Consider the following 50,958-nt stretch of genomic DNA (forward strand, 5'->3'; position numbering starts at 1 on the left):
AAAACAAAGTTTTCCTCAGTAATTTTCCTCAATATTTTAGGGTGGTATTTGTATGCCTGGTCATTATTTGCATAAAAAACATTTATACAGGATTCTAAATATGTCTAGTATTTTAAAATGATTTTTCACTCATCATATCTGGCATCCCTTCCCACAGATGGGAGATATATGAATATGCTAGAACCCAGAAGGCTGTCAAGTATCAGCTGTTTACTAAGGGTTATAAATTGATTAGAGGATGCAATTCTACAGCAAAATTTTAGGTGGAGAGGGGAGTAAGATCAAATGGGTTACTCTTCTGATCATCGAATTAGAATCTCGCTCTGCGCATCAAGTTAAAAGAGGACAAACTTTAAAAGTATTTTCTATTTGCAATAAACATTTCCTTTCTGTTATGGTTACCAGTAAAAATTCACAAACACTTTCATCATTTTTATGAGAAATGTGAAGGGAGAAGTCATATTTTTGGACCCTGTCCCTTTCTTTTATGCCTCCCTAGGAATCTTGAAGTCGACAGAGAGCATTGCAGATTTTTCTCCCTCCCATTTCAGTCTTCCCCACCATCCCACTGCTGCCCTAGAAGTTTTTTAGAGAGAATGGCTCAGTGCGAACCATCATCGCTACTGCATGAACAGCTCCAGCACATGGTCTGCTGGCAGTAGAACATACCTTTTTCCTCTCAACTACTGGTGTCTGAACAATGCTCACCTGGAGTGGCAAGGAGCCAGAAAAGGGGTCCTACTGTATGTTCATGGAGTTGTGCAGAGGAGTTCATGAGACTCTTGCTCATAGATACTCAGATTCACAGATGCAGTCTCGCTGTCATCAGGGTCATCCTGAACAGAAGGAGGCTGCCGTGTCGCTAAAAACATTTGTCCTAAGTCTCTAAGCTACACAAAAATCAATCAATCAATCAAAATATTTATTGAGCACTTACTATATGCAGAGCACTGTACTAAATGCTTGGGAGAGTATAGCAGAAATGTTTCCTGTCCAAAATAAACTTACAGTCTAGAGGGGGAGACCCTCCCCCCTGCACCGCCCCATAGCACTTCTGTGTGTATATATCTGTAATTTTATTTATTTATATTGATGTCTACTTGTATTGATGTCTGTCTCACTCCCCCCCCCCCCCCCCCCCCCCCCCCCCCCCCCCCCGGCCTGGGAACTCGGTGTGGGAAGGGATTGTCTCTCTTTATTGCTCTATTGTACTTTCCCAAGCACTTAATACAGTGATCTGCACACAGTAAGTGCTCAATAAATACGACTGAATGAACGAAGGAATGAAAGTTGGCAGTTCTCAGCTCGGTTGCTTTGGAATGGCTACTTATGGGAAATTGCTAGGACACCTATGCTATCTGCCTTTTAATTTTATGACTTGGAGATCACTTTTCTGTTTAAGTGTTTAAATCCCAGAACAGTCATTTTCTAGCCTAAGCCTGGCTCAGAGAAAGCAAGTTGGGAAGGGTGAAGGAAGGGAGAAGGAAATGGGGAAAATGAGATTCCTCAGTAATGGTGGTCCCAGAGCTGAGGGCCTCTGGCTCTGAACAGTGATTGATTTTGGTGGGCTGGGAAGGTTAAAAAGCTTTCATCCCCATCACTAATCTGCTCCCAACAGGTGTCTGTTGACATTTACTGGCTGTTTTCTGTGAACTTTTCATCTCAGTTCAGTACTAGAACTATATCCCTGTGCCTTCCTTATGAAAAAAAACACACCAAAAAAAACAGTCCTGCTCTGTTCAGAATTTTTAGAAAGCTAGCACATCATTCCTTTTGCTTAGATAAACCCAAAGTAACCTTTCTTAAAATTCACAAAGGATGTTATTTTCTCAGATCAACAAAAGAAAATGAACCCCTTTTCATACACCAGGGGCTAGTACTTGGCTAATTTGCCCATTCTTATTCTTCCCTTTTTGGTGTTTGGGATTTTAAAACACCCTAAGGGTGTTTGGGATTTTTAAACACCCAGAGGGTGTTGGGATTTTTAAACACCCAGAGGGTGTTGGGATTTTAAAACACCCAAAGGGTGTTTGGGTTTTTTTAGATGGCATGTTTTTAGGGTTTTTTTTTTTTTTTGCAAAAAGGAATGGCTCTCCAAGGGAAGAAGGGTGGGGGGTGGTCAGAGAGAAGAGAGCTGCAAGGCTTTGAACAGCTGTTAGGTAGTGGCAGTGGTAAACTAGGAGCGATGCCAGCCGAGTCAGCCAATGCTTTCCACCATTTGAGAGTTGATATGGGGCCAAGGACAAAAATTTAGGTAGATTTATTTATTTTTTCTGGATGGTGGGGTAATGTGGTGTGTGCCAGGTTGCAGGACCCCTCCTGGGAATTGAAAGGTTAACAGTTTGAGCACCCCTTTTCCACACATACATCTATCCAGGTCCCTGTTTATTTCATGAAGTTCTTTTGCTATGCAGTAGAAAGGTATTTTTTGCTCTTTACTTAGCTTTAAGGTTCCAGCAGCTGTCAGTGACCTAAGTGTTAGTGATACAAGATGGTGGAATTTCAGCCGGCTTAGGGAAGAGCGTCCAGCTCACCCCATATGCCCTGAACAACCTCAGTCAATAGACGCCACTGTTCCCGGTCCGATGATCTCCCCAGGCCTGTTTGTAAAGTTGATGGTTCCAGGATGAAACTTTTTCAGGGAAACCTGGAAGAAGAAGTCCATCTCCATAGGCTGCTGAAGCCAAATCTTTTCTGTCACCTTTCCAGATCCCTTGCCAACCGTCAGAACTGTTCAATCTGTACCAAGGGAAATGTCAGGCTGAAAAGGTGCAAAATGGGGAAAGGCTCCATCTCCTCAGGGATTACAACGAGGATCCATCTAGGGGCATTGTTGCCTGCCTCACCGAAGTTGGCAGTAATGATATTTTCCCTGTTGGGAAGCCCAGGAAGGAGTTCAGCCTTCAGAGAAGTGGGACTAAAGGATCTCGTAGGAGCCAAATACAGTGGAAGCCAGCAATCAATCAATCATGGTCTTTATTGAGTGCTTACTGTGTGCAGAGCACTGTATTAAGTGCTTGGGAGAGTACAGAGTTGGTGGACACAGGCCCTGCCTGCAAGAAGCTTAGAGGGTACAGTTTTCCCAAGATGCTAAAACATTTTCATTCTCTTCTGTTTTTCTGGCCCAGGGCAGTCCCTTTTTTCCCCGTGATGTCCTTCTCTTCTGACTTTCAATGGCCTCAGTCCCACAGGCCCTACTCAAAGGTTCTGGGTTGGACAGATCTTTGGTTTATGCTCTTTCACCTCCAGGGAGGCAGCATTGGTTTAGTGGAAAGAACACGGGCTTGGGAGGACATGGGTTCTAATCCCGGCTCCATCACTTGCCTGCTGCGTGACCTTGGGCAAGTCACTTAACTTTTATGTGCCTCAGTCACCTCATCTGTATAATGGGGATTAAAACCGTGAGCCTCACGTGGGACAACCTGAGTACCTTGTATCTACCCAGAGCTTAGAGTAGTGCTTGGCACATAGTAAGCACTTGGCAAATACCATAATTATTATTATCGTTATTATCTTTGACGTAATGCAGTATTGGCCTAAAGAAGTTCAGCGTGTTCGGGAAGCAGCATGGTCTAGTGGAAAGAGCACGGGCCTGGGTTGCAAACCTGGCTCCACCGCTTGTCTGCTGTGTGATCCTGAGCAAGTCGTTTTACTTCTCTGGGCCCCAGTCCTTTCATCCGCAAAATGGGGATTGAAGTACCTTTTCCCCCACCTACTTAGATTGCTCTCTCCAAGTGGGACCTGGTTATCTTATATCTACCACAGCGCTTAGTACAGGGCTTGGCACATGATAACAATAAGAATAATATTAGTATTTGTTAAGCACGTACTCTATCAATACCACAATTATTATTACTGAGTTCTTACTTGGTTCACATGACTGTAATAAGCGCTTGGGAGAGTACCATAGAGTTCGACCATCAACCGATAAGCAGCGTGGTCTAGTGGGAAAAGAATGAGCTTGGGAGTCCGAGGATCTGGGTTCTAAACCCAGTTCTGCCACTCGTTGGCTAGGTGACTTTGGGCAAATCACTTCACTTCCTCGGTGCCCCAGTACTGTCCTCCGCAAAATGGGGATTCAATGCCTGTTCTCCCTCCTACTTAGACTGTGAGTTCCATGGGGCTTCTGATTTTCTTGCGTCTACCCCAGTGCTCAGGATAGTGCTTGGCACATAGTCAGTACCTAACAAATACTACAATCCTAAGCAGAGCCACTATTGCTTGACCCCAGTCCTCTGCATGGCCCTGGGACTGCTGGAGATTGCTCATTGCTCTGCTGCAGAGGGAAGGCTGTGCTGAGAATATGGTTATTGTCCTCAAATGCTCATCCACATGGGGCAGAAGGGGCACCGTCACAATGCTCTTGATCCCACTCTCGCCCCTGCCGTGGCAAAGTAAGCAGAAGGAGTGAGAGGAGAGAAAGAAGAAAGGCCCGGAAAGGAGTTAGCTGAGCCGGCTCTGAGCAGTTCTTCAGTAGCCCTGAGCTCAAAGTAAGCAAGGAGTCGCTCTGTGCCAATTAGAAGCAGCGCAGCGGTTGGAATTGTAGATCTTCCGCTCCTCCAGTTCTTCCTCTCCTCCCCAACCCCATTCCCTTACCAGGATTTTCCAGTAGGAACTTTGGAGCCAGTCTGCCCGCCACTGCCAAGAACTTAACTGCCACGTCATTTTTTTTGCCTGATCCATCGCTTTTAACCACTCTCGGCACCAATTCTGTGAGAGTTACGGGGCGGCGAAGGGTGTGGGGCGGGGCAGGAACCACCCCCTCCACCAGAGTTCCGGCTTGGGGGGAGGGGGTAGACGCATTGCTTTCACCCGTAACTATTGATCTGGGGTTGGATTCCCGGTCCCATTTTCTTCAGGTCTCCAATTATCATCAGTGGCATTTATTGAGTGCTTATTGCGTGCTGAGCATTGTACTAAGCACCCTAATGAGGCCTGAGATCTTTTGAATGAGTCTGAAAAGACCCCAAATCGGGTTTTTCTGACTCATTAGGTCTTCCTGCCTATCCCACTTGACCCCCCCCCCCCAAGTCTCCCCCCAGTAGCCCCTGCACTCAAAACGACAAGACGTTTCTTCTGTTAACTGTTGTCCTATTCGGTTATGACGGAGGCTCCGATTGTTAATGACAGACCAACCTCGGTCCAGCTGTGAAGATTCACTCAGTTGCAAAGGGACCTAGAACCCGCAGGAAGGAACTGATTCTAAGGCTAATGATTTGTGTAGTGCCACGCACACTCTCTCGTTCCCACTGGTTGTGCTCTCGCCGGGGCAGTGGGGACAACAGACTGGAAGGTGGGCAGGGACGCAGCACATTGCACTTTTGAAAAGAGAGATAAACAGAGTAAGAGAAAGCAAGAACAAAGAGGAGAGAGAAGAGGGAGAGAATGACGGGGGAGAAGGTAGGTCATTTTCATCCCGTTTGGGCTTCTTTCTAAGATCACCGCCCATCTCCTTTCCCCCATCTCTTTCTCTCTCCCTCACCCAACCCCTCCACCTCTGCTCCTCTCTTCTACGTGTTCAACAGACCGGAAAGCAGCGTGGCCTAATGGAAAGAGCCCAGTCCTGTGAGTCAGAGGTACCGGGTTCTAATCCTGACTCTGCCACTTGTCTGCCGTGTGACCTTGGGCAAGCGAGTTAACTTCTCTGTGCCTCCGTGACTTCACCTGCAAAATGGGAATTAAGATTGTGAGCCCAACGCGGAACACGGACCGTGTCTAACCCGGTTATCTTGTATCTACCCCAGTGCTCAGCCCAGTGCCTGACAGACTTAACAAATGCCATTAAAAAAAAAAAAAACAACCCGAGGGAATTATATTCTCCCCGAGATTGCTTCCCGACCCGGCCCCGATGCATTTCTGATGCGGCGGTATAGGTAAATTGCAGGCCCAGATACAATCATCTCCTCCATCTCTTCCTCCCTCCTCAGACTCACTGTCCTCTCTGATCTACCTCTTGCTCAGGGGCCGAACGCCAACCCAAGAAGCCAAGCCCGGCACCCGCTCGCCCCTCCGGAAACCACCTCTGCAGGCGCGGGGCAGCTGAGACGTGGTGGTCGGGGGCGGGGGGCAGCGAACCTCGGTGGGGAGGTGGAGGAGGGAAGAAATGGATAGGGCTCAGACGTCGGAGGGATGCCTCCGCTCCTCGGGCCCCAGATGGCAGCTCCGGCACCAGGCGTCTGGCACCACAGATCGGAGCGCGCCCGGCCTGAATCCAGACAGAGTTCCCAGCCCAGGAGACAGCCCCCCTCGCTCTCTAATTATTACCCAGTCTGCGTCTGCGATCTCTATTTCTCCGTCTCTCCGGTCCCCGCCGTCTCTTCCACTCGCTGGCTCGCCCAACGGCGCGCACGCACACGGGAGCCCCAGATGCAGGTGAACCCCACTTATCCCCCCCGAAACATGTTGAGCAAATCCTGCCCCAGTCCTTACCGGGGCCAAAAAAAAACCAAAACCAACCATTTATTCTTTAAAAGGAGGGAAAGAGAAGAGAAGGGAGGGGGAGAGAGTCAGGCCCCTACCCAAAGTGAATCCGGTACCTCGTCTGTGGTCGATGCATGGAAAATTGGCCTGAGGACGGGAAGCCATGGGAGGTGAGGGGGGGGGCGGGGAAGGAGGAGAGGGAGGGAGGGGAGAGAGAGCCCCTCCCCGGAGAGATCTCAGACATCCACACATACTAACGATGCTCACTCGAGCCTTGATTGGGTAGAGGAAGGCGACGGTCTCTCTCTCCTCTCTCTCTCTGGCTCTCATGCATACACACGGGCGCACACAACCCAGAGCCACACACCCAGACACACGCTGTCGGGGAAGCCCCGCCCGCAGCCGGCTCGGCCACAGCCCCCTTTTGTTCCTTCCTCGAAGCCGGGGGGGGGAAAGAGGAGAGGAGCGCGGCGCCGGCTCGTCCGCAGCCCGTTCCGAGTCGGAGAAAGGCCCGACCCGGGGGCGAGTCGGGGAAGATGCTGTGCGAGCCGCTCGGGGCCGGGGGAGGCAGCTCCCGGCCCTCCCAGCCCGCCGCTCCCGCCTCCGGCCCCCGCACCGGCCCGCACTGACACGGCCCGGCCCGGCCGGGGCGGGCCGGGATCGGGAAGGACCGGCCGGGACCCAGGCAGGATCAGCTAGCGGCCGGCACCAGACGGGACCGGCCGGGACCGGGCGGGACGGGCCGGCAGCAGGCGGGACCGGGCAGGAGCGGGCCCCCCTGTGCGCCATGGGGTCCCGGCTGAGCCGGCAGAGCAGCCTGGAGGAGGAGAGCATCCCCGGGGAGGAGTCGGGCCCCGGGCCCGGGAGGAAGGAGCCGCAGCGGAGGCCGGAGGCCGGAGGGGGGGACTTCCAGCTGGCCTCCCTGCTGCTGGGCTCCGAGAAGCTGCCCGGGGCGCTGAGGAAGAGCAGCCCGGCGCCCTACGTGCGCAGGGTGGGCTGGATCCGAGAGATCCAGGCCACCCTCCGCCAGCAGAAGAGGGACCACGCCGTGCACATCCTCCGGCTTCTCCGAAAGGCGAGCGGGGACGCCGGGCCGGGTCGGGGGGAGCACCGGGGATGGGGGGGGGGGGGGAACCGGGGGACCCGCCCCAGGCACCGACTGGAGGGCAGAAGGAGCGGACCCGGCGGGAGGGAGAGCGGGTCCTGGGCCACCCCGGAGAGGGGCAGGCGGGGCGTGGTCCCGGTCCGTGGGAGCCCAGCATCTCCCTTCTCGGGGAACTTGTCCCTGGGCGACCGGCCGGCCGGGCATCTCTGCTCCGTGGGGGTGGGGGTGTTTGTGCGTCCGGGCATCTCTGGGGGTGGGGGGGTGGGGAGTGTGTTTGTGCTTCTGGGAATCTCTGCTGTGGGTGTTTGTATGTCCGGGTATCTCTGCCGTGGGGGTGTGTGTTTGTAAGGCCGGGCATCTCTGGTGAGTGTGTGTTTCTGTGTCCGGTCATCTCTGGTGTGGGTGTGTGTGTTTGTGCGTCCGGGCATCTCGGGTGTATGTGTGTGTGCGCTTGTGTTTCCGGGCATCTCTGGTGTGTGAGTGTGTTTGGGCGTCCGGGCATCCCCGCTGTGTGTCTGTGTGTTGCTGTCCCCGGGCATCTCGGGTGTGTGTGTGTTTGCGCGTCCAGGCATCCCTGCTGTGTGTGTGTGTGCATGTTTGTGCGTCCGAGCATCCCTGCTGTGTGTGTGTGTGTGTTGTGTGTGGGGAGGGATTGGGGGGCGAGCGCTGTTTGCACCGTGCGCACGGGTTGCGGATGTGTGTATTAATGGGGTGCGGTATGTGTGCGTGTGTGCTGTGTGTGTGTGTTCAGACGCCGTGTTTGCGTTATGTGTGCGTTTGGATAGGGGTGCGCGCACCCCGTTGGGGAAGGGCCTGAGCTGGGTCCCGGCGGGGAGCGGGATGCGGGAAGCTGCGGGGGAGAGGAGCAGACTGTGGTCGGGGCAGCAGGACCGGTTGTCCAGGCCGGGCAGGGCGGCGAGGATGCGGGGTCGTGGGTCGGCCTTGCCCGGGGGGTCCCCTCCTGGAAATTCCCCACCCATCCCAGTCCTCCCCGGGCCCAGGGTCCAGCCCCGCTTCCCCCGCCCGCACCCCGGGTCGTGGCCTAGGGGAACCCACCAACCCCCCGACGGCAGCTGGCCAGAGCTTCGTCCCCACAGACGCAACCGGGTCCCCAGGCCGGGGGACATCTGGTCCGGCGGGCCTGCAGCCTGCCGTACAGCCAGCCAGGTCGACGCACGGTGGAGAAAGCTCTGTGGGGACCCCGCAGCTCAGATTTCATTTTGGGGTGTAACCGGATCATCTCCGCCCATTCCTTCCCTCCCCCCCCTCCCCCGGCAGTACATAATAATACTTATCATGATAGTATTTGTTAAGCGCTTACTATGTGCCGAGCTCTTTTCTAGGCCCCGGGGTAGATACGAGGTAATCAGGTGGTCCCACGTGGGCCTCACGGTCTTAATCCCCATTCTGCAGATGAGGAAACGAGGCACGGAGAGGTGAAGTGACTTGCCCAAGGTCAGCCAGCAGACAGGTGGCGGAGCCGGGATTGGAACCCGCGTCCTCTGACTCCCCAGCCCGTGCCCCTGCCAGTAGGTCACGTTATAGACAGTGAAAGAGTCAAGGGGCATCCCTTGCCCCTGGGTGGAAACTGAGACCAGGAGCAAAACCGCCAGTAAATCACCCTTTTTGTGGGAACCAGCCACAGAATCACCCTGACCCTCTCAGTGCTTCATGAAGGCCATCCGCAAACAACCCAGAATTGGACAGCGTTTCCACTGTATTTCCATCCGGGGGCTGGTGGGAGCATAAAGCCTCCTGACCCCTTGAGAATTCCGTCCTTTCTGTGGTACCTGCAGAGGCATAACGTGCTTCAGAAATAACGCTCTAATGTGCACTCGCCAGGATTGGGTCTACCCACTGAAGCTGGGAAGTGTTAGAATCACGACAGACAAAAGGAGACACTTTCACCCAGCGGGTTATCAGCATATGGAATTCATTACTACAGGAAGTCAGCGCGGGCAGAGAATATTAATAGGTTCAAGAAGGGGCCGGATGAAGTCGGAGGACCACAGTGGGTTACTCATCGGAAGCGTCAGGGATGATCGTGAGGAAAGATTGGGATTTAGAAGATTCAAGAAGGTTCTAAGTGGATCCGACAGGGCCCAGAAGGGACAGCGTGGTCTAGGGGACAAGGACAAGAGGCTGGAGTTGGGACCAGCCCCGCAGCTTGAATTACCGTGGAATCTCGGGCAATCTCCCTTGACTTCGGTTTCCTTACCTAAAGGACCGGAATAACAGTCCATGATTCTACTCTTGCATGTATACGCATAGCGCTGTGGCGAGGACGAAGCGAGATCACTGATGTGATGTGTGCAAAGATTTATAAAGCACTAAACAAATGTAACCTATTCTTATTATTTACTTGAGGGGAAAGGTTAGAGACGGTAGACAATGGATGTTTTCTCTGAGTCTTTAGGGGGTTGGATCCAGGCAGAATCCTTAGGGAAAAGAAAAGGGAGGCAGAGAACAGTCCACAGACCTGCTTCCATCAGTTTGCCACCAATTCCTATAATTGAACAATGCTTAGTACAGTGCTCTGCATATAGCAAGCACTCAATAAATACTATCGAATGAATGCGTGAACACACCCAGCTAAACTGAACCCTGCAGAAATAGATTACTGAACTGGAGGGATCACTAGTCTGATTTAGTTTGGTATTGCTCATCATCATAATAATAATAATGTTGGTATTCGTTAAGCGCTTACTATGTGCAGAGCACTGTTCTAAGCGCTGGGGTAGATACAGGGTAATCAGGTTGTCCCACGTGAGGTTCACAGTCTTAAACCCCATTTCACAGATGAGGTAACTGAGGCACAGAGACGTGAAGTGACTTGCGCATAGTCACACAGCTGCCAAGTGGCAGAGCCGGGATTCGAACCCATGACCTCTGCCTCCCGAGCCCGTGCTCTTTCCACTGAGCCACGCCGCTTCTCTACGTTCTTATGTATCTTCTGAGAAGCAACGCGCCCAAGTGAAAAGAGCACTGGCCTGGGAGTCAGAGGACCTGGGCTCTAATCCTGGCTCTGCCACTTACCTGCTGTGTGACCTTGAGCAAGCCACTTCACTGTGCCTCAGTTCCCTCATCTGCAAAATGGGGATTTAATACCCGTTCTTCCTCCTCCTTGTTCTGTGAGCCCTAGGTGGGCCCTGACGACCTTGTATCTACCCCAACACTTAGTAAAGTGCTTGATGCATAGCAAGTGCTTGACGAGAGGCAGCGTGGCTTAATAGGTAGAGCATGGGCCTGGGATTCAGAAGGACCTGGGTTCTAATCCTGGCTCCACCACATGTCTGGGGTGTGACCTTGGGCAAGGAACTTAAATTCTCTGGGTCTCAGTTACCTCATCTGTAAAATGGAGAGATAAAGAGTCTGAGCCCCAGGGGCTATGTCCACTCTAATTAACTTGCATCTACCCCAGAGTTTAGAATAGTGCTTAGCACATAGTGCCATGATAGTTAATTATTAACCTTGTCGCTTTGAAAAAACAATGGCAGTTGGCAGTACTACCCCAGTATATTGAGCAAATTGAATTTCCCCTCCTCTTTTCACGTTATGCTGCTGTTAATTTCAGCCAGTGCTTCTGATAGGGGAGAACTCTAATCCCTTTTCCATTTCATCTGCATGGAATAGTCATCCTTGACTTGCTATTACATTGTATTTCCATTCCTTGGTTATTTTTTGTTTTTCATGCTTGAACTGTTGGGCTTTACAGCTCTCAGAGTTATGGCTGCCTTTGGAGCAATCCCATGACAAAGTCACGGAGACACAGTCACGGAGACATAAGGAAGGAAAGGACAAGATAACAAAAGCAACCATGGGACGGGCAACCAAAATGATCAGGGACGTGGAGCAGCTTCCGAAGGAGGATAAACTGAAGGAATTAGGATTCTCCCCAGTCTGGAATAACAAAGACCGAAAAGGGACATAGCTGAAGTTCGCAAAAATCACGAGGTTGGGTGGGCAGGGCAAGCAAAATTGTTATTCGTCACATCCCGCACCAATAGGATAGCGGGCACTCTCGGAAACCTGAAGGTGGAAGGCTCCAAAGAAAAGGAGATCATTTTTTCACACAGCAGGTGGTAAACATATGGAATTTGCTACCACAGGAAGTTGTGCAGTCTGAAAATATCAGCTGGTTGAGGAGGCTTGGGGATGAATTCATGGATGGGCAGGCAGAATGAAGTTACTAGATAATGGGCTTGGCGCTGAAATTCTTGTACGCACCTCGCATTGTTCTGCTCCCCCCCACCCGCCCGCCAACCTGCCTATATGCCTGTTGCAAACGGGATCACTGGGGACACAGCAGGAAAGGACCAGAGACTAACTACGCTGTGCAACACCCCAACACTGTAGTCCCTTCCTCCACGCAGGTTCTCGTTTACAAAGTCTTTGTGACTGGGCCTAGAATTGTCCATCACATAAGATGGGAGACTCCATCGTCCTCACTATGGGAAGAACTAAGGATGCCAAGCGAAACGTCGGGAATGCCGGGTGAACACCACCGAGGTGGCTATCAGGGAGAACAAACATCAAACTGCTCCTCCAAGGGCCCTTCGGCCACTGCTGGAGAAAATTACTGGCTAGAAGGACTACTGGTAGAATTCCCAACAGTGGAATTTCTTACGTCCTAACAAATTTCCTTGTAAGCTGTGGGCATGCCACTAGACCTACAGTCCTCTCTTCTGTAACACCGTAGTTATGTCCCGGAAGAGCCTCGTCAATCAATCAGTCAATCGATCCGTCATTTTTATGGATTGATGATGTTCCTCATGTTACGGAACAGTCGCGTTAGAGTCACGTTGATTCAACGGGAATTAATTAAGGGATAAATGGTTCCAAGAAACCACTGCTGACATTTTTGGTTACGAACTCCAATAATATTGCTGCGTTAACCACTATTAGAATGCTTCGATCCTTGCCACCCATTGTTAATTTATTGTATTAAATTCTGTAAAGTTGCAAAACCACAAAGAAACACAGAGCCCTCAGTCAGTGCACCGAGGCTGAGGCTTAGAAGTGAGGCGGCATCACCCTTTGGCAGACGCCACATGCACACTTACAACCTTTTCTTCTTCCACTTCCTACTTGCATCAATTTAAGGATTACGTTACACCAGAACATACTTTTGTTGTGGGAAGAAACATTCCCTAATATTTCCATTGTGAAGTATCCAAATCACGTAACAGAAACGTCTGAATTGAGGGTGGCGTGCCTGTGGTCAGAATAGAAATGCCCAGAGTCTTCTCTCCAGGGGCCTATTACCTTCAGAAGCCTATAGAAAATCCCGCCCGCTAAAGAGGGATTTTGAAAGCCGGCTATTTGAGACATGATCAAGAACGCCGACTGAGTCTCTTGGCAGCTATCAGAGGTCCCCTCGATCTCCTACTACATCCTGAAGGTCTGGGCTAGGGGAACGAGTTGCTGAGTAATTCCAAGATCCTTTGAATACAGTCAACCTCCTCAAGCCTTCCCTCCCTCCCAGCACAAAGTTCCGTAATGATTTAACGTGACCTGATGGTGCTCTTCAAGCATTTTTCACATTTGCTAAAGAATAACTCTCTTTGGCTGTGAAAACAGCAGGGCCGAGCAAATGACTTCAAGAGCCTGGAAATGAATCACTGTCAAAGAATAAACCCAAGCAAAGGGACAGTTTGTATGTTCTGCTGAAGAGCGGGGTGGAGGAAGACGGGGGTTAGCCAACACCGAAGGCTTGACCTGAAATTCTGAATTTTCACATGGTCATAAAATCCCGAGACTTAAAGGGACAGGAAGCGTTCTTAGATCTGGGGTGGCCATTCACTTGGTTTTGTAGCGGACTGTCTGTTTTTCAGCCTGCCTGTTCCCTCTCTGGTTCCAAAATTCAACCAACCGCTTTTTCTGAACATTTTTCAAATTTTCAACTCTGAGCCTCCCTCCACCGTTGCCCTCTCCTCTGAGTTTCAACTGCTCAGATGCTGCACCAAACCTCTCTCTGACCAGGGAACAATAATAATAATAATAATGTTGGTATTTGTTAAGCGCTTACTATGTGCTGAGCACTGTTCTAAGCACTGGGGTAGATACAGGGGAATCAGGTTGTCCCATGTGGGGCTCACACTTTTAATCCCCATTTTACAGATGAGGTCACTGAGGCACAGAGAAGTTAAGCGATTTGCCCAAAGTCACACAGCTGACAAGTGGCGGAGCCGGGATCAGAACCCGTGATCTCTGACTCCTAATCCCGTGCCATTTCCACTGAGCCACGGGAACACATAGATGTTGGAGGAATTGAGGGGTTCAGGGCTGCACTGGGAAAAGCACTCTATTATCACGGGAAGTCTCTGGTCTTCCCCACGATGGTGCTTCCACCAGCGACACGTTGCCCTGCAGGTCTGGCGGCATGTGACATCACTTGCCTCTCCTTGTCCCTCAGTGACCATCCCCTGCACCCCGCCTCCAGGCAGGACTGTCGCCTGATCAATGCCGAAAGGAACAGAATCTCACCCTTTTTAACCTCGTGGGAAGGATGATCCCTTGCTTCCTTGGTTCACCCAGCCTGCATTGATTCTAAACCCCCGGTTCAGGCCTGTGGCCAGCTTGCCCTCTTCAGCCCCCTTTATGACCACCGAAAACCAGTCCAGGCCCCCCCCTCCTCTAAGGCAGCCACAGGGTAGAGTGAACCCCCTGAGTCCACCTCAGTCCAGACCTGCACCCCCCAGGGCTCAGAGGCTGGGTCTCTGGTGACAAGGAAGTTGGGTGGGTTTGAGACAAACATTCTTTCCCATGGTCCGGGTTGGAGTCTAGTCCCGGTTCTGACCTTGACTGGGTCAGTAATCTTGGGCAAATCACCTCCTGCCTCTGACCTACATTTTCAGCCCCGGGGGGCTGCTAAACAGCCATATTTGGTCAATGTTTAACATCCTAGGGTAGGGTATTGAAATTCAGGGCTACATCTAGTTTCTTTTTTATCCGCAGCCTCATTCCTCATCCTGGTCCGGTTCCCTGCTCTTTTCTCACATCCTTGGGCTCTAGGGCCACATTCCTAGCCCATCCTCTCCCCCAAACCTCTCTTCTTTTCATCTGCAACTGTACAGTTGCTCTGCCCTCCCCTCAATCTCCCTGCAGCCAAGCAGGGCTCCCCAGGGAACCCTCAGCTCGGGGGCTGCGGGAGTAAATCTATCTGCAGCCCAAATCCATCCCGAACTGAGCATGCCCGGTTTAGACAGCAGCTGGGGAAAGGAGGGCAGGGGAACCCGACTGCCCTGCCTAGTAGCGGGCCCAGGTGAATAATTTATCAATGGTGTTAGTATTCTGATTCTGAAAAGCGGGGAGCCTCTATTTAGGGGGCCGCTAACAATCTAGCAATCTCTAAAGCACCTTTATAATAGGAAAAGAAATCACGTCTCTCTGGTTGTTCAGCAATCACCCTGTCATTAAAGCCTGGCTGCTGAGGGAGACTCCAGCAGGAAAGAAGCACGTCAGAGGCAGAGGGAAAGTCCGATCCGTGTTGGGATCACATATACAGTTGTGCTTCATATTTGCCAGTGCCATCATTCATTCATTCAATAGTATTTATTGGGCGCTTACTAGGTGCAGAGCACCGTACTAAGCGCTTGGAAAGTACAATTCGGCAACAGATAGAGACAATCCCTGCCCAATAACGGGCTCACAGTCTAAATGGGGGAGCATCATGGGGTTGTGTGTGGGTGCCGAGAGCTATGTGGTGATGATGATGATGGTTTTTGTTAAGCGCTTTCTATGTGCCAAGCACTGTTCTAAGCACTGGAGTAGATACAAGCCATTCACGTTGGACACAGTCCCTGTCCCACATGGGGCTCGTGGTCTTAATCCTCATTTTACAGATGAGGCACAGAGAAATGAAGTGACTTGTCCGGGTCACACAGGAGACAAGGGGTGGATCGGAACCCGTGACCTTTGGACTCCCAGGCCCATGCGCTATCCACTAGGCCTCACACATGGTTCATACCCTTAGCCTGTCCTTTGTTGTGCTGTCATGTTTGCTGTTTGCAGCTCTTGTTGCTGTTTTTGCTTTTATGTCTTTGTCTCACAATCCTCTCGCAGCATCTGTTCAATAAGAGCCGCTCCTTTCTTGTTTGCAGTGTGCCATGATGGTCTGTCTGTTACAGTTGTCTCCCAGCTACCAGCTGTGATGCCATATTGTCTGAAGATGCAGTTTCCTGAGACCTTAAAATATTCCCTCTGTCCTCCATGCTTTCGGGTGCCCCATTCCAGCTCACCACCCGGCAATTTTGCGAATATCCTACGGTGACTCTTTCTCCTTCGTGTCCCATCCGGGGAAGTTGCGTTGAGGGGAGCGGAGCTTTGAGGCAATAATTCTAACTTCATTCTGGTTCTCCGTTGTTTGCGATGCTGACTTTCCATTCAATGTTCAGCATGATCCAGAAGTGGCGTTGATGGAAGTGTTCAAGTTGTTAGTTGTGACATTTGTTGGGAGTCTGTGTCAGACAGATGGAAAGCCTGAGGTCCAGAAAGGTAGTGACATGTACAGGTACATGTACAGTGACACGTACATCGGGGACAGAGCCGAGAGTAGAAGCCAGGTCTCCTGGCCCTCAGCCCAGAGCGTTCTTTCGGTTAACTAGATCCCATCCGACTAAGGATTTAGCAGCTTAAATTCCCCACCTGGTGGATTGCGAATATGTTGAGACAGTTCATTTTGTTCCACTGCTATTCAGTTTCTCCTACTGATACATGGGGCGGTTCCCTCCTGCTGGATTTACAGACATCTATGAGAATTCATGAGATTCACTCTAACAGTTTTCAGATGTTTGGAAGTAGTCAAGTCTTTTCGATGAGGTGGAACCGTTAAAATTGTAAGACATATTTCTGAGCATGATCCCTGTTATAGTCTCATTTTGGGGTGGATTTACTGATGACTTTGCTAGGCTAGAGGCTATGAGGCACAGATGTCTTTCCTTGGGAAAGTAAAATGGATGTGATTCTTGTACTCTTCACTCAGTTTATTGAGCTAAATTTCTAAAATTGAGACCATTGGATCTTCCCTAATTTCCAAGTGAATGTCTAGATGAATTGTGACCGTTTTATTTTGAACAATTAGCTAAGGAACAGAATGACCCCCTCCAGCAGTAACCAGCGGGGTGCCCTGGTCCTGTGTCGCGTGAATCTCTGTCCCCTTCATTTTGGTGTTCAGGCTGTGAACCCTTGAGTGGGATTCCTAGTCTTGGGTCAAAGAAATGGTGGCCAAGGGGCTAGAATTACATAAGCAATGCCATTACTGGGCCAAGACAATGGTCCATCCAGCCCAGTGTTCTGTCACAGGCAGTGTGACAACAGGAAGCTTAGAACCCCTAACTGTGTGATGGTTCTCCTCCTCGACATCCATTCTCATGGTTAGGGGTGTACTCCTAACCCTTGAAGTTTTTTTTAACTATAGCCCTTTCTTATTTTTCAAAGGGCTTTCACATTACTTATCTTATTTCTGTCCTCATGACATCCCTGTGAGGTAGGGAAAGGCTGGGCAGGTGTCATCCTCATTTCACAGTTCAGGAAACGGGAGAAAATACCTGTTCTCCCTCCTGCTTAGATGGTGAATTTCAGGTAGGGCAGCGACTATGTCACATCTGCTTACATTTTATCTATTCCAGTGCTTAGCACAGTGCTTGGCACATAATGAATGCTTAACAAGTACCACAATTATTATTATCGAGGCACAGCGGTTAGGTGACTTGCCCAAAGTCACACAGCAGGCCAGTCGGTGGTAGAGCTGGGACTAGAACCCAGAACCTCCAACTCCCAGACCCTTGCTCTTTCCACTACAACCTGCTGCCTCCATCCTTTTAGAAACCATAATGGAGCTCATCCACAAATTCATCCAAACCCTGTGATTCATTAGTTGACTGGCCACTTGTTTCTGTTTGGCCTGGACTGTTCTGGATTTTTGGAGCTTACCCTGAGAAAAATATGCTCTTGTCCCAGAATTGGAAGTCTCCTAGCCAAACTGGGCAAGCTCCTTTCCATCATTCCTCAATTGTTCTTGTTAATTTTAAAAACCGTATTTGGATTTCACCCAGGCTGTAGCATGCTTCAGACAGGCTCAGGTTGGATCCTACTTCAGCTTGTTATGGGCTGGGAACGGGTCTGCTAATTCTGTTGCATTGTAATAATAATAATAATGTTGGTATTTGTTAAGCGCTTACTATGTGCGGAGCACTGTTCTAAGCGCTGGGGGAGATACAAGGTCATCAGGTTGCCCCATGTGAGGCTCACGGTCTTCATCCCCATTTTACAGATGAGGTCACTGAGGCCCAGAGAAGTTAAATGACTTGCCCACGGTCACACAGCTGCCAAGTGGCAGAGCCGGGATTCGAACCCCTGACCTCTGACTCCGAAGCCCGGGCTCTTTCCACTGAGCCACGCCGCTTCTCCAAGAGCACTTGTACTCTCCCAAGTGCTTAGTACAGTGCTCTGCACATAGTTAGTGCTCAATAAATACCATTGATTGAGCAGTATAGATACAGTTGAATGTTGGGTGACTCCAAACCCACATCTTTCCTTCACACACACACACGAGTCCCTGTAAGAAAATCAAAAGATGTGGAAGCTTAAGAAAGTGACTTAAGTCTATTTTCAAGAAAAATAATACGGTCAGTCTATTGTTTGGTAATTTCACTTGACCTCTTCTTTGCAGACAATCTCTGCGGGATTTTCCTTCCTGCCTGTGAAATAATCAGTACCACTTGCCCCTTTCTAATCACAGTCCCTTAATTAAACTCATCTTGTTCAACACCAGAATCTGCTTTTCCTTTAAAGACTGCTGTGGCTCTTTGTTCGGACGAGGGGGCACTGAAATCTTTTCTGGTTTTCGATTAAAATCTAGTCCTTGTGTGTTCATTTCTTTCTAAATAAAGTAATCGTATTTTCAGGAGCTCAATGTAGGGAAGGGGTGGCCTTAGGGAGGGTCTTCAAGAGACAAAAGATCAGAAAGGTAGACAGAAGAATATATAGTTGTCCTTCGTATTCAAAGAAGACCCCATGGGCAGGGAGTTCATCGTTGAATTCAAGTTTGTGTCTGAAAAGGTCAACACGGGGTCCATAGTCCCGGCTATATTGGGCACAGAAAAAGTCTGCCCTTTGTACTTATGTATTTATGTTGAGAAGCAGCATAGCTCAGTGGAAAGAACATGGGCCTGGGAGTCAGAAGACATGGGTTTTAATCCTGGCTCGGCCACTTATCTGCTTTGTGACCTTGGGCAAGCAACTTCACTTCTCTGTGCCTCAGTTTTACCTCATCTGTAAAAATGGGGATTAAGATTGTGAGCCCCATGTGGAACAACCTGATTACCTTGTAACTACCCCTGCACTTAGGACAACACTTTGCACATAGTAAAAGCTTAACAAATACCATAATAATTATTATTATTAATAATGTTTGTAGTGCCTGCTGCTCTTTTCTCTTTTGCCACCTGTCTGTCTTTCCATATGAAGCTCTTTCAAGTCATACTTGGTCACTATGAAAAGTTTGAAAAGAGCGATTGTTTTTACATGTCCAGAAATCAGAACCAGAGTTACAACCGTAAAGAGAAATGGGGAGTGACAGGGGGAGAGAGGGAAAGACCAAGGCAGAGAGAGAAGGGGGAAAAAAAAAGATTGAGACAGAGAGAAAAAGACGTTGTCGGAGGCAAAGAGCGAAGGAGGGGAGAGAGGTGGACCAAGGGATCAGGACCCAGTGCCCACACACACAGCCACACGTGGGATGACCCAGACGCTGCTGCTCCACAACCGCGGCTTTTAATGCCATAGCTGCAGCTGCAGAGGCTCTGGGCCGTGTGCTGGAGATTCTGATGTAGCCAATTCACCCCCATTACCAGGCAGGAAATGGTGCAGGGGAGGCTAAGGCAGCCATGGAGATGATGATGATGATGATGGAAGAGGAGGGGAAGGAAGAGGAGGAGGAGGGGGTGAAAGAGGAGGAGGAAGCTGAGTAACATTTCCCCCACTGACATCAATCAGTTAGCCAATGGTATTTATTGAGCACTGACTACGTGCAGAGCACTGTACTAAGCGCACGAGAGAGCAGAATACAACAGAATTAGCAGACGTTCTCAGCAGCGTGACGTAGTGGATAGAGTATGGGCCTGGGAATCAGAAGATCATGGAGTCTAATCCTGCCACTTCTCTGCTGTGTGACCTTGGGCGAGTCACTTTGCTTCTCTGTGCCTCGTTACCTCATCTGTAAAATGGGGATTGAGACTCGGAGTCCCATGTGGAACAGGGATTGCGTCCAGCTTGAGTACCTGGTATCTGTGTTCAGTGCTCCGCACACAGTAAGCACTCAATAAATATCGATAGACTGTAGACTAGACCCTCTAGACTGTAAGCTCCTCTCCCTAGAACATAAGCTCCTTGTGGGCAGGGAATGAGTCCACCAACTCTATTATATTGTATTCTCCAAAGCGCTTAGTACAAGGCTCTGCACACAGTAACCGCTCTGCAATATAATTGATGATTGATTGACGGCAAGCGCTTAACAAATACCATTATAATTACATCCTTCCTTTGTTTCTCACAGTGGTGGGAACTCCGAGGGAACAAGCAGGGGACAAGATGATCTAGATGTTCTTAGAGAAGATGATTAGTCTCAGAATCGTTGTTGACCAGAGGGAGGAGCCACGGGGAAGCAGACACTGTGAAAGTTTTCTGCCCTTACCAAATAGCCGTGTGGAGTCCCCTGCTCCTTGCTGCAGCAGTCTTGTCACCATCATCATATATGTCATCAGTGGTATTTATTGAGCACTTACTGTGTGCAGAACATTGCACTAAGCACTTGGGAGAATCATCCCAGAAATCACCCGGCTCCATGTTTCTTTGATAAACAGGGCTTTCTTTAACTTCAGAACTTCCCTGTTGCTCATCATCATCAGTTCCGGTATTAATCGAACATCTGCTGTGTGCAGAGCACTAGACTAGACATTTGGGAGCCTATAATAAAAATAGAAGACTCAGTCCCCGTCTCTGAGGAGCTGACGATCTAAATGGGATCAATGTTCACGCATTTTCTTTCTAATTCCCATGTGGAATTTGCAGCTGTTTTAACTCTTGGGCAGAATCTAAACTTGAGTTTGCAAGGTAGGTTTAGAAGAAGCTAATAATAATAACTTTGGTATTTGTTAAGCGCTTACTATGTGCCAAATACAGTACTACATGATTCTTAAAGGGCCTTGGAAGGCAAAAATAGCACTTAAAAAATTGGTATTTTTTAAGCGCTATGTGCCAGGCTCTGGGGTAGATACAAGATAATCAGACTGGACACAGTCCCTGTCCTATGTAGGGATCACAGTCTCAGTGGGAGGAAGGAGGATTCAAACCCCATTTTAAAGATGAGGAAACTGAGACTCAGAGAAGTAAGGTGACTTGCTTAAGTTCACACACCAGACAAGTGGTGGATTTGAGGTTAGAAGCCAGGTCCTCTAGTTCCCACGCCTCTGTTCTTTCCATTAGGCTACGCTGTTTCCCATGCACTCTTGTAGGAAAACTAATTTCCCTCTACTCATCCTATTTTAAACATAAACAGTGGTGTCTTACCTGGAAGAAAGGAAAATTGGCTTGAAATTTTCCTATGATACTTGATCACTTTACAAAGGCCAGAAGAGTTTGAAATGAGTGATGGTTTCTATTTGTCCGAGAAGTCAGAATCAGAGAACTGGAAGGGACCTCAAGAGGTCATTTGGTCCAGCCCTCTGTCTCCAAGCAGGCACACATCTAAACCATCAAAGACAGATCGCTGTTTCTTCTTTTTTAAGGTGCTGATCTTCAGGGAGAGATATTCCATTACTTCCTTAGCCTGCTCCAGTTTTCATCCATCCCGATAGTCAGTGAGTTCTTGGAAGTTCTTCCTCAGAACTAATGCAACTCTAGCATGCTGCAGTTTCCATCTGTTGGAATCCCTCTGACCTTGGAAAACAACTGGCCGACGTCTTCTTGGCCATAGCCTTTCATATCCGTGACACACTTACTTAGTCAGCTGGCCCTTAGGCACTTCATCCTGGCTCAATAATTCTAGTGTGCTTTAACCTTTCCTTCTAGCCAGTGTTTTCTCGTCCTTGTCCCAAGCTTGAGTAGCAAAGCTCTTCCAGGGCAGTGATGAATTTGAGCTCTTCTTGCTGACATCTGGTCCCCCACCGGAGGTTCCCATATGCTCCTCATCAAACGAGGAGGTGAGGGGATGAAGAATCCTGCCTCTCGTTCCCTAACGTAGTCTCAGTTGCAGGTTTTCCCCGGAGGTTAAAGGTTAACCCCACGAAAGGCATAATTCTATCTGGGGGTGGGAGGGTGGAATTTCATGCATCTGCATTTTGCTTTGACATTTGATTCTTTACCAAGGGACTCAGCCAGGGATGAAAGGGGACCAGGGCTCCTCAACCAATCATCAGGTCTGCCCCTCTCCTTTGCCCCCCAGGGCCAACCAGCCCCTCGCATGCCATGGGATCTCAGCTCCCAAAGTTCCCGGCCCCCTCCTCATTGCTCCAGTCGGCTCCAATCGACTCGGCTCAGGGCCGGGAGGGAGCCCGGGACCTGGGCCCAGAGCCACTTGGAGCTGAGAGACAGAAATAAGCGTTGTTTCCACTCCTCAACCCTCCCTTTAGGTTCGATTCTGCGGGGCCTCCGCCAGCCGTACCCCGGGCACCAGCCCAGAATGTCCAGTCTGGACCCTGGCTGGATCCAGTGGGCGGCAGCCCAGGGCCTACTCGGCCCTGATGATGGGGCAGAAAGCTCCTCCCCGCAGAGCTGGCCAGCCCGGACCCAGACCGACCAAAGCCCACGGTGATCCTGGCTGGGCTCCCCATAGCCCGGGGTGGGGGGCACATGTGGGAGACGGCGGTGTGGGACTCTGTAGAAAAGCTTCCACTTTGTCAGCTAGAGAGAGAACATCAGCACTTGCCCACCGGGAAGGAGCCAGACCGGTGTACCCCTCGGGCACCCACCCCCACCTGGGGGTTGGCAGGGGGCCGTGGACAAGGGTAGGGAGCAGGAGGCCTTAGGGTCCCAAGCAGGACTGTCTTACCACGTTTCCGACCATCCAGGAGAGAGACCTCCCGAGAGCCCAGCATCTCACCCCAGCGGCCCTTCCTCAGGGTCACAAGAGGATGTCACCCGTGCTTCCCCTCTGGGGCGACGTTTACCCTGAACCTTTCCTTCAGGCCTGTACTTGATGCCTAGGGTACTCAGACTTTTACATCTCCTGACTCACCAGTAAGGGCTTCCTTATAATAATAATAACAATAATTATAGTATTTGCTAAATGCCTATTATTTGAGCACTGGGGTAGATACATAATATTCAGATCAGAACGTCCCTGTCCCACATCGGGGCTCAAAATCTAAGGAGGAAGGAGAACGTATGAGGAAACTGAGGCTAAGAGAAGTTAAGTGAATTGCCTGAGGTCACACAGCAGTAAGTGGCTCCTGCAACTCACTTCCCTGTCAATCAATCAATCCTATTTATTGAGCATTCACTGTGTACAGAACACTGTACTAAGTGCTTGAGAGAGTACAATACAACAGAGTTGGAAGACACATTCCCGACCCACATGGAGTTTACAGTACGGTAGTCTACACTTCTCCCTTACAGCCCCGTGACCGCCTATGGGGCGGGGGTTGGTTGCGTGTCTGTGTGTGTAGTGAGGGGAAAGGAGGGGCTGGCAATCGGCAACACCCCGGACACCTCAGTTCCCAGGGCTCCGGAGGGGTCTCAACACCTTTCCTGGCTGCCTTCTCTGGCTTCAGCTTCCCACCCTAAGCCCCACTTTTCTCCCACTCCCTTCTGCGTCGCCCGGACTCGTTCCCTTTGCTCTTCCCTCCTCTCTCCACCCCACAGCACTTAGGTATGTATCCGTAATTTTATTTATGTATATCGATGTCTATTTGTATTGATGTCTGTCTCCCCCCCCCAGACTGTGAGCTCGTCGTGGGCAGGGATCGTCACTCTTTATTGCCAAGCGCTTAGTACAGTGCTCTGCACACAGTAAGCGCTCAAATTCGACTGAATGAATGATTGAATGAATACTCTGCATTCCGCCCCCTCCTCCCCAGAGGACAGCCCTGCATCCCCCACTGATTCAGCCTCCTCTGCTTGCTCAGGGTCCCTGCTAGCTCAGTATCTCCCGCCAACTCAGCATCCCCTGCTCCTCAGTATCTCCTGCTACCTCAATACCCCCAACTAGATCAGCAACCCCTACATGCTCAGTGTCCCCGCCAGCTCAGCAACCCCTCAGCTAGCTCAGCATCTGCTAGCTCAGCCCTCCACTAGTTCAACGTTCCCTACTAGCTCAGCATCCCCCACTAGATCAGCATCTGCAGTAGGTCAGCATCCCCCACCATTTCGGCCTCCCCCTCAGCTCTGGTTTGCAGAGCCTTGACTAGGAGTGTGGCCTCTGGATCCTCATGTGCATCGGACCCGGGCCCAGCCTGACCCCCCCATCCCTGCCGGCACAGTGCCGAGAGCCTTCTGTTCCGTGCTCCCGCCCTCCTTTCCCTCCACCTTTCTTTTCTTTCTCCCTCCCTTTGTCTCCCTGTCTCCCAACCTCACAGTCCTCAGTCTTGCTCTTCTGTCCTCATTCCCCGGCTTCACCCCCACACTTCTCTCCCTGATAATCACATTCAGAATGAATAGTGTGGGAAGGAAAAAGCCCACGGGATGGAAGAGAAAAACCTGAGAAGCAGCGTGGCTCAGTGGCTAGACCTCAGGCCTGGAAGGCAGGAGGACCTGGGTTCTCATCCTGCCTCTTCCATTTATCTGCCATGGGGCAGTCACTTAACTTCTCTGAGCCTCAGTTTCCTCAGTTACTTCTCTGAGCCCCATGTGACACATGGACTGTGCCCAACCTGATTGTATTTACCCCAGTGGTTAGTACAGTGCCTGGCATGTAGTAAATGCTTAACAGATACCATTGAATAATAATAATAATCCTATAGATAATTTTTTTTAAAAGAACAACAACAATGCTGGTATTTGTTAAGCGCTTACTATGTGCATAGCAACGTTCTAAGCACTGGGGTAGATACAGGGTCATCAGGTTGTCCCACGTGAGGCTCACAATCTAAATGCCCATTTTACAGATGAGGTAACTGAGGCACAGAGAAGTTAAGTGACTTGCCCACAGTCACACAGCTGAGTGGCAGAGGCGGGAAGAAGAAGGCTTACAGGACTTCCTGTTGCCACATGGTCTAAAGTTTTAACTCTTGGAGTTGGCTTGGGCTCTGTATCCTCAGCATCCCCTCAGAGAAGCCTCCTGTCTGTTTGAAAGTCCTCCAGGGACGGGGAGGAAACCAGCTCCTTTTACCCTCCCATCTCCCCAGTGATCAATCCTCCCCTCCAATCTTCCCTGTGTCTGCCCTAAACCCAGCCCGCTGCAGCTCCGGTCCTTAGCGGAGCAGTTGCCCCACCCTTCCCATCCAACTCTGTGATGCTGCCAGTTGTCAGTCGATCGTATTTATTGAGCGCTTTCTGTGAGCAGAGCACTGTACGAAGCGCTTGGGAGAGTACCGTAAAACGATAGAACAGACACATTCCCAGCCCACGATGCCCGCTCTTTTAGACAGAGTCCCGTCAGCAAGGGCTGGTTCTCTTTCATTGGTTTCAGTTGGCTTTGGGGCTTAGTAAGCCTCCTGCCCGCACACAATTTCTTCATCACTATTTATGGGAAGCAGCAGGGCATAGTGGACAGGCTTGGGAGTCATAAGGTCCTGGGTTCTAATCCTGGCTCTGCCACTTGTCTGCTGTGTGGTCTTGGGCAAGTCATTTCACTTTTCTGTGTCTCAGTTACTTCATCTGTAAAATGGGGATTAAGACTGTGAGCCCCTTGTGGAACAGGGACTGTGTCCAACCTGATTACTTTTCGTCTACCCCAGTGCTTTGGACAGAGCTTGACACATAGTAAGCATTTAAATACCATAATTATCATTAACTATTACTTGCTGCTGGTGACTCCTCCAGATGCAAAATGGATGAAGCCTCTTCCTGCCTCCTTATGCCCCCCTACCAACCCTTCTCTACCCTAGTGCCTTTTCCATTTCTCTCGGCAACATCATAGGACACTGACAGATGGCTTCTCCTCGTCACCTCCCCCCCACGCATCCTCTTCTCTGACCTTCAGCACCATCCCCCACTTCCACAGAGACACGGCGCTCTTCCCTCCCCTTCCCCCTGCATCGTCCTCCACTTCCTGCAAGAATTAACCTTCACCGTCTCCACCCTCTGGCCCAGTCCTGGCCTGGATCCCTGTGGCACCCAGAATAGAGTACATGTGGGTTTGGAGATAGCAGGAGTCGGGATAATGGAGACCCGTGAATGTCTATGGATGTGGCCGTGGCCACAAGGGACAAGTTTATTGTAAAAGTTGCAACATAGAAAAGCTGTAACCAATTAAGCAAGGATCTAGGGGTGATCACCCAGACCTCCTGGTTGGCGCGGACCCGGGGCAGTTCATCGGCGGGGAATCTATCCAAGAGGATGCATATGACAATAGGAAACCACAAAACCTTAAGCAAAACCTAACTGCAGTTCAGGGAAGGGGAATACTCACATAAACCACCGGAAAAGGATGAGCCTCCCTGGCTGCCTTCTCTGGCTTCAGCTTCCCACCCTACAGATACAGCTGTCCCTTCAGCTCCTGCGTTTCGTCACTGAGCCCCTCGGGTGTCCCAAGAGTCGAATCCCAGCCGACGACTCACCCAGTAATTGGGTGTCCTATGATTGGCCCCAACCCTGATAAACCCTCAAGGGGTAGCGGATCGTTGAGAGCCAAGAGCCAATTGGCCTATAAAATGAGGATGTGATAAGGACTGTGTGATAACCTTGAATCTCACCCCCACACTTAGCACATCATAAAAGCTATAACTGTCATCATCCCATCAGTCACCTTAATCAATCAATGGTATTTATTGAGTGCATACTGTGTGCAGAGCACTGTACTAAGCACTTGGGAGAGTACAATACTACAGAATTGGTAGACATTTCCTGCCACCAAGAAGAAGCTGCGTAGCCTAGTGGAAAGAGCATGGACCTGGAAGTCAGAGGTCCTGGGTTCTAGTCCTGACTCCACCACTTGTCTGCTGTATGACCTTGGACAAGTCACTTCACTTCTCTGGGCCTCAGTCACCTCATCTGTAAAATGGGGATTAATGCTGTGAGGCCCATGTGGGGGAGGGACTGTGTCCAATCTGATAATCCTGTATCTACCCCAGCATTTAGTAGAGTGGCCGGCACACAGTAAGCGCATAACAAATACTGTAAAAAAAAAAAAAAAAGACCCTCAATACTTATTTGGGAATCTCTTCATTTATTTGCTTACTTTTTTATCATCTGTATCTATTATCTTTCTTACTCTTTTACTCGGTGAACACTGGGCAATTTACCCTCCGCTCTAGGCTGGGAAGCCAGGGACTGGCGCTTTCGCTTGTTCTGTGCGTTCCCAAACACCCAGGACCGTGCTCTGAGCACAGTGGGGGTGCCCTACGTTCACCCAGGGACCATTGGATAACTTGTCTCTTCCTCTCACAGGACCTAGGGCTGGAGGGAACCCTTCTCAACGAGATCCTCTACAAAAACGCCACCTTTCTCAACCTGGTGGACCCCATCTCCCACGATCTGCTCATGAGTCTCGCCCGGGACCTGCAGTGCCCCAAAAAGGTAAAATCTTAGGCTGGGACTAACCCCACATTCATTCATTCATTCAATCATATTTATTGAGTGCTTACTGTGGGCAGAGCACTGTACTAAGCGCTTGGAAAGTACAGTTCAGCAACAAATAGAGACAATCCCCGCCCACAACGGGCTCACAGTCTAGACATCAAAACAAGTAAACAGGCATCAATAGCATCAATATACATATGTAGAATTATAGATATATACACACCGTTAATAAAAATTAATAGAATAATAAATATGTGCATATATACACAAGTGTTGTGGGGTGGGGAGGGGGGTTAGGGCAGAGGGAGCGAGTCGGGGCAATGGGGAGGGGAGGAAGAACAGAGGAGAAGGAATGCTTAGTCTGGGAAAAGGGGGGAACTCTGCCTGGTGCTGGGCTTTTGGGGAAGCAGTCCTGGGCCCAGGAGGCCAGTAGTTCTCAGGAAACAGAAAAGCAGGGTGGCCTAGTGGAAAGAGCATAGGTGTGGGAGTCAGAAGGACTTGGGTTCTAGTCCCAGCTCCGCCACTGGTCTGCTACATGACCCTGGGCAAGTCACTTTGCTTCTCTGTGTCTCAGTTACCTCATCTGTAAAATGGTGTTTAAGACTGTGGGTCCCAATGTGGGACAGGGACTGTGCCCAACCTGATTAGCTTATGTCTACTTCAGTGGTTAGGACAGTGGTTGACACGTAGTAAGCACTTAATACTATTATTATAATTATTATTATTACTAGAGGGGAGAGGAGGAGGCTGGGAGCTGGGAGCCTGAGGGGGAAAAGAAGCCCGTGGTCTTCAGAATGATAATCTGCTGGGCTCTGAAGTTTGGGTTTGATGGCTCGGCCTCTGGCCAAGTGGAAATTTCTTGAGTCCCTCCAGGTCAGTCCATGGAGGAAAAGCAGGAAGCAGAGAGGGAGGAAGGGAGAGAAGCAGTGTGGTCTAGGGGTCAGAGCACAGGCCTGGGAGTCAGAAAGACCTGGATTGTAATTCCTCTTCTGCCACTTGTCTGCTATGTGACCTTGGGGAAGTCATTTAAATTCTCTGTGCCCCAGCTACCTCATCTGTAAAATGGGGATTAAGACTGTGAGCCGATGTGGGGCAGGGACTTTGTCCAATCTGATTTGTTTGTATCCACCCCAGCCAGTAAAGAGCCTGGCACATAGTAAGCACTTAATAAAACACTACAATTACTGTTATTAAGACCAGGATCTCGTCTCAGGCCATTTGCACTTAATAATAATAATAATGATTGTATTTGTTAAGCGCTTACTATGTGCCAAGCACTGTTCTAAACGCTGAAGTATATACAAGGTAACCAGGTTGTCCCACATGGGGCTCACAGTCTTAATCCCCATTTTACAGATAAGGGAACGGAGGCACAGAGAAGTAAAGTGACTTGCCCAAAGTCACAGAGCAGGCAAGTGGCGGAGCCGGGGTTAGAACCTCTGACTCCCAAGACCATGCTCTTTCCTGACCTCCAGTGTGGACAGTCGTGCCCAAGCAAGCTGACTCGAACAGGTTTGTCCGCCCGATTTCAGGCTCGGGTCTCCTGGTGACCCTGACAATGGCAGCTGGAAGCCCAGGCCCCAAGACTGCACCCACGTTCAGGATGTTTTTAAAGAAAAAAAAACAACAGATTGAAAGACGAGCAAGTGGAAAGAAAGGGTAAAATTACATGCTGGTCTGGGCACCTCGAGTTGAGAATCCAGACAGCTAAGGACCCAGCACACTGAGCCTGGCACATGTTCCCCAAGCCCTGTGCACATGCGTGTGTGTGAGCACGCACACTATTTGGCAACTGCGTTCTCTCTGTCACCGCTCCCTAAGTTGGGTGCTCCAGACTTACCATTCATTCAATCATATTTGTTGAGCGCTTACTGTGTCCTGAGCACTGTATTAAGCACTTGGGAGAGTAAGCAGCGTGGCTCAGTGGAAAGAGCACGGGCTTTGGAGTCAGAGGTCATGAGTTCGAATCCCAGCTCTGCCACTTGTCCCTCCTCCTCCTCCTCCTCCTCTCTCGCCCCGCTCCGGTCTATTCTTCACTCCGCTGCCCGGCTCATCTTCCCGCAGAAACGATCTGGGCATGTCACTCCCCTTCTTAAACAACTCCAGTGGTTGCCTATCGACCTCCGCTCCAAACAAAAACTCCTCACTCTAGGCTTCGAGGCTCTCCATCACCTTGCCCCTTCCTACCTCTCCTCCCTTCTCTCTTTCTACCGCCCACCCCGCACGCTCCGCTCCTCCGCCGCCCACCTCCTCACCGTCCCTCGGTCTCGCCCATCCTGCCGTCGACCCCCGGGTCACGTCCTCCCGCGGTCCCGGAACGCCCTCCCTCCTCACCTCTGCCAAACTGATTCTCTTTCCCTCTTCAAAACCCTACTTAAAACTCACCTCCTCCAAGAGGCGTTCCCAGACTGAGCTCCTCTTCCCCCTCTACTCCCTCTGCCATCCCCCCTTTACCTCTCTGCAGCTAAAGCCTCATTTTCCCCTTTTCCCTCTGCTCCTCCACCTCTCCCTTCCCATCCCCACAGCACCGTACTCGTCCGCTCAACTGTATATATTTTCGTTACCCTATTTATTTTGTTAATGAATTGTACATCGCCTTGATTCTATTTAGTTGCCATCGGTTTTTACGAGATGTTCTACCCCTTGACGCTGTTTATCGCCATTGTTCTCGTCTGTCCATCTCTCCCGATTAGACCGTAAGCCCGTCAAACGGCAGGGACCGTCTCTATCTGTTGCCGACTTGTTCATCCCAAGCGCTTAGTACAGTGCTCTGCACATAGTAAGCGCTCAATAAATACTATTGAATGAATGAATGAACTTGTCAGCTGTGTGACTGTGGGCAAGTTACGTCACTTCTCTGGGCCTCAGTTACCTCATCTGTCAAATGGGGATGAAGACTGTGAGCCCCACGTGGGACAACCTGATTCCCCTGTGTCTACCCCAGCGCTTAGAACAGTGCTCTGCACACAGTAAGCGCTTAACAAATACCAACATTATTATTATTATTATTACCATACGGCAATAAACAGACATATTCCCTGCCCACAACGAGTTTACAGTCTAGAGGGGGAAACAGACATTAATATAAATTACAGTTATGTACATAAGTGCTGCGGGTCATCGCCTGCTTATTAACACTATTGTATTGTGTCTTACTGTACCATGTTGCTATATTAGCGATTTCGCTTGTTACTGTTTATCGTCGTCAGTGCTGCCACCCACCTCTCTGACCTCACCGGCCACCTGACTTTGAGTTTGATCAGGTCGCCCCTTAATCAAGCCTACCCCCGACCCTGGTCATCGCCCGCTTATTAACACTACTATATTGTATCATACCGTATCATGTTGCTATATGAGCACTACCGTATTGTATCATACTGTATCATGCTGCTATATTACCGATTTCGTTTGTTACTGTTTATTGTTGTCAGTGCTGCCACCCACCTCTCTGGCCTCGCCATGTCCCTCCTCCCCCCCTCCTCCCTCCCGCCCCTTCCTGTCCTCCCCTTCCCCTTCCCCTCTCTCGCTCAGCTCTCTCCCGCTCTCTCCTCTGTCTCCTCCCCCCCTCCCCTCCCCTAGAACCCCACTTTACCAGCGCTACCCCTCTTCCCCCTCCCCCTACTCTTCCCCCCACCAAACCCCCTCCTCACCCCCTCCCCCTTTCTCTCTTCCCCACCCACGCCCCATCACAGTCCTCTTGTCCCACCACTACCCTTCATCCTCCTCTCCCCCTCCAGGGCCCCGCCACTTCCTTCCCATCCAAACCCTCCCCTCCCCGCCTTGCACCCACAGCTACTTTCAAGTGTGGCCTCTGGAACCCCCGCTCTATTACAGGTAAGCTACCTTCGTCCATGACCTTTTCCTCTCCCGCTCTCTCCTCCTCGCCCTTTCGGAAACGTGGCTCTCTCCCGAAGACACGGTCTCCGCCGCCGATCTCTCCGGCGGAGGCCTCTCCTTCTCCCACTCCCCCAGACTCACCGGTAAAGGAGGAGGCGTCGGCTTCCTCCTCTCGCCCCGTTGCCGCTTCCACACTATCCCTCCTCCCCCCTCCCTCTCCTTCCCCTCCTTCGAAGCCCATATCATTCGCCTCTACCACCCCCTCCAGATACTTGTCGCCGTCATCTACCGCCCTCCCGGTCCCACCTCCGACTTCTTCAACCACCTTGACTCCTTTCTCACCTTCCTTCTCTCCTTCTCTCTGCCCACTCTGATCCTCGGAGACTTCGACATCCATATGGATGTACCCGACGACTCCTCTGCCGCCCGCCTGCTATCCCTCCTCGACTCTGCCGACCTCCTCCTCCACCGTACCGCGCCCGCTCACTGACTCGGTCACACCCTCGATCTCGTCATCGCCTACCGCTGCACTATCTCCTCCCTCACCGACTCTGAAATCCCTCTCTCTGACCATAACCTTCTCACCTGCCTCATCTCTCACACTCCCTCCCCCTGCAAATCTTCGCTACTGCCCCAGAGACCTCCGCTCTCTCTATCCCATCCGTCTTTCCAAAAGCATCTCTCCTCACCTTGCCGCCCTGTCCTCACTTCCCACTCTCGACGATCAGGTCTCCGCTCTCAACTCCACCCTCTCTACTCATCTCAACTCTCTCGCCCCCCTTTCCCTCCGCCGCTCTCGCTCCACTAACCCACAGCCCCGGATCACCTCCTCCGTCCGCCTCCTACGCTCCTATGCTCGAGCTGCCGAGCGCTGCTGGCGAAAGTCCAAGCACCGAGCCGACCTCACACACTTCAAATTTATCCTTTCCTGCCTTAACTCTGCCCTCTCCTCCGCCAGGCAAAACTTCTTCTCCTCCCTCATCGACACCCATGCCCGTCACCCCCGCCGATTGTTCCGGACCTTTAACTCTCTCCTTAGGCCCCCTGTTCCTCCCCCTCCCCCATCTCTCACCCCTAATGATCTGGCCACCTATTTCCTCACGAAAATCAACACGATCAGGTCTGAGCTCCCCCAAGTCACCCCTCCGCCTCTCCCCTCCCCTCCACCGACCCTCTCCCCTACTTTCCCATCCTTCCCTGCAGTATCCTCAGAGGAGATCTCCTCCCTCCTCGCAAGTGCCACCCCCTCCACCTGCGCCTCGGACCCCATTCCCTCTCACCTTCTTAAAACCATCGCCCCTGCCCTCCTCCCTTCCTTAACTTCTATTTTTAACCACTCAATCTCCAATGGCTCCTTCCCCGCTGCCTTCAAACATGCCCACGTCTCCCCCATCCTAAAAAAAACCCGCTCTTGACCCCACTTCCCCCTCCAGTTATCGCCCTATCTCCCTACTACCCTTCCTTTCCAAAATCGTAGAACGAGTCGTCTACAATCGATGCTTAGAATTCCTTAACTCCCATTCTCTCCTAGACCCCCCTCCGATCTGGCTTCCGTCCCCTCCACTCTACCGAGACTGCTCTCTCTAAGGTCACCCGTGACCTCCTTCTTGCCAAATCCAATGGTTCCTACTCCATTCTGATCCTCCTCGACCTCTCTGCTGCCTTTGACACGGTCGACCATCCCCTCCTCCTCCATACCTTATCTCACCTTGGCTTCACGAACTCCGTCCTCTCCCGGTTCTCCTCTCACCTCTCTGGCCGGTCATTCTCGGTCTCCTTCGCTGGCACCTCCTCCCCCTCCCATCCTTTAACTGTTGGAGTTCCTCAAGGGTCAGTTCTCGGCCCTCTTCTGTTCTCCATTTACACTCGCTCCCTCAGTGAACTCATCCGCTCTCATGGCTTTGATTACCATCTCTACGCAGATGACACGCAGATCTACATCTCCGCCCCGTCCTCTCCCCCTCCCTTCAGGCTCACATCTCCTCCCGTCTCCGGGACGTCTCCACCTGGATGTCGGCCCGCCACCTAAAACTCAACATGAGCGAGACTGAGCTCCTCATCTTCCCTCCCAAACCCGGTCCTCTCCCAGACTTCTCTATCACCGTCGATGGCACGACCATCCTTCTCGTCTCTCGGGCCCGCGATCTCGGTGTCATCCTCGACTCGTCTCTCTCGTTCACCCCACGCATCCTATCCGTTACCGAGACCTGCCGGTTTCACCTTTACGATATCTCCAAGATCCGCCCTTTCCTCTCCACCCAGACGGCTACCTTACTGCTACGGGCTCTCGTCATATCCCGGCTAGACTACCGTGTCGGCCTTCTCTCTGACCTCCCTTCCTCCTCTCTCGCCCCGCTCCAGTCTATTCTTCACTCCGCTGCCCGGCTCATCTTCCCGCAGAAACGATCTGGGCCTGTCACTCCCCTTCTTAAACAACTCCAGTGGTTGCCTATCGACCTCCGCTCCAAACAAAAGCTCCTCACTCTAGGCTTCGAGGCTCCACATCACCTCACCCCTTCCTACCTCTCCTCCCTTCTCTCTTTCTACCTCCCACCCCGCACGCTCCGCTCCTCCGCCGCCCACCTCCTCACCGTCCCTCGGTCTCGCCCGTCCCGCCGTCGACCCCCGGGCCGCGTCCTCCCGCGGTCCCGGAACGCCCTCCCTCCTCACCTCCGCCAAACTGATTCTCTTCCCCTCTTCAAAACCCTACTTAAAACTCACCTCCTCCAAGAGGCCTTCCCAGACTGAGCTCCTCTTCTCCCTCTACTCCCTCTACCACCCCCCCTTCACCTCTCCGCAGCTAAACCCTCTTTTCCCCCCTTTCCCTCTGCTCCTCCCCCTCTCCCTTCCCATCCCCTCAGCACTGTACTCGTCCACTCGACTGTATATATTTCCGTTACCCTATTTATTTTGTTAATGAATTGTACATCGCCTCGATTCTATTTAGTTGCCATTGTTTTTACGAGATGTTCTTCCCCTCGACTCTATTTATTGCCATCGTTCTCGTCTGTCCGTCTCCCCCGATTAGACCGTAAACCCGTCAAACGGCAGGGACTGTCTCTATCTGTTGCCGACTTGTTCATTCCAAGCGCTTAGTATAGTGCTCTGCACATAGTAAGCGCTCAATAAATACTATTGAATGAATGAATGAAAGTGGGGATGACTAAAGGGAGTAAGTCAGGGTGATGCAGAAGGGAGTGGAAGAAGAGGAAAGGAGGGTATAGTCGGGGAAGGATGCGCCTTCAATAAGACTTTGAAGGGGCGGAGAGTCATTGTCGGATTTGAGGAGGGAGGGCGATCCAGACCCGAGGCAGGATATGAGGGAGGGCCTGTCTCTCTTCCTAGCTGGAGATGAAGGGGCAAAGGGTCTTCTGAGAAGCAGCGTGGCTCAGTGGAAAGAGCCTGGGCTTCGGAGTCAGAGGTCATGGGTTCGAATCTTGGCTCTGCCACTTGTCAGCTGTGTGACTGTGGGCAAGTCATTGCACTTCCTCTGTGCCTGAGTTACTTCATCTATGAAATGGGGATTAACTGTGAGCCTCACGTGGGACAACCTGATGACCCTGTATCTCCCCCAGCGCTTAGAACAGTGCTCTGCACATAGTAAGCGCTGAACAAATACCAACGTTATTATTATTATTGTTCTGAGAAGACTCGGGGATGCCAGGGGCCCCCAGAGTGGGGCAGCCTGCAGCTGGGGTCCCTGAGGCCGGCTCCCGCTGCCGCCTCCCCAACTCCGGCCTCGAGAAGCCCCATCCCAGGGCGGAAACTCCTCTGGCCTGTTCTCAGAACATCCCGTCTTCACCACGTGGCCAGGCCAAGCCCCAGTGGCACACTTCTTGCCAAGGGCCCTGGCCTTTCCAGCCCAAGCGTTGTTTCCCTTCGCAGAGAGCTCACGCCCGATCCCCTGGGTCTAGAGAAGCAGCGTGGCTCAGTGGAAGGAGCCCGGCCTTGGGAGTTGGAGGTCACGGGTTCTAATCCCAACTCCGCCGCTTGCCAGCTGTGACTTTGGCAAGTCACTTCACTTCTCTGAGCCTCAGTTACCTCATCTATAAAATGGGGATTAAAAACTGTGAGCCCCACGTGGGACAACCTGATCATCCTATGTCCCCCCCCAGCCCCCAGTGCTTAGAATAATAATAATAGTAGTGTTGGTATTTGTTAAGCGCTTACTATGTGCAGAGCACTATTCTAAGCTCTGGGGTAGCTACAGGGTCATCACGTTGTCCCACATGAGGCTCACAGTCTCCAGAAGCAGCGTGGCTCAGTGGAAAGAGCGCAGGCCTGGGAGTCAGAGGTCATGGGTTCGAATTCCAGCTCTGCCACTTGCCAGCTGGGTGACTGTGGGCAAGTCACTTCACTTCTCTGTGCCTAAGTTACTTCATCTGTAAAATGGGGATTAACCGTGAGCCTCACGTGGGACAACCTGATTACCCTGTATCTACCCCAGCGCTTAGAACGGTGCTCTGCACATAGTAAGCGCTTAACAAATAGCAACGTTATTATTATTATTGTTCTGAGAAGACTCGGGGATGCCAGGGGCTCCCAGAGCGGGGCAGTTACCTCACCTGTAAAATGGGGATGAAGACTGTGAGCCTCATGTGGGACAATCTGATGACCCTGTATCTACCCCAACGATTAGAACAGTGCGCTGCACATAGTAAGCGCTTAACAAATACCACCATTATTACAGTCCATTTTCACATTCCCTTCTGGCGCTGTTCGGAGGGGCACTTGGACTTCCCAGATGGCTACGGTTGTGTTCTGGATTCCTCATGAAACCTTCCTGGAGGGTTTTGCTGCCATCCAGGGGAAGAGCTGAGCCATCAGCCGGGTGCTCCAGAAAAAGCCCTACTTGCACGGCACCTCCCCACTATAATAACATTGGTATTTGTTAAGCGCTTACTATGGGCAGAGCACTGTTCTAAGCGCTGGGAGAGATACAGGGTAATCAGGTCGTCCCACGTGAGGCTCACAGTTAATCCCCATTTTACAGATGAGGGAACTGAGGCCCAGAGAAGTGAAGTGACTCGTCCACAGTCGCACAGCTGACAAGTGGCGGAGCCGGGAGTCGAACTCATGACCTCTGACTCCGAGGCCCGGGCTCTTTTCCACTGAGCCACGCTGCTTCCCCAGCCACGCTGCTTCCTCTTGGTAAGAAATCCAGCCCCCCTCCACCCCCCAACCCTCCCACCCCGGTTATATCGGTGTGGGCAAGGGAGACCATGGGGAGCCAAGGGAGACCGTGGGGAGCCAATGGTCTCCCGTAAAGCGAGAGTAAAGACCTGCAGCAGATATTGAAGACAGGCTACCATCAGAAAATGAGAGTTGGCTGGAAGGGACCTCCTAGAAAAAAGAATAATGTTGGTATTTGTTAAGCGCTTACTATGTGCCGAGCACTGTTCTAAGCGCTGGGGTAGACACAGGGAATCAGGTTGTCCCACGTGGGGCTCACAGTCTTAATCCCCATTTCCAGATGAGGTAACTGAGGCATCGAGAAGTGAAGTGACTTGCCCACGGTCACACAGCTGACAAGTGGCAGAGCCGGGATTCGAACCCATGACCTCTGACTCCGAAGCCCAGGCTCTTTCCACTGAGCCACGCTGCTTCTTTTTCTAGGCGGAAGACACTGGACCAGACCACCCGTGACCCAGTGTCTGTGCTTAGCTCGTTGTGGGTACAGAATATGTCTTATTGTCGTATTATACTCTCCCAAGCGCTTAGTACAGTGCTCTGCCCACAGTAAGTGCTCAATTCATACCACTGAATGAGAACTACTGAAGCTCAGGTCTGGGAACAGTGCCACTAAGGGGAGAGCTACTCCTGCTGCAGGGACTGACCCAGGGGCAGGCCCCTGGCTGAGCGCGGCTCTAATATTACAACCGGGATTCCTTCCAGAACTGTTAATAGCCACAGGGGAAAAGTGAATTTGGGCAGGTGGAGGAGCTGAACTCCCTTTTTGGTGCTGTTATTGGGGAAGTTGGGCCTAGCAGCCTGGTTCTTTCATTCATTCGATTCGCATTTATACGATTCGTTCGTATTTATGAAGGACTTAGCGCGTGCAGAACACTGTACTAAGCGGTTGGAAAGGTATAGTAAAGAATAACAATCCCTGGCCACAACGAGCTCACAGTCCTTCCGGCTTGGTGCTTGTCTGTGAGGGCTCCCAGGGTCCGTTGGCTCCCAGGCTTCTTGAGGAAGATCTGAGCCCCGGGCTGGGTGGATCCTCTAGGGCAGTGGACACAGTCCTTCCTGACAGAGGGAGCTGGGCAGGAGGAGGGAGGAGGACTGGGTAGTGCAGCCCCTCTCCAGCCCCATGTGGGTGGGGGTACCACCCCAACACCCTAGGACACCCATTCTGGGGCTTTTTCTTACACCAGAGCTATTATAATAATTATATTTGTTAAGCACTTACTACTATTAATAATAATGTTGGTATTTGTTAAGCCCTTACTATGTGCAGAGGACTGTTCTAAGCGCTGGGGGTAGATACAGGGTAAACAGGTTGTCCCACCTGAGGCTCACAGTCTTAATCCCCATTTTACAGATGAGGGAACTGAGGGGCAGAGAAGCGAAGTGACTTGCCCCAGTCACACAGCTGACAAGTGGCCGAGCCGGGATTCGAACCCATGACCTCTGGCTCCAAAGCCCGGGCTCTTCCCGCTGAGCCACGCTGCTACAACTATGTGCCAAGCACTGTTCTGAGCTGCTGGGATCGACACAGGGTAATCAGGTTGTCCCACGTGGGGCTCACAGTCTTCATCCCCATTTTACAGATGAGGTGCCTGAGGCTCAGAGAAGTTAAGTGACTCGCCTAAGGTCACACAGCAGGCAAGTGGCAGAGCCGGGATTAGAACCCATGACCTTTGACTCCCAAGCCCGTGGTCTTTCCGCTAAACCACGCTGCTTCTCTAAAAACACAAGATAATTAGATTCCACACAAGCCATGTCCCACGTGGGGCTCACAGTCTTAACCTCCATTTTACGGATGAGGTAACCGAGTCCCAAAGAAGTGAAGGGACTTGCCCAAGGTCACTCAGCAGACAAGTGGTGGAGCCGGGAATCGAACGCCGGTCTTTCTGACTCCCAGGTCTGGGCTCTATCCACTAAGCCACGTTCCCCCTTCAAGTCCAGCAGATTCCAGTTTACCTGCAAAACTAATTTCTAATACCACGAGATGCCATTAAGTAGAGTTCCCTGCTGGCGAGTAAGAGAGGAAGATATGGACTCATTATTTGGGGGGCCACTGCCCCCCGAGAAGGCACTGGGAGCTAGTCGGTGGGTGCCAGTGGGTGGGAGGGGCGAGATGGGGGACTGAGAAGGCTGGCTTGTGGATACCAGGCTCCCCGGGCAGTTTGGACCCTAATTTCTGCCTGTTTACGACTTCCTCCTGTTTTCCGCGGGTCTGTCCTTGCCCCCTTAGATTGTGAGCCCAGTAGGTGTCCGCTTTACTGAGACAACGGCCCCTAGAGCTTTCTGAAGTGGATGTAGCTCGTCCCAGCTCTCAGACGTGACCTCAAAGTTTCCAATCTAGGCTCAAAAGAGCCGAAACGGAGATGTCTGACCTATTGGCTCTTTGAAGCCTGACCCCTCTCGGTCTTCTTCCCCTCTAGATTCCTCACCCTCAAATTGAAAAGCTGGCACATAGTAAGCGCTTGATAAATGCCACTATTATTACAATACAGCAGAATTAGCAGACAGTACCATAGTTACTGGCGTTATACTTACCAACCATGAAACCAAGCGACATTACTGTGAAATGTGAAAAACAATGTGAAAAAGCCAATTGCTTAGGAAAGTTCAGAGTTACTGCTCTCATCCCATCTGGCTGCCTGGGACCTAATCTGAAGAATCCATTTCCACTGTACCCTCCATCCAAACTATCACTCTGACAGACTGGAGATCAAACGGAAAGCAAACTCTGCCATCTCAGCTTCATCGCTTCCCTCTCCTCTAGCCCTAAGGGGCTTCAAGCCCGGTGGGCAAGCACAAATAGTGTAATACAGCTAGTCCCTGGTTAGTGTTTCTAGTTGGCCCCGTGAAAAGCAGGCTGTAAGCACAAGAGCGCTAAACAAAGTAGAGTTTCTCCTAAGAAATCTTGTGCGTGTGTTTCCAAGATCCAAAAAATTAACTAAATCAGCATAAATGTATTAAAAAGTGTTAAATCCACAACAGAATTACAGGATCAAGAAGTACTTTAAATGGGGAAATTTTGGTATGTCTGTGTAAATAGAATACTTACTGTTCTGAGTCATCTTGCACATCCTTCGGGCAGGACCCGCTGCCGGAAGGAGGGTGACGGCGGGGTAGGAAGGGGTTTGTCTGGGCAACCCGAGTGTGGATCCCACCCATCATCACCCCCCGGCAATGGCAGGGGGTGAGGGGGCACTTTTGAGGTGTTAGGGAAGGGGATTAGTTCTCTAAGCCAAAACTCAGGAGACACTCGCCTACACCATTGGAAGTCTGCCTACGGAAGCTGCCTTCTGATCTCTCTCTCTCTCTTTCCCGCCCACCCCGCCCCCCAAAGACTTATCAGCCTTTGAGACTCTTCGGGGGCTCCCCCGGCTCCCCTCCCTCTGAAGAGCCATGGGGAAACCTAGTTGATACTGGGAGAATGGAGAACGGAGAACGGAGTTGGGAAGCAGCGTGGCTCAGTGGAAAGAGCCTGGGCTTCGGAGTCAGAGGTCATGGGTTCGACTCCCCCCTCTGCCACTTGTCAGCTGTGTGACTGTGGGCAAGTCACTTCACTTCTCTGTGCCTCAGTGACCTCATCTGTAAAATGGGGATTAATTGTGAGCCTCACGGACGACCTGATTCCCCTGTATCTCCCCCAGCGCTTAGAACAGTGTTCTGCACATAGTAAGCGCTTAACAAATACCAATATTATTAGAACGGGACATTTCTGGGCCGGCTGGTCCACGTGCCTTGGGGACCATTTCAGAAGAACCTTCTCCTCTAGTTCATGCAAACTGTATCAATAATGTTGGTATTTGTTGAGCGCTCACTATGGGCAGAGCACTGTTCTAAGCGCTGGGGGAGACACAGGGGAATCAGATTGTCCCACGTGAGGCTCCCAGTCTTAATCCCCATTTTACAGGTGAGGGAACTGAGGCACAGAGAAGTTAAGTGACTTGCCCACAGTCACACAGCTGACAAGTGGCAGAGCCGGGATTAGAACTCATGACCTCTGACTCCCAAGCCCGGGCTCTTTCCACTGAGCCACGCTGCTTCCCATTACAATAAAATACAATAACACTGTATTACTGTCCAAAAGATCTGTCCATGTACTTCTCATATGCTCATCGCGTAGGTCCTTGAAGACTAAAATTCTTCAGGCAACTGCTAGAAGGAGAAGGCTAGAGTTTCTAGAATGTGAGCTCGTTGTGGGCAGGGAATATGTCTGTTTATTGTGGTATTGTACTCTCCCAAGCGCTTAGTACAGCGCTCCTCACACAGTAAGAGCTCAGTAAACACGATTGAATGAATGAATCCTGTTCAGCCAAAGGGCACCCTGTGCTGACGTTGCTAGAGAAGTCATTTGTACATGCTATACAGATGTCATTATCTCATGCTAAATTGAATAGGCTACCATCACATTATCCAAGTCAGTCAGAAATAGTTGAAAGGGAGAGGAAGGGAAGTGCTTAAGTGAGGCAGGGTAAGCTCTGTGGTGGTATCTCAGACAACTCAGGAGCCTTATAATGGGGGTCTGTGGGCTCTGTCAGTGAGCGGGTGCTATAGCAGGAGAGTGGGGGAGGCGCTTTCCCCTTTCTGCTGTTTCGGGGACCCCCCCACCTCAAGGCCCAGGTGCTGAATTATAGAGAGGACAGAGCAGGCTCTGAGCCAGGTTTCTCTTGCAGGACTACGACCCCTGGAAGTCCTCAGACCGGATCTGTCGGCAGCTCATTTACCACCTGACTCCCCACTCCAAATGGCATCGGCACAGCCTGCCCAGGAGGAAGCCCCAGGCGTGGTGAGCCCGGCGGGGGATGGAAGGGGTTGGAGGGGAAGGGGGGGGGGTGCTGGAGGGAAGAGAGACCTTTGGCCCCCGAGGTCAGCACTCAACACTGCCGGGGCGGCCGGCTGGGCGACCCCGGGCACGGCCCCGCCTGGGTCATCAGTCCTCCCTGTGTCCTTCGGGAAGGGAACGTGTGGAGTATGATGATGATGGTATTTGTTAAGTGCTTGCTATGTGCGAAGTACTGTGCATGTGGAACAATGCATTCTACACCCCAAGTCGGGGGAACAGAGCTACGGGACCACTCCCACCCCCCTCCAGAGTCCCTTTCCTGACCACTCTGGCCTGCCCCTTCCGGGCCCGGGGACCATCTCCCCTCCCACCCCCGAGAGCCCCTTCCCTGAGCACGGTGGTCCACCCCCTCCAGACCTGGGGACCATCCCATCCCCCCTCCATAGCCCCTTCCAGCATGGCTTAGTGGAAAGAGCATGGGCTTGGGAGACAGAGGTCTTGGGTTCTAATCCCAGCTCCACCACTTATCAACTGTGTGACTTTGGGCAAGCCACTTAAGTTCTCTGTGCCTCAGTTACCTCTTCTGGAAAATGAGGATTAAGACTGTGAGCCCCACATGGAACTATCTGATTACTCTCTATCTCCCCCGGCGCTTAGAACGGTGCTTGGCACATAGTAAGCGCTTAACAGATACCATCATTATTCCCTGAGCACGCTGACCTGCCCGCTCCAGGCCGAGGCTGTCTGAATAGACTTGCTCCTGGCCCTCATTTTAAAAGCCCCCCAACCCTGGTCCTGGAGCTCCTTCCCCGCCCAGCACTTACCCTGCAGCCGCCCCCAGGTTACCCAAATCTTCAGTACGGTCTGAGGTTCAAGGCTTCCTTCCTGCTTTTTCTAGTCCTCCCTGGCTGCTGGGGCCTTGACTATCCTCTGAGTGCTTGCTGCTTCTTCATCCGATCTCGTGTAACGCAGATTGAGACGGAGGGAGGAAGGACTGGGGTGGGGGGGGAGGGGTAAGTGCTGTCTGAGGCCTAGTTTTCTCCCCGACACAAGCTCCCACTTAGCTGCCAGCACAGTTGCCATTTGAGCAATCAATCATATTTTTAGTGAATGCTTACTGCGTGCAGAGCGTTATATTAAGTGCTTGGAAGAGTACAATAGAACCGAGCTGGGGGACACGTTCCCTGTCCACAATGAGCTTGCAGTCTAGAGCAATGAAGGGGATTTGTAGGGGAGAAGGGAGGCTGCTTGCAGTGAACACCTGCACAACTCCCCTAACTCCACCTTCCCAGCAGAGAAGTTTAAGGCCCTCAATCAGCTCTCTCTACCACTAAACCCCAGCTCCCTCTCTTTGTCCCTCTCAAGCAACCCTACTTGCTGTACCTCGTTTTGATCTCTCCCACCACCGACCTCTTGCTCAATCAGTGGTATTTGTTGAGCACTTACCGTGTGTAGAATCAATCAGTTATATTTATTGAGCACATACTGGGTGCAGAGCACTGTACTAAGCACTCGAGAGAGTAGACTACTGTGCTAAGTATTTGGGAGACTACAGTAATGTTGGTAGACACAATCCCTGCCTTCAAAGAGTTTACAATTTAGTGTAGTCATCCCCTCTACCCGGAACTCCCGCTCCCTTCATATCCAACGGATCACGGCTCTTCCCTTCTTCAAAGTCATTCTGAAATTACACTTCCTCCAGGAGGCTTTCTTTGATTAACTTGTAATCTTTCCACTTTATAGAGAAGCACTGTGGCCTAGTGGAAAGAGTCTGGGCCAAGGAGTCAGAGGACCTGAGTTCCAATCTCAGCTCTGCCACTTGTCTGACGTGTGTGACCTTGGGCAAGCAATTTAACCTCTCTGTGCTTCAGTTTCCTCACCTACAAAATGGGGATTCAATACCTATTCTCCTTCCTCTAGACTAAGCTCCTTATGTGTGGGGAACGTGTCTAGCAACTCTGTTATATTGTACTCTCCTATGCACTCCTCACACAGTAAGTGCTTAATAAATGTGATTGATTAAACTGTGAGCTCCATGTGGGAGCTGATTATCTCATATCTACCCTAGCACTTAGTAATAATAACGTTGGTATTTGATAAACGCTTACTATGTGCAGAGCACTGTTCTAAGTACCGGGGTAGATACAGGGTAATCGAGTTGTCCCTCGTGAGGCTCCCAGTCTTCATCCCCATTTTACAGATGAGGTAACTGAGGCACAGAGAAGTGAAGTGACTTGCCCACAGTCACACAGCTGAGAGGTGGCAGAGCCAGGATTTGAACCCATGGCTTCTGACTCCCAAGCCCGTGCTCTTTCCACTGAGCCACGCTGCTTCTCCACAGTGCCTGGCACATAGTAAGCACTTAAAAAATACTATTATATCTCCCAACTGCATTTATTACAGTGCTTGGCATTTAACAAGTACTATTAAAGATATAAGGATATAATTAAGGATATACTATTAAGGATATAATCATTATATCCTTAAACTGCATTTATTACAGTGTTTGGCACATAGTAAGCACTTACCAAGAACAATTATTATTATTATTATATCCACAAACTCCCACATCAGGGCTTTCATGCCACCTAAGCTTCTAAGTGCTTACAAGTTCCCCTGCATAGCACTTTGATATAGCTCCTTGTTGTCTACTGCTTCCTTCTATCTGGCTTATATATTACCATTGATCTTCCCAGCTAAAATTTTAGCTCCTCAAGATCAGGGATCACATCTACTCATTCCATCCTTCCCAGGGGCCTAATACAGTGCAGAGGCACACATTTAGGGTTCGATTAATAATATTAAAGTCAAAGGTCCTCAGAAGAAGCGCCGTGAGGTTCCCGATACATTTGCCAACTCCGCAGGAAGTGTTCGGATGGGTGAGAGTCAGTCGATCATATTTATCGAGAGCTCATTGGGATCAGAGCGCTGTACTGAGTGCATGGAAGAGTACAGTATAACAATATAACAAACACATTCTCTGCCCACAGTGAACTTAGAATGTAGAGGGGGAGACAGATATTAATGTGAATAAATAAAATTAAAGATAGGTACATAAGCGGCGTGGGCCTGGGCGGAGGGATAAAGGGAGCAAGTCAAGGCAACGCAGAAGGGAGTGAGAAGTCTGAATGGCTCACCGGACCTTGGGAACAGCACCCAGCTCTGGAATGAATGAGGTTAATGATACAAATTCTCCATTGCCCAGAAAAGCCACTCCTCCAGCTCTTCAGAAGACAGGTTTTCAACATTTCCAAGCAGGCAGCTCAGCAACCCCAGAGCAACCCTGGCTTCCCTGCTCAGAAGTTCCCAAAATACCTTGCGTAACAATCCTCTACGAAGGGCCTCAGGAGGCTTTAAGCTCGCCCGGCATTCTGGAAAATTCCCCTGAGCCTCAAGGGCCTGGGAGTTGTGGTTTTTGAGGTTTGGGGATATCCTGGGCACAGGACCTAGAACAGGACAGAGGTGGAGTCGGGCAGTAAACCCCCTCTGCGATTCCCCAGCTGTCCCAAAGGCAAGAAAGCTAACCCAGGAGCCCAATGGCCAAAACCCCTGTTGTTCTTGGACAAATCCGGTGCTTTCTGTGGGGATTGCAGGTCTAGGAGCAGCTGGATTCCCTGGGAGGAGCCAACAGCCCTAGATCTCACATAGAGAATCATTTGTGGACCAATTGTGGAATCAATCAATCAATCAGTCAGTCAATCAATGGTAATAATAATGATGATGGTATTTGTTAAGGGCTTACTACGTGCCAAACAATGGTATTTATTGAGCACTTAGTGTGTGCCGAGCACTGTACGACGTAACAGTTGGTAGGCACGCTCTCTAGTCCTAAGCTTCTTGTGGGCAGGGAACGTAGCTGCCCACTCTGTTATGTTGTTATATTGTGCTCTCCCAAGCACTTAGTACAGTGCTCCGGACACAGTAAGCACTTAATAAATATACTGACTGATTGAACGAGCTTACAGTCTGAGGGAGAGACAGACATTAATACAAACAAATCTATTTATTTAAATAAATAAATTTAGTTACTATCTCCCACTAGAAAGTAAGCCCTTTGAGGGTATAGATCATGTCTGTCGAATGTGTCAAGTTCTCCCAAGCACTAAGTACAGTGGTCTGCCTGCAGTAAGCACTCAATAAATATGATTGATTGGCTGACTGATTGACGGCCCAGCGCCTCCTGGGGTAGAGGCCAGGGCTCCATTAACACGGCCACAGAGCTGGGGCAGAGTGAGCAATTCTAATGAGAAGCAGCATGGCCTAGTGGATAGAGCACGGGGCTGGGAGTCAGAAGGTCATGGGTTCTAATCCTGCTTCTGCCACTTGTCCGCTCTGTGACCTTAGGCAAGTTGCTTAACTTCTCCGGCCCTCAGTTCCCTCATCTGTGAAATGGGGATTAAGACTGAGAGCCCTACGTGGGACAGGGATTGTGTCCAACCTGATTATCTTGTATCTACCCCAGCTCTTAGAACAGTTCTGGGTACATAGTAAGTGCTTAATAAATACCATAATTATAGTATTACTATTATTATTAATGAGACCGGCCCCCACCCATCCCTCTCCTGCTGTCTCGCAGCAAGGCTGGGGCCCCTCTGGGCTGTCAGCTCATTCTTGACAGGGAATGTGTCTGTTTCCTTGTCATATTGTACTCTCCCAAGTGCTTAATACAGTGCTCTGTACATAGTTAGTCCTCAATAAATACATATGACCGACTGACTTCGGTCTGGCCTTGGAGAGGAGCTGCTCTCGCTCCCAATTCTCTAGCTCCTTAGCTGGAGGCGGCTGGATTCCTCGAGACCAGCGGCTCCCAGAAAGCAGCCACTGAAGGAAATACCATCCTGGGAAAGCCAGGCATGGGAAAGAAAATACTGGAAGACCTACACCAGAGGTCAGGAATGTTTCCATGAGCAACACAGAGTTTCTTTTGCAAAAGCGAGCCCCCAGTTGTCTTCCTTGCTCTTCTGTTTTTCCCTAGGATCCAATCAGTGCAACTCTGTACCCATCTCTTGTCGCCTTTTTAGATTGTGAGCCCTCCTAATTCCCCCCTGTTATCCTCTCCCAGGGCTTAGTAGAGTGCTCGGCACACAATAAGCGCTTTGGAGGCAGTGTGGTCTAGTGGAAAGAGCGCGGGCCTGGGAGTCAGAGGTCCTGGGTTCTAAACCCAGCTCTGCCACTTGTCTTCTATGTGACCTTGAGCAAGTCACTTCACTTCCTCTGTGCCTCTGTTACCTCATCCGTAAAATGGGGATTATGATAGTGAGCCCCATGTGGGACATGGACTGTGTCCAACCCGATTAGTTTGTACCTATGCCAGACCTTAGCACAGTACCTGGACCATAGTAAACTCTTAACAAATACCATAAAAACAAAACAAAAATGCGGAGAGTGGGAACTTGGGGTTTGGGGAGAAACGGAAGTGGGTGCTCTGGGCATCGGTGTTCCTAGAGAAACCAGCCAGCCCGAGCATCCTGCTGAGGGGCCCCCAAGGGTCTGAGCATCCCCGCCCCCGGCGGCCCACCTTGCTCTGCATTTCCTCATCTTCCCCTCCCTCCCCCTGTCAGTCACTCAGTTCTATTGATCGAGCGCTTACTGTGTGCGGAGCACTGCACTAAGCACTTGGGAGAGTACAACATAATAGACACACGCCCTGCCCACAGCGAGCTGACAGTCTAGAGGGAGAGGCAGACATTAAATAAACAAATGGCAGATGCGGACATGAGTGCTGTGGGGCCGGGAGGGGGGATGAAGGAAGGGAGCAAGTCCGGGCGATGCAGAAGGGAGCGGGAGAAGAGGAAAGGAGGGTTCAGTCCAGGCCGCGCCCCTGACCGTCCCTCTCCGGTTGCCCCCGCAGCCTGAAGAGCAGCCTGCAGAAGAAGCTGAGCCAGGAGTCGGTAGATCTGTCGGGGATCCCCCTCACGGCGCGGGACGTCCACCGCATGGCCTACTACCTGCAGAGCAACGGGGACGGCCTCACCACGGTGGACCTGAGCTTCACGGAGCTGAGCGACGAGCTCCTGCGCTTGCTCATGCCTTTTCTGTGGGCTCTGCCCAAGCTCACCCACCTCTCCCTCAACGGCAACCGGCTGACCCGGGCCACCATGAAGGAGCTGACCGACGCCGTCAAGGACATGAACAAGTTCCCCTCCCTGGCCTGGGTGGACCTGGGCAACAACGTGGACGTCTCCTCCATGCCCCAGCCGCTCCTGGTCGGGCTGCGCAAGCGCCTGAGCCAGCAGACCACGCTGCCCACCATCTACGAGGCCCTCGACTGCGACCCCGAGCCGGCCGGGGGCCACCAGCCCGGGATCCTGGAGGAGGAGGCCCGGGAGGAGGAAGAGGAGGCGGAGGACGACGAGGCAAGGAAGGAGAAGGAGACAGAGGAGTCGGCAGAGGAGAAGGAAGAGGAGGGAGCCGGGGAGGAGGTGGAAGCCAGGGGAGAGGACGTGGAGAGCCCTTGGGGCCTGGCCGACCCGGGCCCCTTCTCCCAGCCGTGCTGTGCGAGGTGACCACCCGTGGGCCCCGGCGGTCAGAACGAAGCCCAGGCTGAGAGAACTTTCAAGATGGCGGGGAAGGATCGGCTCTGGGGCCTCCCGCTGGTGCTTTTCTCCCAGACTCCTGCTGTGTTGTCAATGAAACCCCTGCCCTCCCTCTCCCACCCCCACTCCCCAGCGGCAGCCGGTGGCCCCCAGGTGGTCAGAGGGCGAAGACCCCACCCCCACCCCCAGGAGGGGCCGTCTCGGAGCGGGCAGGTCCCTCTGGGCACTCGAGATCCATTCCTCGGCCTCATACGAACACATCTCTCGCTTCCCTTGATCAGGCGCTGGGTATTTCGGGTCAGGGGGCCCACCCCCGCCCAACTGGTTTGGGCATCGGGGAAACTCTGGTCATCTCAGATCCTGCTCTGTCCCTTCCTCCCTCCCTCCACTGAGCTCCGTTGGGGTTGCTTTCCCCCAAGTTCCCCTCCCTCCCCTCCCCCCCCCCCGCCCCGGAGCGTGATCGGGACCCTTGCCCCTGGGCCCTGGGGACCAGGATCCCGGTGCTGGGGTCTAGGGGAGGGTGGGATGGTGGGAGAGGGTGGGGTGGTGGGGAAGGGCAGGATGATGGAGGAGGGTGGGATGGTAGGGGAGGGAGACAGGGAAGAGGAGATCCATGGATGACTTTACAAATGTTCCCATTGTTTTAGATAGAGGAGAAAATAGAGGAGAGAACTGAGGAGGTAGGAGGAAAACTTGAAAACCACGTGAATGGTGAAGGGGCTCTTCCCTTGACCCTCCTTCAGCCCGTAAGGGTTGCCCTCGCCCTGCTCCACCTGCCACCCATGAACGGGGGGCAGGGGCACCTGACCCCCAAGTCTCCTGCCGCAGCGGCCTAGCTGCCCTCTCTGCCCCGGGGAGGAAGCCGGCCTGGTTCTTTGGCTGCCCCCGCTTTCTCCCTCCTCCCGGTCTGGGTGGCCCGCAAGGCTCAGAGCTCCCCTGGGGACTGGAGGGGAAGCTCCGGGTTTGGCAGGAGCCTCGCTGGCAGAAGGGTCACCCCCCAGTGGAGCGGGGCACCCCCCGCCCCGGGGTTTCCTTGCTCGTGCACCACCGGGAAGGGGATCCACGCCTCCTCTCCTCCCTCCAGGTCTGTGGTGCTCTGGGCCACAGGGGGAACCGCCCCACCTATGTTCACCCGTTCAGTCAGAGCTGGGGGACGGTGGGGTGGCCCAGGCAGGGCTCTGCCGGAGCAAGAATCCCCGAGTGACCCCCCCCCCCACCCACACCGTCCCCCCGAAGGGGTGAGCTAGCGGTGAACTGCTCCCCAGCTCTATTCAGATCAGCAGGTGATTCAGAAAGAGGTAGGAGACGGGCAAACCGAGAAACTACCTTTCCAACTGTCCCAAGAGCTCCCGGCAAGGTTCCCAGGGGCCGGACACCACGGTCCCTGCCCGCGTCCTCCCCGGCTCCGGTGACGAAGAAGGAACGGCGTGCCCTCTTGCACCCGGGGGGCCGGCCCCCGACCTCGGTGGGGAATTTATTAGAGCTAGACGGAGCGGGAGGCCGGAGCCAGCGAACCAGGCCGCGGGGGGCTGGGGCCCGCAGGGCGGAGGTCCCGACGCTCAATCCGCGGGGACGAGGAGGCCAAGGTGGCGCCCGGGCACTGTCTGGGCATCGGCCAGATCTCCGGCTCCCCACCGGGCCTCCGGCCAAGAAGGAAGGAGGCAGTGCTGGGCTGCGGGCCCTGGTGGGAGCGGGAGGCATGGTGGCGAAGGCCGCCCCTGCTAACGAGAATGGCAGCAGCACAGTTGGAGAGGCAAAGGTAATTCCCACCATGGACATTCCCTCTGGGCACTGCCCTTCAGGGGGCAGTTGGCAAAGGTCAATAAAAGATCGGGGTGGGCACAAAATTCAAAGCACCTGGGACTTACAGAGAACGAGCAGAGCCGGGCCCCAGTTGAGCCGATCTGACCAGGATCCAGAGGGAGCAGGAAGGGGAGCCGGCCCGGGACAGAACAGGGACAGCATACGCTGCAGAGGGAACAAGGCAGAGCTTGTGTCCCAGGGCCCGTGGGTCTCTGTGAGCGATTGTGGGGAGCTTCTGCTGACCGAGATGCCACCTGCTTCTCTCCCCTCCCTTCCCATCCCCGAGAAGCTCCTTCCAGGGGCCCCCACCTCCTCCCGGGACCTTCCTGCCATCTAGAACCTCTGTCCAACAGGGTCCCTTCAATGACAGGCTGAGGCTTCCTCCCTCTCTCCCTTCTGCAACTGATCTGGGATCAGGACGGGTGAGTCAGAGTGGCCGAATAGGTATATTTCTTCAATCGAGCTGCATGGCTGCATGAAAAATCAGCTTTTCTATGGCTTGATCAGCTGATCGAAGCCCTTAAAAAATCTCCCTTTGCATTCTCCTTCCCTCCTTCACTCCTACTAAGAAGTGGCCCCAGATGGTTAGGAAGGTGGAAAAACTTCCTAATAAGGGTGGACTGAAAAGCTTAGGGCTCCTCAGCCTGGAAATACAGAGGTTCAGAAGAGACACCGCTGAAGTTTATAGAAGCAGAAAGGGTAAGAATAGGGTGAACGTGGAATTATGTTCACCAGATCCCCCATAGCCCCAGGAAAATGGGGCACCCACTAAATTGACGGTGGGGGGCAGGTTCAGAAAAGCAACGCTCGCCCACCCAGCTGTTGGTGACGGTTGGAATCTGCGGTCACAGGGAGTTACGCAGGCTGAAAGGATGAGTAGTATTAAGTGTGGCTAAATTCAGGGATGAGAGGTCCAAAATGGATTATTAGAGGGGAAATTTGGAGATCTAGGGAGAAAAGTTGGGGACGTTAGGCGGTACATCCCTAAACTTCAGGATGGATGTCAAAGAGGAAATCATACAGTTCCCCCAAGCACCTCGTACCGCTGTGCGAGAGGGGGTGCTGGAGCTGGATGGACAGATAATCTAACCAAGTCATGGTGGTGCTTGTGGTCGTCTACTGTTTAGGTCCGCTTCTTCCTTGCTTTTTCCACTTACCCTGATTTGGGTTTCTTGCTACAGTGTTCACAGGAGTATCGAACGATGATTTTTATTGCGCCCTTACTGTGTGCGGAGCACTGGACTGAGCACTGGTAGTACTGTCGTGATGGACCAAAGCGAATCGTCCAGTTCCCCATCGGAGGAAAGGCCCACCTGCTCCCAAGAGTTAAACTGGACCGGTCGTCTGACAATCTCTAGCAATACGTGAACGAGACTTTCACTGCAACATCCAGGGTCCTGGATGTGTACTGGACGAGTAACCAGCGGGATAACCCTCCTAAGAGTCCCCAAACCACTCCCACCAATCACCCGCATCTAGACCTCAGCAAAGACCTCCCCGGCCCCGTTGTCCCAAGATGTTTCAAAATGTTTTAGCTCTGGTTTCCTTTCCCTCCTGACCCAGTGGTTGGCACGTCCTAGTAGTGTGTGTTCCTTGGGTGTCCTCGGTCTCTGTAT

The 50,958-nt window shown here is 51.8% G+C and overlaps 1 protein-coding gene across 1 annotated transcript; it reads left to right on the top strand.

The window, feature by feature from the left end:
- The first annotated feature begins 6,717 nt into the window (after positions 1–6,717).
- Positions 6,718–47,977, top strand: LRRC75B (leucine rich repeat containing 75B). The gene is made up of 4 exons (XM_029047896.2): positions 6,718–7,495; positions 27,068–27,196; positions 40,894–41,006; positions 46,855–47,977. The coding sequence occupies exons 1-4, from the start codon at positions 6,749–6,751 to the stop codon at positions 47,507–47,509; spliced, it is 1,644 nt and encodes a 547-aa protein (XP_028903729.1). The 5' UTR covers positions 6,718–6,748; the 3' UTR covers positions 47,510–47,977.
- Positions 47,978–50,958: the final 2,981 nt, after the last annotated feature.

The sequence above is a fragment of the Ornithorhynchus anatinus genome, chromosome 2, assembly GCF_004115215.2.
Source record: "Ornithorhynchus anatinus isolate Pmale09 chromosome 2, mOrnAna1.pri.v4, whole genome shotgun sequence".
In the NCBI taxonomy this organism is placed as follows: Eukaryota; Metazoa; Chordata; class Mammalia; order Monotremata; family Ornithorhynchidae; genus Ornithorhynchus; species Ornithorhynchus anatinus.

Excerpts from the sequence above, each read along its gene's own strand:
- LRRC75B (XM_029047896.2), top strand. The coding sequence starts at position 6,749 with ATGCATACACACGGGCGCACACAACCCAGAGCCACACACCCAGACACA. Across the intron at positions 7,496-27,067 it reads TCCTCCGGCTTCTCCGAAAG|GACCTAGGGCTGGAGGGAAC; the intron begins GCGAGCGGGGAC and ends TTCCTCTCACAG. Across the intron at positions 27,197-40,893 it reads ACCTGCAGTGCCCCAAAAAG|GACTACGACCCCTGGAAGTC; the intron begins GTAAAATCTTAG and ends TTTCTCTTGCAG.